General features: G+C 30.8%; 4 protein-coding genes and 1 long non-coding RNA gene across 5 annotated transcripts; all 5 read right to left on the bottom strand.

Moving 5' to 3' along the window:
• Positions 1-2674: 2674 nt before the first annotated feature.
• LOC119687725 lies at positions 2675-3049 on the bottom strand. The gene is made up of 3 exons (XR_005253256.1): positions 3016-3049; positions 2777-2904; positions 2675-2715 (listed from the first exon to the last, which is right to left on the bottom strand). It is a non-coding gene; the product is annotated as an uncharacterized LOC119687725 (long non-coding RNA).
• A 29986-nt stretch (positions 3050-33035) lies between these two features.
• On the bottom strand, positions 33036-33814 carry LOC119688418 (cuticle protein-like). The gene is made up of 2 exons (XM_038103099.1): positions 33803-33814; positions 33036-33734 (listed from the first exon to the last, which is right to left on the bottom strand). Exons 1-2 carry the CDS (start codon positions 33812-33814, stop codon positions 33036-33038), a joined length of 711 nt encoding a protein of 236 aa, XP_037959027.1.
• A 3833-nt stretch (positions 33815-37647) lies between these two features.
• On the bottom strand, positions 37648-59108 carry LOC119688417 (glycoprotein-N-acetylgalactosamine 3-beta-galactosyltransferase 1). Its single transcript, XM_038103098.1, has 5 exons — positions 59042-59108; positions 58312-58927; positions 54839-54932; positions 39101-39400; positions 37648-37928 (listed from the first exon to the last, which is right to left on the bottom strand). Exons 1-5 carry the CDS (start codon positions 59106-59108, stop codon positions 37701-37703), a joined length of 1305 nt encoding a protein of 434 aa, XP_037959026.1. The 3' UTR covers positions 37648-37700.
• A 3702-nt stretch (positions 59109-62810) lies between these two features.
• On the bottom strand, positions 62811-64104 carry LOC119662055 (zinc finger protein sfp1-like). Its single transcript, XM_038071598.1, has 2 exons — positions 63824-64104; positions 62811-63756 (listed from the first exon to the last, which is right to left on the bottom strand). The coding sequence occupies exons 1-2, from the start codon at positions 64011-64013 to the stop codon at positions 62846-62848; spliced, it is 1101 nt and encodes a 366-aa protein (XP_037927526.1). The 5' UTR covers positions 64014-64104; the 3' UTR covers positions 62811-62845.
• Positions 64105-65462: 1358 nt separating this feature from the next.
• Positions 65463-66272, bottom strand: LOC119688416 (cuticle protein 8-like). The gene is made up of 2 exons (XM_038103097.1): positions 66261-66272; positions 65463-66203 (listed from the first exon to the last, which is right to left on the bottom strand). The coding sequence occupies exons 1-2, from the start codon at positions 66270-66272 to the stop codon at positions 65463-65465; spliced, it is 753 nt and encodes a 250-aa protein (XP_037959025.1).
• Between the last annotated feature and the right edge of the window lie 5817 nt (positions 66273-72089).

The raw sequence follows: 72089 nt of genomic DNA, 5'->3' as shown, positions 1-72089 counted from the left end.
GATTCTCTGCCAAATAAGCAGAGTTAAACAAAAGACAATAAAATCAAATAAAATATCGATAAAAATGCAAAGCAGCAGCAAAGAAGGCCTTTGAGCAGCAGCATTAGAAGAAGAAGAAGAAACACAAGTGAGAGTTACAGCTTAAAATTTATCATTGGCAATAATTATTTTTTGATTAATTTATATGTACATCTGTATATTTGTTTTCTTTTCTCATTGCTATTTACAATTCCTTGCAATTATTTGACCACTAGCAGCAACAACAATGCGAGTGAAAAACAGTAAAAATAATTTTTGACTTCGTTTTTTAGTGGCTCATAAAATTTTACATTTTACAATTGCTTTTTTAAAAGTAACCACAACAACTACAACAACACAACACAAGGCAGTGACACTTAACCAAAAATATTTTTTGACATATTTTTTTAAATGTAGGTTCATGTGTTTTTTTTTTATTTTATATACACATTTCACACAAAAATTTTCTTAACACTTTTTTTTGTTTTTTGTTTCGTTTTGTTTTTTTCAAACACTGTTTGTAAAATATTTACATTTTAGAATAATTTTTATATTTTATAGAAGAATTAATTGTATTCATCGAAATATTAATAAATATGTTGAAAAGCTCACACAAGAGAAACAAATCAAATTTTTGTTTTTTAACTGTTTAACTGTTTTTGTTGTTGTCGTCGTCTTCTTTTCGATCATCTGTTTTTTAACTGATATGCACACGCGCTCGCGCAACGTTCACTTTTTCTTTTTGTTGTATATTTTTTATATCTTTATTGTTTTCTCTATTATAGCACATTTTTGTATACATATATGTATGTATATGCATATGTTAATATATATGTATGTTTATATACTATAAAAAATATATATATTAATAAACAATAATTATTTTAATACATTTTCTCGTTTACCGTCTGTATTCACCGAAAGTTTGTTGATTACTAAATGTTTATGTTAAAGTTGCTGGGGTTTTGGAGCCATGATTTGCGATTTAACGCTGTCGGCGCTGCTGCTGCTTTTCTGCTTTTCTGCTATTTGCTGTTGTGCTTGTTGTATTTGCTGTATTTGCTTTGAGTGGAACCGGTGCTGCGCTGGCGTGCTATATTGTTGACTTTGTTACAACGGTTGCGCTGTTGCGCCGTCGCGCTGCTATCTTGCTTGTAATTCGTGTCAATTTTGCATTTTATAATAATTTAAGTTTTGTTGTCTGTTTTAAAACTTTTTGCCCTCCTAATTTCATTGACAAATTTTTTTTTTGTTTTTTATGTTCACAATATATTTTATGTTAGGTTTTTTTTTTTGTAACTTCTTTTGTTTATCTCGTCAAGCTAAACAACATAACCATTAACAATTGTTGTTGCTATGTGATATTGTTTTTATATGATTTTTTGATTTTTTGATTTTCTGCTTTATTATTCATTTTAATACTTACAACAAAATATGCACAATTTTCTCCTCGTTGCTTCAATTGTTGGATCAATAACTGCATTACAGTTATTGCATATATTCTCTCTCTCTCGCTCCTTCCCTCTCTGCCTCTCTCTTTCTCTCTGTTGCATGTTGTATCTGCATTTTTGATTTTATGGTAGCAGCTGTTTTTCCGTTTACAGTCATAATGCAGCTCTTAAGTAATATGTAGCTGAGGTCGTTGATGCATTGTTCAATGTTAGGCAATATTGCAAAAGTTATTGATGGAGGGCGCTGTGTTATGGGTTTAACTTTAAAACATAATAAAATCAAAAAGAAGAAAAAAATAGTTATGACTATGTTAAGTTTAAGTTCTTGTAATCCATGTATTTACATCAGCGTTGCACAGGCAGTGGCTTAATTTGTCTCAATCCATATAATCCAGATTTATAATAGTCTTAAAATGGCGATGCTCGCCACATAACTATTTTCGAATATTTGTTTTTGTGATGATACTAACTAGCCCACTTCGCAGGTTATGAATTTATGATACACTTATGAGTATGTATTAGTGCTGCAAATATTAATCGAGTTCTTTCGAGAAATTTCGAACATTTTAATATTAAAGCAGATGAAACATAATTATCGTCATTCGTTTTCTTTTATTCGAGTATCCTGCGCTCAAGTATTATATTCGAGTATATGTTTATACTCGAGCGCACCGAGCCGCTCAAATATGATGGAATATTATACATGTTTGTGTTCGAATCCTTGTATGTACCCAGCGGGACTTTCAGCGCTGAAGGAATCGATTCCCTCAGCGCTGAATGGTAATGCCTAGCGCTGATTATTCAAAGGAAACCCCTAATTACTTTAACACGTGCATGTCATTGCGGGCAAGCGCTGAATCGTTCGATTACCTTTTCGAATTTGTAATGCAACATATCAGCGCTGACATGTTCGCTTACTTTTTCGAATTTGTAATGCAACATATCAGCGCTGACATGTTAGCTTACCTTTTCGAATTTGTAATGCAACATATCAGCGCTGACATGTTCGCTTACCTTTTAAATTTTATCTATGCTATTGATTTTTAAATAAAATACTATAAATTTTTTTGGATAAATTATATTTTATATTTATGTTTTATAAAATTAAAATATTAATATTTACATAAAAAAATATAACATACTTATATAGATGAATATTTTTCTGGAAATTGTTACTAACACCTTGAAGAGATTTCCAGACTCGACTCGATCACTTGTTCCGGCTTACCATCTGTACTTAAAGCATCTGTAAATACAAAAGTATGTTATTGTATACGCTAAAGTTAATTATGTACAATATACCATACCAAAAAGTGCTGCTGTCACATTCTCTAACGCTCTTAAGGACTTCTTGCTTTGGGTACCATTCTCTAAAATTCCACGAAATCTTTCGCGTAATTGGTTGTTTTTTAATAACGCGTCTCATTGATGCAGTCTATAAATAACGTAATAGATGAAAAGAAATGTATGAATTAGTAAAATTGTTATATGTGAATATATTAATAAGTTGAAATTGAAAGTAAGAAACATATATAATTTAACTTACAACTACTTCAACGGCAGTGATTTCTTCATTAAATTGAATTAAATCCTTTTCAGTTTGAGTTGTAAAATTTTCCAATTGAAACAGCTGACTACATTTTACCCCTTGCTTTAGAATGACTGCATTCGCAGCACATTGGACAATTAATCGTTCTTGACGCAGTAGCATCTACATAATACAAAACTAAAATTTCGATTATCATTTTAAATATATTTACTTAATTTTGCATATACTTACAGTGAGTTTATGATAAATTCACAAATTATATTTTATTTATATTTTTAGATTTTATTTTGATTTTAAAAATTAAAAATTGTTCACTGCACGCACTTCACTAAAATCAAAAGCAGACTAAATGTATACAATGTAGGCAAAACAAGAAATTCTTAATACTCCTTTGCTTTTCTTCTTCATTCTTTTATAATTTCAACCCCGAAATTGCCTATGTCGAACACAAATGTCGAAAACAAAGAAAAATAAAAACGAAGAGCTATTACCTCCTCGCTTACTTTTTCAGCGCTGGCATAATGGTGCCGCTGGGTAATGACATTTACTAGCTGACTTCGCAGCTTATGAATTTATGATTCGCTTATGAGTATGTATTAGTGCTGCAAATATTAATCGAGTTCTTTCGAGAAATTTCGAATATTTTAATATTAAAGCAGATGAAACATAATTATCGTCATTCGTTTTCTTTAATTCGAGTATCCTGCGCTCAAGTATTATGTTCGAGTATATGTTTATACTCGAGCACACCGAGCCGCTCAAATATGATGGAATATTATACATGTATTGTGTTCGAGTCCTTATATGAGAAGAAAATAAAAATAAATATAAACTTAAAGATTTGCTGTTTGAGTAGCTTGGAAATCTCTAATTAGCTAAAATATTTTCGAATACTTAAAGTCTTCAATCCGAATGTTCAAAGTCGATTGTTGTCGAATTGTTTAAGTAACATATACTCTGAATTACATATCGTAAACGTAGTGCCGAATGCAGAAAAAGTGATTAGTTATCAAAGATATTCACGAATGTTCATGAATGTAGACGAACTATTAATGTACTAAGCAGATAATTCTCAAGGTGACTCTAATTTTGGTTCTCGCAAACTTTTAATATAGCATATAAGGTAACTAAACCTGACGGCTTTTCTGTGAAACCTCACGTTTCAATATCTACTCTTGCCAGCCACAGATGAATATTGATTTACAACTATTTTTTGCAACAAGCAAATCGAAATTTGGTTTATATTTCCTCAACAGTTAGGTCAAGACCCACATGGCATCTATACTTCAGGCTCGTCCTGTCTTGTGTAGCGGCACTTGAAGAAGAGACACCATCTATACCAGGCTCGTCCTGTCTTGTGTAGCGGCAATTGAAGAAGAGACACTCGAGCCTTTTATGTGTATGTCCTGGCTTGTCAGAACCAGGCTTCAGCTATAAAGTTCTCCATTCTTTAACACACTCGCCGTGCTTGAAGGGAAGACACCCAAGCACCTTTTGTGCCTATGCCCTGGCTTGTCAGAACTAGGCTTATGCTATAGAGTGTCCCATTCTTTAACACACTCGGCGATATTTTTAACATTAATATCTTTTCACTTTACCTATCTATCTAGGAGGCATTCTCTCTCATTCAGTTTCAGAAACTCAGTTAGTTATGTGTTAAGAAATCTGTTGATCAGTTCTAACTTATAGTAAACAGTGTATTCGATTATTGTATTAATATTGAGTAAATTAAAGTAGAAATTATTATATCAGGTGTTACAGGGTTTCTTTGTGTACAAAATATACGTTTAATTTGTCAGTTTTGTTATGCAGGATTTAAATATATAAAATATATTTTAACAAGAAATGATTTGAAGAAATATTTTTAATACACATAACCCATAAACCTGATAATGCAATCGACCTTTGATTTTGGAATTCGTTTTTCTAGAATCATAATAAAAGTAAATTGAAGTCATCTATTCGGTCGCTATCATAGATTAAATAAAAAGTATTCATTCTATTAGTATTCGGTTAGTTCTGAATGCCTCGTAGGATTTTGCATTATCTCATGATTTTTTAGTGGACTTTCTAGTGGATCTATATCGGAACAAGACTTTAGTGTGATCAAATTATTTCTTCTATTAAAAGAAATTCTGTAATCATTTTACTCTTTGTTAAATGCTTTTGACGGTACTCAATTTTAAGTCTAATATATGTATATAAATAGTCGATATCATCATTTTTTAGTAGTATCGTTTTTGAGTTATGACAGTGAAATCACATTAACACTTATGTTAACATATCTAAACATGAGGTGATTAAATAAAATTTATAACCCAGAAACTTTTAAGCAAAGATTTGAACTAGCTTTAGTCAGATTTCTCTAACACTACCATTTCGTTGGAAAGATGATCTACGTTTTAATGTTGAGTAGATTATGAATTGTCTAGTTTTCTGTGTAAAGTTTACAGGCCTTGCTGTGACTTAATATCACAACAACAGCGGTCTATTCATCACAGGTGTTACCAAGCGCAACAAGTACTTCAAGCACCCTTGCCTGTTTATATATGGGTAATCTGTTTCAAAGGTGATAAGGCTAAAGAAAAGTTTCTTCAGCATCTGCTCGATTTTTATTGAATTCAAGAATACGAAAATTTTATTCTTACAACCTTATAGTACATATCTTACTCTTTACTTCATATTTTATTGTAGCTCATAATGTAATAAATGTCTAAATCTTTTCCGTAAGTTGTACCTTAAAAATTATGAGTTAAATTATCAAACTTTTCTTCAGATTCAATTAATCCAAGTGAAATCCATTAAACATAAAAAATATTGTACAGTGTTTATAACATATATATATATACAGTCAAACACCATAGCTCGAACTAAATAGATTGCTGTGTTTAGAGAGCAAATTACATATGTATGTAGAATTACAAAAACGTTCTTCAACTTGAAGTCTCCACAAGTCGAACCATTTCTTTACAAAATGGTACTTCGAGCTATGGTAGTTTGATTTTATTTATAAAAATATATGTTAGTATATTTTAATAGTTTATATTTTTTTTGTATTCTATATTCGTGCAAAAAATATGCGTGTTCGAGTGGTAAAGAAAATGTGTAGATCATGAGATACTTTGAACAGAATGTTTCACTTTTATTCGCATAACATATCTCAACATAGTAAGAAATCAGGTTTCTTATATTAATATAAACTAGCATAAAAATGAAAGTGAAATAGTGCAACTGTTGCACAGAAAGGCGTAGCGAAAAAATATTCAGTGAGGGAATATTGGTCTCCTTGAATAAGCATCTATTACATTGAAAGAACAATTTAAGTGTACCACACACAAAACTCCCTTCAATGGATTCCTGATATTAATGAGGTTAAAGAATGCACCGATATACAGCAAACTGATATCTTTTTAATTTATTATATATATTATATTATAATATTACAATTTATATTAATTATATAGTATAATCTTGTGTAAATAAACTTAACAGATGCAAGAAGATAGGTATATTGGGAGAATTCTACACATATTTCGATGGTCTCGCTTCTGTTAGGGATATGAACGCCGGAGTTTGTTCTTCATTTGAATTCGTTCTTGAAATGCTTGTTTTCAATATCTCTAATGAAGAAGTAATACGAAGCGAAACGTCAATTACATTTGTTGACGGACTCCCTACTTTACGCACAAAAGCAAAAAGTAAGCTAGAAGAACGAATTAAACAAGTGTTCGCTGAAGAATTTGGAAGCTGAAAGTTTATGCTCCAAAATTGGAACAATTTGTCAATTTATTTGCAGAGAAAAACCTGGAAGTACGTGTATTATAACTCCGCTGGGCGAACGCGGTTTCTAAGTAGTGAAAGTAGTAATTGGGTCATTTTCTCACTTGGGCTGCAAATGTCGAATAGAAACTACATTAAAACATCCCATTCAATATTTCGAATTTTAATCGATACCTGGTTGGTTGAATTAATTTTTTTTTTTGGTTTTATATGATTTTATGAGTTTATATGAAAATTTTTATATACATTTTTTAGGCAATTCTACTTTCAATCTTCACCAATCTTCACAAATTTGTATCTTCAAGTAATGCAGTAAAACTCATCAATTATTTGGACTGATTACACAGATGTTTCGGATGTTGTCAAGACTTCATTAAAATTATTTCATAATTCTTAAGTCCTTTACTTTCTCTATATCTCTATATCTCTTTTTTCTTGTTTACTAGAATGTGAATTTGTCGTTCGGCCGGATGTGTTTCAAAGACAACAAGCCATGCCTTTTACATTTACAAAGGGTTGCTTTGAACCCTTTCCACCTATTGCTGATTTGAATATAGTATTTTGTATTACCTATACTATACAAAATATGTATGTGATTGTACCGCTAGTGTACACCGGGCTTCAGTATATTTTTATTGTATATTCAGTGTATATCGTGTTGTAGTCTTAGTCTTCATTGGTTAAGTAAAAAAATTCACCTTGGAAAATTTTATTTATCTAAGCTTCTGTTGAAATACGGCTTGCAACAAAGAAAATAGCAAGTTTTTGTGCCAGTCTTTTTTACTCATAAGAATCTTTGCTCCGGTGCTCATATAAAAAAAGTGAAAGTAATGTGCATTGAAAACTGCATTACGTCAATGTCATGTTCGAACATAACCCGTGCTCACCTGAACTTGTTTTCAGTTTCTTCTATAAGTTGCAAGTCGCGGATCCTCTTATTTTCGTTGGATAATTGGCGAGGTGAATTATGTATGATTTTCTGGACTGCATACCATTTTATTACTACAGTGGCGAGCAAAACTATAAAACAATTTTATGAAATTGCCTAGAATGTACATTAGTAAATTCTTTATGAATGAGGGAATAAAAAATTTAGGTAAGTTCCAAAACTTAACGGAAATACATATTATATTTACAGACTGATATTAGTGTTTAAAATATTTTTAGCTTGCACATATATACATATCTATGTATGTGTTAAAGATGATGGTATAATTAATTTATACTTTTTCTACTAAAATATAATAAAATATTATGAAAATATTTCCAATTTTGGCAGTTAAACCCAGTACTAATATTTATTTTGAATAAAAAATTGACATAAAACTCCATTTAAAAAAATTTTCTACAATGTCCAAATTCTTTGGATCTTTTTTTTTTTTATAAAGACTTTTTATATTATTTTAATGGTCTTGGAAATTATTCTTGTATTACCAGGAATACAATTATCAGAAATCGTTATTGTAATTACTAGGAATAGAAATAGTGCCCTGCCAAATTTAAAGCTCAGAGTCAGCGCCCCTAACCCACTGATCCCAAGCCGTACTTGACTTTTATGTTCGCATATTTTTCTAGAGTATTGTTACTTTGCTATGAAAGTTTTATTAACAAATTGATTTGCAGTATTTATATTAGAATGAAATCATAAACCATATTAAGTAATTAATACTTAATATATGGTACATATGTATAGATGTGGTATTTCAATTAATTGCAATCCCGCTCATCCTGTCTACATACCTGACCCATAGGCAAATGCTAATGATATACAACAAATAAAAATTTGTCCATTGTGCTCTACTTCTCATGTTTTGTTCAGATCCTTGAAAACTCTAAAAGAAGGAACGATCCTAAGTAAACATCATATATGTCAACAACGAAACAAATATTTATTAATTATTATTATTATTATCAATCATTAATTAATAAAATAAAAACACTTTTTGTTTTGTAAATATCTGATTTGCTTGTATTTTAAACGACAAGAAATCGATAAAATTTGAGGAAATGGATCTTCAAGATTTTGTTTTGAAAACCTTAAAAAACACTTCTAATTAAAAAAACCATAACCTATGAGGTTTAATTTTGATTTTGAGCAACTAAAGCGTTAATATGGCTTAATTGGGAAACTAGCCAGCTTCTAAAAAAATTCTTGACCAATTTCTTTAACTTCACATAGACTGTTTAATATTAGTTAGCACCTTCTAAGATGTCAGTGTTGAAGGCTTCTAAATTAATTTTTAGCACCAACTGGCAAAGAGATTTGTTTACACCAGTCATTTGAGTGAGTTGTGAATTAGTATGATTTGCAAATTTTTTATATCGATATTTATAGAGCAGTCTAAGACTAAAAAGTGGCGGATGGTTTATTTTTTTTATTAACAATCAAATCCATCATATTCAACTAATAATGAAAACTAGTAGGAAAAACAAAGAAAATTGTGTTCAAAAAATTATATGAATAGAGTTGCGATACGAGGGTCACTATTTATATTTTAAGCCTTGACAACACACTGATTGTTGCCAAGTTCCCCTACGAAGTTCGACATTATTAAACATAACCTGCCTTAGAATTTTTTGTCAAAAGAGCGTTACGCGTATTTATGTTATTTCTAGTGATTCATAAATTGAGTCTTCGCGAAAAAATGGAATAAACGCGAGAAAAAGTATATCGATCATCATACCTCGATATTTTGCGATGAAGTCCTTTGCCACTGTAAAACGCTGGTACAATACGTTACAATGTGTGACGAAATTCCAAAATTCATGACGGTCGTCCAAAATCAGTTGTTCAGTTGTTGTGCTAGAAATTATTGATGCTTTACAAAAACTGATACGAGTAATGCAAGATCGTCATGCGACATACTCGTATTGTAAGATTGAGGGAACTCTAGGCATTAGTTCCACCAGTACACGAGTATATAAAAGGGTAAACACTCTCTTGACATGTCCTCCCGTAACATTTTTTTATTGTCGAAGCTGGAACTGCTAGTTTTGAGTCAATTCTACTCACAAAAATAACTTCATTAAGGATATTGGCGTATATATCTGAATTAGCTCATGAAAACTGCTTTAATGCGTGGATCAGTCGTTATCATACTTGTATTGCCTTTATACTTATGGGAGTCCATATCTCAATTAGCTTATGAAAACTGCGTTGATACATGGATCAATCGTTATCATACTTGTATAAAGGAGACAAAATAAATTTTGATGGATTTATGGTTTTCTTTTGAGTTTTTTTTTTATTTTCAGATACTGATAGAATGTATATTTAAGATTAAAAGTCCACAGTAATGATAAATATGAAACAAAAAATAACTTGTACAGATTCGATTTTTGTGAATATAATAGATATATATACTACGTATGTAAAGAATAACGATCTGATAGAATCAGTGTTTGATAAAAACACTTATATATCGTATATATGAATTGCACTGACATAATAGGTTGACGCAATAATGTGGAACTCTTTTTGGACTGAATTACATCAATTGGGTCCAATCATTTGTTTTGCACGCAAGTGTAAGTGCTATTGACATTAAAATGCAAGTTTATTCAGAGTATTATTACAGATTTATATTCATATATTACACACATACTTATTTATTTCAAAAAATAGGTTTTTAATGTTTTATTATTGAAGCGGACCAAAATGCAAAACTTTAAGAATTTCTAAAATATGATTTTATTGTGGGTTTTGTGGATCGAAATTGATGAGATATTAGCCTTTAATTTTAACAGCATTCAATTATCAGTACTCTGACCTAGTTTAGTAGAGTTTGGAAACCTTACACTTTATCAAGTATTTATTAAATATTTCGCATATTATATCTTCATCAACCTTTTTAACAAATATGCGTGTTGAAGTTAAGTTAATCTGATTAATGAATTATCTGGCTGGATTGAAAACAGCACGCAATAAATATCTATAACGTTCAGAGTTAACTTTAATATAAATTTAAGTGCAAATAATATTTGTAGAGCTGACGTCAGTAGCACAGATGGTCCATCGGTTTTTCTTTGTGAGTTCAAAATTTATGAAGGAAGATTAATTGCTTGAAGTTTTGAATTGGATTTTGGCCATTAATCAATCTGTATGAATGATTGCAAACTTAAGCCAGCAAAAAATTGAAAAATTCTAAAAATTACTACTAAAGATGTAAAATTTAACATTTGAATAACAAAGATTAGATTCTGTATAAAACCTTAATAAGTATTTCAACTTATAGTATTTCCATATTTAAAACACTTTTAAGTATTGTTTTAGAAGAACTCATAAGGATAATTGCTTTTTACATTGAAACGACACATCATAATAATACTAAATTCAAATCTTAGTTTGGCTCTTTGACAAGTGATTTCCATTAAGTAATAATATGAGATCTGATCATAATCACCATAATTAGATTACAAGCACAAGACACTTTAAAGTAATTATAATTATAAAATTCAAGAAGAGTGATATGTGAGTAGTCACCATATAGACTATAAAGGTTATTTACACAGGACTGGTTACAAGAACAAACAAGAATTGGAATTGACTGAAATAAAAATGTGAAGATCCGGCCAGAAAAGTTTACGTTGGCGGGTGCAATCAGACAAATTTTGTTATTAAAAAGAATTTTTTGTCTTATTAAATAGTCATAAAGTATTTAAAATGAATTTACACATGCTTACATATAGATCTTTGTATCTGTGAATGGCTTCAGCTCCTCAAGCCTGGGTCCGACAAACAATCTGTAAATCTGTTGCTGAGAGTTTGTCCAAATGACTAAATCGAATCTCTATTCTCACAAATTCTCACCAATGTAGTTGAAGTGAGAAATTGACAATTGTATTATCAAAATGAGTTCTAACTTTCATCCAAAAATCTATTATAATCTATTATAAAAATCTATTATAAAAATCTATATTTTGCTAGGTTGCTAGCAAAATTACATTGAAATGTATTCCTATCTCTAAAGAGAACTCCATCGTACATGTAGTATACGTCATTTAATATATCACATTCAAGCATTTCCATTTAAAGTCATAAGTCCCTTAACATGGGCTTATTTATTATAAGCCCTTCTATTATTTATCGATATAGTATTTTACTGTTATTTCTCCGACAATATTTTTTTAATACCGTTTCTATCTTAAATCAGCTCCAAGCAGGAATTTTGATAGAAAAGTTTTTCATTATGACAACCACTGCTGTAGTTTCTATACGTATAACACTTCTAAAGTGACCTGTGTTTACGTTTACATACTTTCTTTTGCTTTATTCTTATTTTAGATAATGACAATATCAGTTCAAATTTCTTACCATTCACGTTCTCTCCTTTTTGTCATCGTCTTACCTTTACTTAGGTATGAAGAACATAATTAGCGTACCAGTGCTCCTTTTAATTATATTAATTCATTTAATAATTTTGTAAATTATCTTAGCACTTATTTTTTTCAAATCGGCTCTGGTATTTTATATGTAGTTCTTCATTCTTGATTTTTATACCATTCTATATCATCTAAAACAATTACAGACTATGTATAAATCTTTTAATTGCTGTGGGCTTAATTTTACCCATTTGATTTGGGAGCAAGATCCCAGTTTCAAGGTAGATAAGTCCACATCTTCCCGCCGCTGTGAAGTTGCATAGCACATGCTCTGATGTTTCCTTCTTCTCATGATAAAGTCGATTAGAATCACTTTCTACTGCATATTTGTACATTTAATACTTTAAATTCCTGCAAGTAATATATCTTTGTTCTAAAGATTTTCGTTTCAACTCTATTAGGAGTCAATCGCTTGACTTTATTCCAAATTTTACCATAAAATCGTGATTTCTGAAGGGTCGTTAGCGTCTTCTGTTGTCAAGAGATTATAATCTATGATATTATCTGCGAGTCTGCGGGCTGGAATGAAGTAAAGCGATTAGCTTTAATTTAAGGATTAAATATATAAGTACGTATCCAGATAACGAATCAAATGATAAATAACTTTAACGGCTGTGCGTTGCGTGGAGGCCTGCGTCTTTAGTTGACTTTGATATTATAATCTATAATATCAATAATAGGGCTGACTAGAATGTGACCAAAGCATTTAAATTTCCGAGCTAGCTGATCCCATTTATATTATTCACTCGTTTGGTCATTTATAGTCGCTTATAGAGATATGTAGATCCTTACTTCACAGTTCAGCTTTTAATTTATTAAGAATCTTTCATTTCAATATTTTATTTGCATACTATAAACATTAATTATCATAAATCATAGCATCTGAAGGCAGATGTGCACATATTCTCGAATGGCAAGATCTATCAAAATAATAAAGAATTTCAATTATAAAAAATATGCTTCAAATATCTGTGTTAATTACAAGAAAAATGCAAATTGCAGTAATCTTGGCGGTAAGAAATATACACAGGAAAGATACAATAATGAAAAAGCTAATAGTAACAATACAACAACATCAAGACCAGCATTAACGAGAACATCATTAAATAAAATTTTTATATGCACATATTTTAAATTTATATTTATTTTGAAAAATATTTTAAAATTTATCATATTTAGCTGACGTCTATATGCACTTCTGTCACGCTACATTGCGCAGTTTGAACCTGACTCACATGCGATCATTGAAGAAGATTACAAAACTTGTCTTCACGTCGTTGCACTTTAGTGCATGTTTATAATCGAATGTTAACTGCATGCATATTTATTATATAAATAATAAATAAATCATGCTTAGCATATCATATTCCATTAAGGAAATACATCTGCCAAAACATGGAATTAATATATTTTTATATTTATTCTTTAAATTCGAGTTCGTCCCATACTTTAATGTCGATTTAATAACCGCAGAACTATTAATTATAAATTAATAAATCGATTTCAAATATAGGAGAATATAATAAGTTCTCATGATGATATATTGGTATATATAATACTTGCAAAACTGTTTCAATTAAAAAATTTTTCTTGAAGAATATGGATGTATTATTAAATGAAACTTATATATTAGCTATTGAGGATCACTTAGTAAAGGATAATAGAATACAAAATAATACAAATATTAATAGCAAAATAAGTAGAACTCATGACGTATATTTATTCATACCTTCTGGGGACACTTTGCACGAATTAATCATACAGAAATTTTGTCTAGAGTAAACATTTTTCCCATCTTCTTCAATCACTTGATACCATGTTCCAAGCTCTAATAGATTTCATATTCGTAGTATAATTCCAAGCAATTTACAATTTCGGCTCACTGCAAATAAAAGGTTACAGAAGTTTTTTTTGTCGCAATATAGGATCTAATCTTCATATAACAAACGCAGATTGTGGGAACTCATTAAAAAAATCTACGTTAACACTGCAAGGATTACTAAAGTTCTCTCTAGTCACTGTTGTATAGAAATGCTGCATAGAAACATAAAGAAATGACACCTCCATTTTGATACTCACCGCAAAAGTTCTGGAATTTTGTGTATTCTCTGTAACTTTGATTTCCAAAAGAGACAGAGTTTAAGAGGAATACTTTTAACACTTTGTCAGACTGTTTAATGGTAAACAGTCCGTAAATTCAACGGAAAGTATTTAGTTTTTCTTTTTAACTCTTTGGAGGTTTTTTTGCTGAAAACGTTCTGTTTCAAAAAGAAAGCGATACGTCGAAAAGATATTTCGAAATAGGTATAACACTGATACAAATGATTTCTCGTAGATGTTAAGAATGCTTGAACGTCACGAATTTCTTGGACGTTGTAAGTGTAGCGATAGTCTCTTCAGAAGATTATGTGATTATATTCTAATTTGTTAGAATTAGAATTTCATCACATTATCTAAAAGTGATCAAGTTTGAGTTTATATAGAACTTTTCAGTTCGTTGTGTAAAATAATAAATATTTACAGGAAGCCTAATTATCTTAACTACCTAAAACTGCTTCAATCGGGTATTACACAGCATTATTGTTATTAATATTAAAACTATTGTCGTGAAATCGCCCAACAGTCGGTACTGCGGCCAGAAGAGTCCTATTGCACCAAATTCCACTTTTGATTATACAAAGCCCTTTAAAGCTTTGTAAACAAAATCCAGAACTTAATCTAGAGAAGAGATTTTAATCTGTTCTGGTGACAGAAATTCAACCAAGTTGTAGCACCAACTATGATGTGTAATACTCGCTTCAGACAAGACCATGCTTTAATAGCTTTTCAACCACTGATAAAGAGGTGCGAGTTGAGTGGTTCCGCGAGAGTGGAAAGGGAGAGAGAAAGAGAGGAAGAGAAACAAATAATATTAAAAATACTAACAATATCGTGTGATTGATAAATTTCCATAGGTTTAGACATCTACAAATTATGATGTCTTTAGTCAAATAACCTACACGTCATACTTACTGAGATATTTTAAAAGTTTCACACTTTCCTTAGGAAAGAAAATAAAGATGAAATAAAATTAATTTATTTTTTTACTTTTTTTTAATTTTCGGTGTTTTGTTCTGAGCTCCTCCTCATAGCTGTTAAACGGAAGCGTACCGATCAATCAAGTTCGTTGCGATCAATTATCTTAAATTAATTACTCGCACTGATTTTTAGTAATTTTGCAATGTTTTTTTCTCTATTCTGTTTAGAATGATTAAGTTGAAGTAATTTTAAATCAATAAAAATTATGATTTGTGATTGTTGAAATAAATTACAAAGCAGCTTTTTGTCTTTGGTTTGAAGTGGCATTAGGAATTTATTTTTCATTTTGCAATACTGCAGCTTCAACTAGAATATCAAAAAAATTAAACTGAACCATCAATTAAAATAGTTTTCAACATTTTTTTTCAATTTTTCAAATGTTGACAATGCTCGCGCATCTATAACCACTCTCTGGCCGATGAAAAACTCGATGAAAAAATCGACGCATAAAAATGTAAATTGAAAAATTAAAATTGTCGTTTCGGCTATGACAATTTGTAGATTAATTTTTCTACTTCTTCAAAATTATAAATATTCACGACAGTAGCGTACATAGTGAGGGGTTACAATTGCTTATTCCATATTTTAATGAGAAAAGTTGCGCAATACAGAGCCGCACCAAGGGGAAGCATTCATCTACAGCATTCGATAAACACCCTCTTCGGCGTTTAAAAATAGTAAACGGTCAATGCAGAGAGTGAGGTTTAGAACCATAGACCAAATACCGATTAATGGATGATTTTGCTTTTTAATAACACAATTTTTTAGCCTCTATGATAAGTTCACAATTATTTCTTGAGTATTCAGATTGAAAAGATATAATTAAAGCTTTTCTTATAACTTTCAAAACAAAATATTAACTACAGAATTAAGCGAATGAAGTGTTATCTATTCAAGCGACCATATCTTTTTCGTGTGAAATTATTTTTTATTGATTTAAATTAAAAAAAATTATGGAAGCAATCAAAATTTTAGAATTCACTCACTTCAGCTTTAGGTCACCTTTTGCCTTGACTTTGGCCTTCAAACAGTTAAAAAATGAGTTGTATGCTTTACGAATGTGATGTTCTGGTATTTTGGCCCACTCCTGAACAATGGTTTTTTTCAGCGTATTCATACAGGCATACTTTTTAGTCCACATCTTGCTCTCTTATAGTACATCGATGACGCAGAGGGAATAATGCATCGAATATGCATCTGGCGAATTTGAAAGCCATTTTATGGAGAAAATGAAGTGTAAAACATGATTTTTTAATCATTATTGGTTCATGCGAGACAGTGTTTTATGAGACCGAGATCGGTGTCGAGTCTTGTTGAAAAGCCTGTGGTCTACAATTGAAATGTTTGCCTGCTCACGACTCTACAACAACTTCCAAAACATTTTCCCGATAATAAGTGGCATTGACTTTGACGCCAGGTTAGATGAAGCGATTGGAGAGGGTCCATCGGCGGTCACAGCTGCATTCAGTTAAGTAAACACGATTATTTTGAGAGATCATGAACTGCTCAATGGGGAAATTATCATTACCATCAAAGAACACAACGCTTGGAAATTCGTCACGGTTGTGCAAGCGTAACAATTACTTTGCTCTTTCGAGTCTAAGTTTTTGTTGCATTTGTGTACGATTTTATGCCTTTCGGAACTTGTAAGGTTTTACCTTGAGATCATTTTCGATTATGTGTCGCAAGCGAGGATTTCGTTTAAGTCGAGCCTTCACCTTTCGAACGACTTCAGCTGATGATGCTGTTTTTTCATGTCCACCACCAAAGCATTTGGCACCATCATTTTATTCACTTTAAGCTCACTTTGTCTGAGCTCACCAACAAAAGCTGATTATGATTTTGAACTCCACTTCGAATAACTTTTATTCTATAAAACTTAGACGCAAATGCTTATAGTAGCTTGTAAACAAAATAAAAAGAGCTGTCATTAGTATGAATTTTACTTATTTGGCAATATCAGTTCGATAGATATACTTGTATGTAGTTGGTAACACTTAAATCGCATAACTCTGTAGTATCACCTCTTGACGAAATACTTTATGGTGGTGCCAGAAGGAACTATGTGTCCGGATGAAGAGAGTTTTTGGGGCGATTGAAATCCCTCACTGACTAAAAGTTTTCGAGCTTTTCTTCCAATCAAAGAAAAAAAACAATAAAAGAAAACTTGTAGTATCGCTTCAATCCTCGTTGTATCTAAATATATGACAAATATCCTTTATTGATGCGATCATTTCTCTATCCAAATATATCACATGTCGTTCTTCTTCTACTTCTGTTAAAATATGTGACATGTACTAACTTTTCTCATTCTTTAATCCAAATGTATGAGATCTATTCGCTTTGCATTGACCGCATTGAACGTGTTGATATTTTAGAAAAATAAAGGTTCTTTTTTTTTGAATCTGTGAATTTTATATTTTGCATATCTTTTAAATTTTATTTAAATTTTTAGAAATAATTTATTATTGTTGAAAGTTTATCTACAATGGCTACACCTCTGTGCATGCAGTTGACTGCGAGGTATTTGGTTGGCATTTATTGGTGACATCACATCATTTAACATGTGTGAATGTCATAAAAAATGTGTACTCCAAGTTAATTAAATTAATTAAACAGTTTTATCAGTGCTAAATCCTTGGAAACAAAATTAAATAATTTAAAAAATCATTAAGTGTCTTAATTTTCAACCGAATTATCAGCACATATCATCGCAGAGTGTCTAAGTATCTATTCGGTTAGGCGAGTATGTGCGAGTGAGTATTTGACGGCTGAAACCGCAAGACATTCGATTTGATATCAAATCTAATTTCATGTGTTTCCATTTTGCTGGCTATATGGTATATGTACGTACATGTATATTTGTTTGAAACATATGTATGTATATACCAGCGGATAGAAATTTCGTTATATTGTCTTGGTTGTCTTTAATTGAGCCAAGTTTTTTGCTTTATTATTTTAATAATAATTTTCATGTAATGTACTTTGAAATCCGCTTCTAAATGATCGTGCGGGAATGTCTAAATACTTTATACGAGCATATGATCTATACAAGCACATACATATATGTATATTATTAATTTATATACTTTTAGTTATATAATTTAAAAAATTTTTATTTGGTTTTTAGTTTTCTTCTTCATTGTCAAAAATTTTGCTTAGTAATCTTAAACAGCACAAGATCTCTGCATGACGGATTGAACTGATGTCTAGTTTTTGGCTATTCAAAACCCAATCAAGGTTGGGATTCTACATCTCATACTCACACTGTGTTCCAGGAAATATGTTTATAGTAATTTTTCCTTAGAATTTCAATTTATTTAAACATTTCCTTTAGTAGTTCTATTCATTGATTAGCTTTTCCTGTAATTACTGTACAGTGAGTCAATTGAACTGCAACTTCCCAAAAAACCATATATTTTTACTTGGAATTAAATTTTGTTTAAACTACAAAAAAATATATTTAGAAAATAATTAAACTTTTAAAATTTTATTATAAATTTTTTAAATGACAAATAAATGTCCCATTGAACTTAAAAAATATTTATTTGCTTACGAGCATATTAACATAAATATTTCCAACGCAACTGATGACTACTTACTTACTTTACTTACTTAGTTGGTCATTACAGACATGAGTCGTCCTTGGCCGCGTCGAGTAGCCTCTGCTAGTCAGGCCAATTAGTTGCTTTCTGACGCCAGTTGGTAGTACTAAGCGCCCCCAAATTGTTGGTCACCTGATCCTTCCATCAAAGATGCGGACGTCCTCTACAATTGACGATTAGTGAACTACAAACAAGCGTCTACGGAAAATATTTTTTAGTTCATTTAACATACCTCACGGTTCAGTTCTCTAACAGTTATTTAAATTTATTTATTATATTGTAAAAGAACTTGAACAAAATATTTTTTGTAGAGCATCGCTCATCTTTGACACATTCTTGGCCTTTGATCTTGATGACTCTGATCTTGTTGCGAACAGTACATTGAAGCCGTTTCTCTCTATTTTCAGAATATAATTTTTGCTTCTCTAATAAAGTTTTTGGTTGATTCACTGACAAATATTATTCTTAATTTACAAGTTTCTTTTCCAGTTCATTTCTTTCTTTCTCCACAAAGAGTCCACAAAGTATCAGTAAATGAATTTCGAAAAACTAACACAGAAACTTAGTCCTGGGTTTTTAACTATCAGAGCAAAGGCTTAATTTCCTCGCTTTCAGTCTATTCATTTTACAATGACACCACAATGATTAACAACTCATATGAAGTGTAGTCCATTACATTTTATAACTCATTTTATATTCACTGATTGTCTTTGAAAAACTTTGTGGATTAATAAGAACTTTAAGAGCAGCTTGACTTTCACTGCGGATGCCAATATACTTTCAGTGCTATTTCATCTCGATAACTCAAGGTGACTTCAGTATGTTATATACTTCAGCAAAAAGACTTTCGTCATACTTTCACTGAAATGGAATACTTTGTTTTATTGCTGAACTGCTAGCCAGATCCAGTACTAGTGGAGATAATGGTGTTGTCACTATAAAAATGAGTTGGTTAACACATTGAACAGAATTCCGAAACGTAAACATTGATTAGGTTCTGGGAATAAAACATCATATATTCGGCGGTGGCGTATCGACAGCGCATGATTGTCAGCTCACATTAAAAACATCAAGCACTAATCTGAAACGTGGTGGTATAACTGTCTCGCTTATTATTAATTTGTCTTGCCACACATCATTTAATTTTAGTCTAAAGGCCTATTCCAAACAAGGCATTTAAACATCGACAAAAGTAGTAGTCAGCAATATATGCTGGTTATGTGTAGCCATATACTGCTTTGTAGTCTGACGAGCAAAAAATCCGTGGAGTTAATCTGAGTACCATTTCATAATACCTCCAAAGCATATGTTACTAAATGTCTGATAGGGCAGAACCCTAAGATCCTCAAGTAGCGATCTAAGGGGTTTTAAATAACTTACTGAAAAACATTTCAGTCGCAGTACTCTACTCTATCGAAAGCCTAGAACTCTGTTATTTGTGATGCTTTTACTTTAACAGAGGGATATATATAAAAAACTGTTAGCAATTTGTTTTTGTCTTATAATAGTACTGGAATCTATAGTGCATCTTATCGCTGTATATTTCTTCATTAAAAAGACAGTAGTTTTAGTTGCAAATAGACTGCACTAAGTTAGCAATAATGGTTTTTGGCATAGAGCTTTACGATGGCACAAATCACATCAAATTTCTATTTGCCAGAAAATTCGAACCCTTATTTTCTGTAGTATGGACGTGATGGACATGATTTAGAAACAGAAGTAATCTCGTGATAGACTGGTGATTCCAAGACTAAAAAACGAGTTGGTGCATGAATATTTGACCCTTATACCAGAATCTACATCATATTGGGTGTATAGTCTACTATCTTTCAAGTGGAGGTACGATTGAGGTCTGCGATTAAATCAATCTTAGTAAAGAATTAAAAGGCATTTATATCTGTTTGTATATAAGTACTTAAGGAGCAATCAACTCATTAGCATCTTGAAAGTTTTCTTTGTGAATTTTGATAGACTCTATGATATACTGCCTTAACTGGCAAGTAAAAATTGGGTAGTGCTCTACATACTGAAATCAATGAGTCTAAAGATATTCTTGTAAAGAATGAATCACTCATATTATACTTTGCGCCTTTTTATAGAATAAATTAATCTACAATTAAGTCATTGATTGAAATATAGTTTATAAGCGACATTTGTTACTATGCCGACACTACAGGTTACCGCTAGGCTAAAGATTTGGTTCATCAGTATAATTATAGCAGGACGTCCCTTCTAAGTAGAATAGAGCTAAGGTTTTAGATATGTTATTTGATGAGTTATTAACTCCTCACGTTTCTGATATAAATGTATTTTATAATTAAAGAATTTCATCGCTGGCGTGACACTACAGGTAACCAGCATGCTAATGTGGGGGTTTGTAGGTATAACAATCCCGAGTGATGTCTCGAGTGAAACGGATCTAAGGTTTTTAGATTTATTTGACTCATCATGGCCTATGCTATTATCTTAACTCAATAGCACTGTAAGAAGTAATAATATGTCAACTCTGTTTGAAGACGGATAAAGCGTTTAGGCCATTTAAACGTGATTGTTTGGCTGTTTGCTCTGGATTAGAAGGAGATTACTCTGTATGGAATTACTATCCCCGATTGAAGTTAAAATCTGCTTAGGTGGAATTTTGATTTTAATTTAAAGGCGGAGTGTTCTTTGTTCAATTAAGGTCAGTTAGCAGTGCCATGGTTGCAATTTTCCGTTTCGTAGGGAGCCAGTACCCCGTATATAATCCATATCTGTTCCAAGATACTAAATTACTAAGATATTTAATCATATTCTGTTTTGTTTTATATTTCAAAGTACTTAATGATTTTGTTTGTTTTACCTTAGAGTTTCTTTTACTGCAACGATTACTAGGGGGATTTGTGTAGGTCATTGAAATAATTAAATGAAATAATTAAAGAGGTAGGGTAAAAAAAATTAATTTAATTAAGCAATATTTATAAAGTAAAACACAATGGCAGACATTTTATTTTATAATTAATGCAAATTTTGTGCTTATTCTTACTTTGGCTTTTCCTTGAGTAAATTTTGTGTTGCAAAAACGAGGTGTACGGGTATTTCATTACCAAAGTCAATGCTGCAATTTGTTGCTTTTCTAAATGAATACTTAGCAGCGATTACATATGCTACATATGCCAAAACAAAGCAATCTATTTCAAATAGTTATAGTAGATAAAAAAGTGTTGAAATATAGTAGAACCTTTTAATTAACTCATTTAAAGTATATTTGAGGCGTTTTTTCGCTATTAAGTAGTCTCGCTCAACAATATTTTGTTTACTAATTAAGCGTGTAAATGCGAAAACCTTCAACTAAACTATTTGCCTTACTAACCAAAAGACTGACTAACTACTCGCTGGAAGGCTGAGTCAGTAGAATGCGGTCGACTAATGCGTTGGATATGCGTAGTCTTTCGACAATTTTTTGTCGAGAACTCCTAGCACCTGTTTTCGTCTGCTCAGTCATAGGCGATGTATCATTCGATTAAATTAATTCTGTTTTTATAAAAATTTTCATTATTTTAATTATTTTTTATAACAATTGCAGCTTTGAAAAGTGTTGATAGTTAAATGCTCGTAATCGATTTCTAAAATGTATCCAGTCCGAAGCTTTCAAGATATTATCTTGACATGTGTGTAGCTGTAGTGTTCAATTTTTTTCGTGTATCTCAATGAATGGAATTTTAAAATCAAAAATCAAATTCGAAACGCTTTAATGTGTAACAAGTAAATAAATTAATGCGAACAATCACTTCATGTTCGTGGTTAATAAAGCATTTAATCATTCAAAAATAATTTTTTTGATATAAAAAAAAATTAATAAATCATACATATATATATACGTTATAAAATAGTTAAAAATAATTAAAGTTGAACCGAAAACACAACACCCTACAAAGTAATTAAGTAGGTCAGTTTCTTTGCTTATGCTATTATAACAGACGAAAAATATCAACAATCTATAGGTATTTGCACAATAGCTGGGCTCTCCCCGACTCTGCATGGCTAGGGTGTTCGATATCAAATGGAAGGTGGATGAGCAAAGGTCCGTTTATGTGCTTCATTCTTACATAACATACATATATGTAAGTTAAAAAGGCACAGTACAGTTTTTTAATACTATCGATGACGATATATCTGGTCAGAATATTTGTGCAGAAACAGTATTGTAATAATATACAAGGTGGATTGGTAAATACCCGGCCTAAGTAATAAAAAAGCATTTTTTTGCAAAATTATATTTTATATTTTATATAACCCCATTTTAGCTCAACACACCGAGTCGAACAATCTCTCAACATTTGGATACCTTTTAAATAATACGCATTATCAAGTTCTCCAAAATATATCTCAGTTTCCTATCCCACTTTATCATTTAATGCAAATCTCCTTCCCTGTAGACATCTTTTCAAGCTTGGAAATAGTCACTGGGAGCCAAATCTAGAGAATACGGTATTCCGAAAACTAAAATGATGTATCTGTAAAGTAAGTACTGTTCACGTTGCTGTAAAGCTTGTGGAAAAACTGGTTAATGTAGCCCTGCAAATTGAGCTCATTCTGATACGATAGTTTACATATTATATATAGATACATGATTATTTATACTTGGATATATATAACTTAATATTTATATACTCTTTTAGGAAAATGTGAAGCGGATAATGTCTTTCATAACTTTATTACTGCTATAGACATTTCAGAAAAGGAGACTCTATAGGGGATGTGGGCTTTTTGACGAGTTGTCGGTAGTGACAAACTAGATGGTTAACACTGATCCGCAGCTACTATATATATCTGCAAGTAAACAAATTTTCAATATCTTAAGTGTTATCGCTTTGAAAAGTAACATATATTTTATTTGGAAGCACTATTCTTCCAAAATTTCGTAAATTAGTTATTTATTATTATATGTATATTAATTACTCTAATAAACTTATTTGTCAGATTTCCTTGATTTATTATTAAAAGGTATGAGTTTTTATTATGGTATGGTATTTTGGTTCATATTAAATTGATGTATCTATTGATCTCTCATTTGTTACTACTACATAGTCACTGAATCTTGACGTTGAGATTTAGGAGACTATTAGTACAGTACGTTTTCCAAAGTGAAGTTGAATGTAAATAATCTATTAATACACTATAGACTGAAAGGAAATCATATATGTTTTGGAATAATCTTACGGAGAAATAATAATTTTGATTACAATAAGTACCTTATTCAAAAGCTGAACCCAATTGCCGACATTTGTTGGAAGTAGGCACTCACTTCTGTCTTAAGCACGTCTTTAACTAATATCAGTAATTACTCTGGGGTCTATGTATGACCTTTAGAATCACTCTGTTTAATCTACCAGCATATCTTTGACTTGTAAAAAATAAACTTAGTTATGGCTTTATAGATTGTAATATGAGCAATCACTTTGAAATGCCATACTTCTCCTTTCAGTTCATTTTACTGCTGTAAGAAAATTAAAGTAATCGTTGCTTATATTTCGTAGGGGCTACATTAGTCATCAGATACTAATATAATAGGAATGAGCTTTCCATGCGCAACCATTTATAATTCATACTTGAAATCGATTCGCAATTCACTAATATGCAATCTTGTGATTATGTGGTAACGTATTAGGCTATGAAGACAATATCGTTTTATTACGTTTACTTCTATTGTCTAATTGGTCTATGTAACCAATTCAAATCTCAATGACTTCGTTTTTTTGTTCTATTGATTTCTTGGCTACTTTCCTTCATGTTTGATATCATAAGAAGATCTGATGATCTGAAAATTTTCAATGTGTTATAAAAATGACTATTATCTATATAGATTACTATTGGTTATAGTATTACTATCTTAACCAAAATTTTTTTCTTGAATTATTTGAAATGTAAACAAATTAGAAGTTTATCTAACCCTTTTTTTTACGCGGAAAAATAAAAAACAAATTTCTGAAAAAAGAAAATCCCATTAACTTAGATATATAAAAATTGGTGTAACTGTTATTTCTACGATCATTTTCTCAGCACTGTAAGCCTCACACTAAAATAGTTAGAATCTTCGCTGTTTAGTAGGTGCATTTAGTAAATTCAACTCCCACATGGTGGCTGCTGATTCCTTCCATTTAACGGCAAATAAGAAATGGGAGTTGCTTTATAAATAAGGTTTGGGTTAAGTTAAGGTTATGCTGGTAGGTCAAAAAACCAACGCGTAGACTCTTAAGGTTCATTGCAATACCAAATCAGAGTCTTATTTCTAACGATAGTCTGCATCACCCAAAATACGCATGTTATTAGCGAATTGTATAAAGAGTTCAGCAGTAATATCAGGTATGTGCTCCAGTCCAGTAAAACTGACAGCCCCCAAGTATTTTTGTTGAGTTCTCGAGAGTGCCTGGCAGTTACACAGCAGATACTGCAGAGTTTCCTTTGCAACCGACTAGTTGCATTTTCTAAAAGTATCGCTGCGAGTTAAGTTTAGTTAATGTGTGATGTGATGTGATCAGACAGTAATCTGTCCATACACTAATTAATATTCTACAGTTCCCTTGGCTAAATGATATAACATCTTCGGTGTACTTTTCCTCGTATATATGTCTACACATGAGCATTGCTATTCTGCAGCTGATTAAGTTTCGCCACCTTTCCTTTGCTCCCCTTGTCATGTGCTCGTCCTGGAGTTTATGTATCTGTTTCAGTGGTCTGAGTGCTTTGCTTGTTTGGGTCCTCTGAAAGTCTTGCGTGAGTTTTAACAATAAATATTCTGGCTATAGCTACCTTGCATTCTATAAAATTTTTGAATGTTGACCAGTATGATTTAATTGCTAAAATAGTTGCTTGGCTATCAACAAAGAAACTTATGCAGTAGTTTGTCTTTTCATCCACTCACATGAACTCTGCCTCTTTTTTAAGAGTAAAAAGTAGTCGGGAGGTTTGAGAACGGCACTTTTATGCTTAATTTCGTACAATAGACGGCAGCACCTACTAATGCTTTCATCTTTGAGTCGTCTGTGAAAAGAATTTTTGTGTTTCATTTTGGTACCATGCCTTTTTTCTATCCTTCATTTTCAATTACAGTTTTTATTGTTTATCCGAAATATATGTTTTAGAAATAAAATAATATAGATATAAATAAAGCTATATAAACACTGGACAATGAAATGGATATTGGACATGAAATGACAAAGTCCTTGATGTCTTTGAGACTGATTTGAGATGTTAAATCAACATCTCAAATCAGTCGAAGATTACTTACTGACATTATCTTTTGTTATTTGTGAAGCATGGGGTTTGAACTCATGCTTTTTGTCTAAAAAATGTAGGGTGTCAAAATCTCATAAATAATAAAATAGGTATTATAAATGACGAAGTCTTTTTGGCATATCATCTTAAATCCGTCAAAGATTACTTACTGACATTATCTTTCTTGTTCCTTGTGTTATTTAGGGCCTTAATTCTTTGTCCAAAAACTGTAGGGTGTCAAAATCTCATAAATAATAAAATATGTATTGATAAACGACAAAGTCTTTTTGACATATCATCTCAAATCAGTCGAAGATTATTGACTGACATTATCTTTCTTGTTCCTTGTGCTATTTAGGGTCTTAACCCTTTGTCCAAAAAATGTAGGGTATCAAAATCTTATAAAATAATTAATTTTTTTTTGCAATAACTCTACGTATAATGGACACACTCGGTATTAGATACGCATAATTTTTAATTGTTTTTGTTGTGTTATAAATAATTTTTTCTTTAATGAATTAAATTGACTTGCAAATCCGGAGCAATTGCCAGTCAATAGTTACTGCTTTTTACACATTCGATTTTACTGAAACACTGACAAGGTCAGTCGAGTTACCAACTCATGAGCGGACAGCAAACAATACCGACCTGACTGAGATATATGGTACGCGTGCGCTACTGCATTATGTGTGACTTTAGCTGCTGCTTTGTAGCAACAGCTGCCATAAATTATCAGATCAATGGACGTGGAGTAATAGCCAATACCAGTAAGAAGTGTTTTCGGAGCCATTAAATCGTATTTTAATATTTCAAAATAGAATTTTATTCTTTTTAAATTGTTTTTTAACGTCTTAGGCACCACTTAATTATATATAATATAATATATCACATAATCTGCACTTATGTGTATTTTACGATCTTCTATTGTATGCTATCATTTGCCAAGCAACATTAAGTGATGTGTTGTGATGGGATTAAGTGAGATGAAGTAGCTCTATACGAAGTGGTTATGTAGTTTTTATATTTTTGAGGCGTAGTGATGAGATTTGAGGCTATTAAAAGAAAAATATTTAAACTGCCATTTTACAATGGAATTACAGGAGTAGTTCATAATTTAGTGGTAATTAAAACAAAATTTCCAATTTTGTGCACTCATATGGGTGTAATGGACACGAAAACATCTAATATATTTAACTTGATTGAGTTGCATAATAGATATTCTATTACTAATAATGGTGTTAACAAGATGATTAAACAAGATGAGGAACAAGCAATGAATCATTACAGATAATATATATTAGAGTTAAATTGTCTGAGAAAAAGGGTTAACATATAATATGTACTATATGCCAGGATAAAGATTTATGGAAATCGATCAATAAAGCAAATGACTTAAAAGTTGTCACGATTTTAAAAACTACAACATTAATACATATCTCAAATCTAACATCGAATCGAACATGAAATGAAAATTAGGAAATAAGTTAAAAACCCAAGATTTATAATACATCTAAAAAATGCATTAAGAAAATATATTGGAATATTTTTGTAGTATTACATATCGAAGGAAACACAAAATGTAAGAACCAGGTATAAGGACTTCAACGCTTACATAAATTCACACAAAAGTAGTTTTTTCTGTGTGTATTGATATCTAGTGGGATATCCAAAACAGTAATCGCGATAAAAGTTATTGGATCAGGTTAAATGATAAACAAGCTAACACTAGCAATATAACTTATAGGAGTTCCCTTAGACTATTTTCAGTATAACTCATGGTACCATAATTTGCAAAATGTTGCTATTTCACTATTAGGTTAAATTTACCATATAATCACTTCTGGTAAAGATTATATAGTATATATAATATATAGCTCACTAAAGAAAAATCTATCATTTTTTTCTTCTTTCAGTTTGAATGATATTAATCTTCTTCGCTAGCTTGCTTGTGATACAGTCTTTTTTTTAATTGGGGTGATCCGATAACGGGAACAATGTGAACGTGTGCTACTTCATTAATTGAAGGATTCCTCGAACTCACATTTCTCCTCATCCATGTGCAATCACAGGCGAACAGGGTTGCTCTAAAAGTATCTACACATAAGATGACGGGTCATGGGCCAGCTACAAGAAACTTGATATTCTTTCTAAGCAAATTCCAGAAAAGGAAATGCCAAAAGACAGAATGATCGTAAAGTACAACTTCACAAAAAACTTCAAAATTGAGCTTGGTAACAAAAACCACTGGGAAGGCTTGCCTAAAACTCAAATAATAAAGGAAAGTATGATAATAACGTACAAGGAAGATTTTGTTACCAGTAACGGTGAGGAGATGTACGCAATAGATATATGCGTCAGTTTCAATCTTGAACGCAACTTCCGGAACCGTAGTATTGCAATACTGGCTGATAGCCAGGCAGCTATAATGGTACTCATGTCTTACCAGGTAACTTCCAAACTGTTCCAAACTGTAGAGTGCATTGACAAGCTGAACATACTTGGGTGGAACAATCAGGTACATTTAATATGGATCCCGGGGCATGGTGGAATCCAAGGTAAGTAGCAGACTCGCAAAAAGAAGAGACGTGAATTTAATAATGAAAGGCCAAGAACCTTTCTGCGGTCTAGGCAAAGAAACTTTACCCCTGCTTATGAACATCGCAGAGGAAAAGGAAAAATAACTTTATTAGGAAAAACTCCAAAGACCATCACAATCTAAAATGCTTTTAGGGATAATCTTAAACGCTTCAAGGATTACATGAAACTAACAAAGAATAACATAAGACTTATAACCGGTCACAGTAGATTGCATAATCGCTTAACAAAGTTAGGACTACAATTCAGGTCAAACTGTAGATCATATACTATGTGCTAGGGGAATGCCCGACACAGATAGACAAGCGATGGAGTATATTTCATTGAACATAGGGATTTAAAGCTAGGAAAGATAGGTTATATAGTAAAATTCTTCCGCTTAATATTGCCGCTGGCTTATTCATTGACAAGAATATTGGTAGAAATTTTTTATTAAAAAATGGTTTACTTTGTGTGAGTGAAGCTGATATCAGCAACTTGGCAAATTTTATAAAGTTTTTTTTTATTTCACCCAATTAAATATTTTTAGTCAACATATATCTAAATTATATCCTTGAGTCTATAGTACAAATGGATAAGTGAGCAACTTATTTTTTTGTTTTTAACATTGAAATTTTACTTTTATTTAACTATGTACAGTTAATATCACTTACCGTGGAGAAAATAATTGATCACATCATAGCCTAGCTAAAATAATTTCCCACTCGAAGTATTTACTCGTAGCACAATCAATCAGGTCTGGAACAGGTGTTAACCTGCTTTTGGTGAATTCAATTTTTTAGTATTATAATTATTAGTTATTATTGATTAAAAAAATGCATACAGTACTTACAAAAATCATAGAATTTTACTTAAAATCTAAATTGACAATAACATAAGAACATAACAATAACATAATTGACAATAATTATTCACATATTAATTCTTCAATAATTAATCTTCTGTAATTTTAAACACTTTTTATAAATTTGTACAGGTCATTAGTATTGCCATCATTTAACAAGACTTTAAACAGAAGTACTTTTGCAAAAAAAAAGCGACTATGTTCTCTGAAACATTGACGTCCCGCAAACACCAATAATATGACCAATATTTTCGATTTCATGACGATTACACAAAGAATACTAACGTTCAGATCTATTAAATTTTCTGGCGTTTAAATTAAAAAGACCGCCCCTACATTTGAAAAGTACGTTCGATATGTGCTGAGTGTTTTTGTAATAAAAACTATATATAATGTTTATATTGCAGCTGTGGGTACATGTCCGTGTGTATAAAGTTATAATATTATTGTGTTATAATTTCAAAGATATAGTTCTAAACAAATATTTTCCTAGTCTTGGACCCAATATATGCCTTAGTTAATTGTAACTTCTGTCATTATTCGAGGAAGCCTTGTGGAGGGGAGATTAAGAATTTTCTTATATTGGCGAAATGTGTTTGCACTGCGTTGGTAATTCCGTTTCTATGTGGACCATATAGTTTGGGGTCTTAGTGGGTAAAAATGATTTTTTTTATTGCAAAATTTAAAGAGTTTTTTTACTTGATTATAATGTTTTAATTTAAATTTTTTATTAATATATTTATATACTTTATTAGAAATTGTTGTTAAGTCTTAATATATGGCATACATTCAGATTTGATCAGTTTTTATATAATTTACGTAGCTTCCTTATAATATTTAAAATCAAATTTTTTACTAATAATTTCCCTTCTCAGGATTTGGAGAGACGAAGTATAAGTTGGTAGGAATATTTTTCTGATAACTTTACAAATGGAATTTATACATGTTGACATGTACGCAGTTTGGTAGACATATGTACTGATGGATCCGATAAAGTTATATATATTAAAATCAGTTACATTCATATGATATCGTAGGAGTGTACTGTCTAAAATGACAGTCGTCGATCACTATAACCAAGTAAACATTTTTTAATGAATCTCAAACTGTTAATTAATAATATTTAAGCGAAAATATATGTTACATTATATAAATAAATATAATAATTTTTTCGACGGTATTAGAATTTTTTATACCAACAAAAAAATTTGTTTACTATTTTATTAGCGAAAATAAAAATTTTGTAATTAACTCAAAATTTTATAGCATACTTTTAAGCTGAAAATATATTTTAATACATAACTTCGTTAATCATCTCATCCCATAATTCCATAGTTTTATAAAACAAAATTTAATTAATTAATACAATAAAATTAAAAAGTAAAATTGTAAAGTTCACCCAAGAAGTCAGATTTCTGGGTATCATCCTAGGCAAAAAGCGCAATTGGAATAAACACATTAAGCTGAAAACTGAACACGATCATAGATATGGAATATGGATGAAGCATATACTGACGCACTTTGTCTTTATAACATTGGCTAGATAGATAAAGTTCAACATCTACAAATTAGCAAGCTAGACAAAAAAAAAAAATTATATTTTGAAAAGTATTTCAAATTAAATATTTTATATTCAACAATTTGTGAAAAAAATCTAAATAAAATAAGTGAGACTGCGCAAACTTGATACGCGGATGGCTCTTCCTTTGAGAATGATTACTCTGAAATAACTAATACATTTACTCCATAAAGCTTTGTCAATTTTCAACTGCATTTTAAGCAAAGTTATTTACGAGTGTATAGTATAAAAGATAAATGGAGGAACAATTAATAGAATGTCAAAGCCCTGTGATTTTACTGATCTTAACTTCTGTAAAAATTCATTAAGGATCAGTGAATATCTGCATATCGTTCATTAGTAAACTAAAACAAAGCAATTGCGTTATTTTGTGGTGGGCTCCGAGTCATAAAGGCACGGAAAGAGTTACCAGATTTCCATTTAAAGAAGAAGTTAACCTCAATTTATTGAAACTGAACCAATCGGTACACTGGTGAAAGTATACTTAGCGATCAACTCAGATCAACTGGTAGAAATTCCAACATACAAACAATTGGAAGAATAGTTAAGGTTACGATATTTATGAACCTATCTGCTGTAGTCTCAAATAGACTTTGTGCACGCAGCAGAGAGATTGTCAAAATTCTTAGCGGGTGCTGATTGGGTATTATATGGTATTTACCGGCATTTGCCATTTTTCTAAAAAGGATATTAAATAGTCTGAAAGTATTTTCTGTGATTGCCCAAAATCATAGCAATAACAGACTTATATATTATACGAATATAATTAATCAAAGGGTTCAAGTGTGCTTACATTCATTAAATGCATTCATTCATTATCCATACTTAGTAATATTATATCCATACTTTTAATACGAGTACGATGATACCTATAAAGATGTACTAAAATAATTGATGAAAATAATGAACACATTTAATTTTCTTCATTTTATATTTCTATTAAAATTAAGTCCTGATTTGAACGGATTATGGAACGTAGATTAAAGCGACTTTCATAAATTTGTTTTCTCTGATTAAATTGATAGTTTCCCTTTTAGAACTACATCCACTAAAATGGATGTGGATTAGGGCCGAAAAATAAACATTTTCTTATGTCAAAAATATATTTTCTTTAATGATAAGATAGGTTGATTGAACACCGCATCTGAAGAAAACGAACAATAAGGCTTAGTCCTTTCTATGATGACTGTTGTTAATGTTGTGGTTCTGCAAAACAGGAAGAAACTGTTTTTCAACTTACCTATGTGTTAACGTTTATCTAAGGCCAATATAAGATTAAGATTATTTGATGTCCCTTTTTATTAAGATCCGCAGAAACTGTCATTCTTTCTTTGATATAGTAATGACACTACTATATTAATAAAGTCATTACTTCGATGGAAAGGTTCCGTCTTTTTAAAGTCCATCTTTGACCAGCAGAAAATTAAAATTGTCTGAATTCTTACCACTTTTACCGATCTTTTAAAATAAAGGAACCAGCTAAAACTAATCAAGTTAGATCACTGTTACTTCTCGAGATGACAAATTTTGTAATCGAGGCAGTTTTAGTTTATTTTGTATAACTTGATCAAGTTTTTTTTTAATAATTTACTATATCTGATAGTTCCTTAAATCAATGTATACGTTTTATTTTGAAGTATTTATACATTTGTTATTCTAATTACTAAAATTATTAAAATAAATAATTGTTATAAAAGTCAAAAAAGCTTATAAGTTATATGTGTGGATCGCGTTATGAAATATTAATAATAAATTATATAAATAATATATAACTATTAGTTACAATAATTATAACATTGTTATAATTAATATAAATAAAAAAAAATTTCTTTTATGTAACTTACATATTTTAAATTAATTTATAAACTTTTAGAGTGAAAGGAAAAGCTTAAGTAGTTATTTAGGCGTATGAACCGCCCTCCGAATCTTGCTGCGACGGCACTGAATAGCTATCACTTGGTTCTATGGTTAGTTCTATACGTGTTGGTTCACGTACCGGCGTATTACTTTGTGGTGAAATAGACTGTTTTTGCTTTTCTGTTTGTATTTGTTGTTGTTGTTGTGCTACACGCGGCTGTGGTGAGAATGGTGCTGGTGAAAATGGTGCAGGTGCTTGAAATTTTAATAGAGGTGGTGTTGGTATTCTCACATTTGAAGGCTCGCGATTAACGACTGCATTAAAGCCATGTACATCATCAGCTGTATAGGTGACCGTACGTTTGAAGCCATCAGGATCAATAAGACTGTACACACCACGTACAAGATATCCGTCACGTGTTTCTTTGTGAGATTTAATATCACCGGTACTCTCATCATTCACACTGTAACTATATTCATACTTAGCGGGTGCAGGTGGATAATAAACTGGAGTAGATGATGGTCTTGGACGTGCACTGAATGTGTATGGTACTGATTGGGTATTATTTCCAGTAGTACTAACATTGTAATTGTTTTCAAGGTTGCTGGTATAGGGCTTTAGACTAGATCCAGTTTTATTATTGGTATTTGTTGTCCTTGATGGGGTTGTGTTTAGGTTTGGTCGCTTATATTCATAATCGCCAGCTGTGACTATGGTGCAAAGACATGCAATCAGCATAAACTGTACGGATTGTTTTTTTTAGCATATGTTAATAGATTTTATATATGATAGGTTAATGGATTAATTACCTTGTAAGCCATGATGTAAAAATTTATAGTGTGAGATCAATTCTGAAATGAAAGTAATGGTGTTACTTGCTTGAATTTCGATATGCAAGTGTCAACATTAATGGCAAATTTATATATTTTTATAGAAAATTTTTAAATTCATTCATTATTAAATACACTTTTATTTTTAAAAATAATATTAACAAGTTATAGTAATGTAGTAATAGGATTACTAGACTACATGACGCAGGGAATGTGTAACTATGCAATGGCTGTTGTTTAGAGTTAGTAATTTTACTTCACAACTCATTTCTCAGTTCCGGTGACCTTATTGTATCTTCCTTATCTCATTATAATATTTTGCAAACATTTAAAAACCGTTTATATTATGAATATAGTTTAATTTTGAATAGTCAATGAAATTGTAATAACTAAATTATTAACCCGAACATTTTGCATTAAGTGTAACAATTGGATTAAGTATTGAAGCAACAAAAATATCTTTTTTTATTTTTCCACTCTTACTTTTACACGATTTTTTCATATATGTATATAGATACTTAGTAATGTTGTTTCTGGCATTTAATTTCTTATTAATAAATTCACAACTGAAAATGTAATATAATAAGTAGATCATATTCATTGTTCGCTTAATAACTATTCTAGGCGATTGAGTCTTAACTTTATTATTATTCTTATGAATTACTAACTATATCCAAATGATTGGTATTAATTTTTGATTATTTAACCTCACTCCATTCAACAATACAAACATTAATATATATACTTTAACCTTTTTTATTATCTTCATGTTACCATCTAAAGTTAATGTTCTGCTTAAAATGGTTTAGAAAACAACAACAATGTGTCTATGATTAAGAGAGCTTTCTGAAACTTCTTAAAAAAATAAAATAAAATTAATTTTTAGCCTTAATATATCACAATTGCTGATATATAGAACCATCGTTGTACCATCATTACCGAGTTAAAACCTTAGTCAATTGATTGGATAGCAACCCATGACAGCCGTTCAAAGCGACCAATGACGCAACAGTCGTCTGATAAGGGTATGGTGTCATTATTCTGGACCAGATCATGAAAAAATGAGTCCACAAGGAAAAAAATTCTGCGAGATGGCAATAATGTCGAAATTGCATAAACTACACCCAGATTTGGATCCAGCGATTACTACCTTTGGGCAAACATAAAAAAAATTGCAACATGGAGTAATAGACTTGTTTAATCCTCAACCTAAACTAAGGTCTATTGTGTGTCCAAACAAATATCTTTCTACAAGAGAGGTATCGAGTTGTTAAAAAAGGAAAAATAATAATGTCGAATTTTGTCAAAGATATGTGTAAGATATGTTTATTCAAAGTATAAATCGTTTAGCATTGATTGACTGTTTCATTAATTGATTGACATAATTGACTCTTAGTAAAAATTTATAAGAGGTGAAGGGAACTTCTAATATTGCGAAAGTAGTCTTTTTAATTTACCAATAACTATTCAACATATACTCTAGCATTAAGTAGAGCACAATTCCTAATTGATTTCTGATCAATGATCTAGACATTTCACATCTATAAAACACATTTTTCGGCAATACCTAAAATAAAATAAATCATTCAAAGTGACGACGTTTGTTAAAATCCTTAGGATCTAGTAAAACAACAGGGTTGAACGCATCATAGTCACGGTTTATATTATTCTTTAGCTGATTATTGTAATTTATCGGATATGGCATATTATTTCGAATAATTTTTTTGATGTGAAAGATAAATAATATACATGAGACATATACCTTTGCTCAAAAAGTATCCGGATTTTGTTGTTTGTTAACTATTCCTTAAGTAATAGACCTTTTTTAAAATTTTTTTTTTTGTTACCTATGTTAGTACATCCTTTCTGGACATATGGTACAAATTTGAACACGGCACCACTGTCATCGCTCAGCCATCATATTTGCTAGACCTGGCGCCGTGCGACTTTTTCCTGTTCCGGAAACTCAAATTGCCCCTTCGTGGTAAGCGTTTTGAGTCGATTGAATCGGTAAAAGAGAATTCGTCGAAGGAACTAAAAGCCATACCTTCACGGGCCTACGAAAAGTGTATGGAAGATTGGGTTAAGCGTTGGCGTATGTGTAACGCTTCAGAAGGAGCATATTTTGAAGGAGATAATATAAATTTGGAATAAAATTTAAATTTGTGTGTTTTATTTACAAAATCCGGGTACTTTTCGAGCTGGAGGTAGACCACTCTTTTCCAAATGGAACACCTCCTGACCTCATCTATTTTATTTTGACAAACAATTTTTCTATGAGCTCCTTTAAAGAAACATAACTATATCTTGAGAAAACAATTCAAAATGGCTCCTCTAGAAGATATGAGCCCATGGTGTGTTGAGAGTTGTGTTCAAAGTTAAAGAGCTATTACATGTCTCAGATATGATACGTTACAATATTGTTTAAAAATAGTTGAGTTTGCACAATTAAGTGATAAGCCTTATTTTCAATATGTCAATCACGTATGGGTTAAAGAAAGAGAGTTTTATTTCTTTGGGGTATCTATAAGTAATGATAGTCGAGTGTAGGACCACTCATATACGGTGAATAAGACCTACTTTGCTGATAAGAATCTTTTATGTTAAAGTTTCTGCTAAGAATATACAAGGTACAGTTGTTCAAAATGGTTAGAATATCCGTTGCCACGTATGAATAATAACAAATTAAGTTAAAAAAATGTTAAAAATTTTTGTAAGTAACATGACGAGACTAGTTTTGAAGCGAATAGATGTGAACGCAGAGATTTCTGAATCAGAAATATTTTTAGGTTGTTGAACTTAATTAAAAGTAAAAGTAGTTATAGTTATCAAAGATTGGTTAGTACAGGTTAGAACAGGTTGACAATATTTAAAGAATAGACGATAATCATACGTGAAAAATGATTCTAGAGAACACGTTATTAGCAGCAAGAAATAGAGATGTCTTACGTAGACGGTTAATCTACTTTAGTGATCTTTGCATAACAGCAACTAAATTAGTAAATTAGAGCAATATATCGAAGAGTAGAGAATAATGCAGGACAAATATCTGACTAAACCGAAATTTAGCGCATGTTGTAGAGCTAGAAATATTCAAATTTTTAGGGAAAATAATATTAATGCGTGTGGTGTATTATTACTAGTATGAAAAAAGGGAAAGTATAATGCGACCTAAAAAATCTGTTGTGCCCATTAGTCGGATTAGAGTGTTTTTCCAATTCCGATTTCTTTAAAGAAAGGCAGTATAGAGCCTATATTTTGTGTACTTGAATCCCGTGTTTCATGAAATACTCTCCTAGGTGTTTTTTGCGCTTGTGCATCAGTGCCGGGCACTTCCCTAGCACTTCTTATGCTTATGTTTCTCTTTCTTCTCTACAGAAACTGCAGTTTAAGCTGAATTGGATTCCTAACTTTGTTAAATGATTATTTAATCTACAGTGACCGGTTAGTGATCTCGTAATAATTCCTAGGTTATTCTTTGTTAGGTTGTAAGTCCCTAAAAGTATAGATTGTTTTAGTCTAAGTAACCTTTCCTAATAGAGTTCTCTTTCTTTTTTCTATGCGCCGAATGAATAGAGTTTATTTGTCATTTCAATACCTTGGATACCAGCATGCCCGGATCTATCGCGTGCATTTCTTCCTGAAAGATGATTACATTCCTTTACAGTGCTTCCGAGTATCTGTTAACTCACATAAAATGAAAGACAATCACAAAAAATTTATTTAAATACATAATTATCACGAAATTTATTTAATGTACGTTCACAAAGGAATTAAGATCTTTTCTTACAAAAATAATAAATATAAAAAATCTTATAGTCTATATACAATTTAATACAATTCATTAACAATTAATTAATATATAACAAAATTATTTCTAAAAATTGTCAGGCAATGTTGTGTCATCCATACTAACAGTTGTCGTCTCCAAATCGCTTTGGAATAAATCTTGTACTTCAGCTTCTGAAAATTTCCTTGGCAAAGATTCTGGCAGTCTTTTGAGACCAAACCCTTGGAAACGATAAATTAAGAATTCAAAAGCATACATATCATTTGGATCCGTATAATGGAACGCAATGGAATAATTCGAACAACAATCCAAACCCTAAAATAATAAATGATATTTTAATATAGTCAACATTTTGATATATTTGATATTTGTGGGATTAAAATTTTAAAATATTAAATTGTTTTAATAAAAAAATCAGTAAATATTTCTCGATTGTATTTAGTTATTATGAAACTTTTATAAATCGATAAATTATTAATAGGTCTGTTCGAGATGGCCTCGATGTATTAAGATGGTAAAGAAGGTTCAAATGTCCTGTCAGAAAACCGTACTGGAATCTCAGTGTAATCCTGTTGGAAGGAACTAATTAGAGAGTGGTTTTAGACTGAAAAAAATATAATAACTATATGCTAACCAAATATTATAATGCCAATAATAAGAACAAAAACTAATTAACTTAAATGAAAAAAATGTCAAGATCTGCAATGAAAGAGATTTCGACAGCAATGGAGAACATTGAACATATATTCCAACTCTTTTAGTATATTTTCAAAATGACGAACCATAAAGTACGTAGTTTTTAATTCTTTTTTTTTTACCCAGTTCTTGAAGACATCAGTGTAACAGATGTCAAATAACTCACCTATGTGTACAGAAGCAGATCAATTGTGGTGTCACAAAGAAATGTAATAGCAAGCCCAAATAACCTCTATAAATTTAAGTTAACGAGCTAATGCATTGTAGAGTAGAAAACCAATAACTGCTTTGTAAAGCAGGCTATATCTTTAATGTCTCAGTTAAAGATATTTTAGGTGAATATTTTAAATTAAAAGTTCTGAAGAACACAATCGACTTATGGTGAATGCTGCGCAGTAACAGATTATATAAGATTATTTTTTCATCTCTTTGACACTGAGCTAGTGTAGTAGTCACTAAATGGATTTCTAATTTAATCGATATCTCTATCAATAAGGCAGTGTCCTGTGAGTGTAACAATTATTTTCAAAAATCAAATAACAATCCAGGAATAAAATTTGAATATAGTATTGTTATTTTTTGAAGCTGTTGGGATTACTCAAACGTTTTTGACATGTCAGGGGCAATCGCTGATCATCGGAACTAAATATTACATATTACTAAAATCTTTGTAAAGTACCAATCTGTATACTCATTTAATTAAAAATTTGATACTACTAATTTATAATTTATTAGATATATAATTATTGAGTTATTAATAAACGAAAAATGTACGTTGTGCTGAATCTTACCACTTCCACTGGATATGGTGTCATATCAATCAACCAATCTGCTATTGTTGTATTCCATTGCGGTTCCATATACGATAATAAGTCCAGAGGGAAGAATTTTGGTTTACTGTCATTTGCTAATGCATTGCGCGAGTCGCCCATATAAACACCGACATTCCTCAAACAAACGCCCATATAGAAATCTTCTGCACCAAATCTTTGTGCTTTTGGACATATTGCTTCATTGTGAAATGATGACTCCATAAAACGCTGCAAAGCCTCCTTACTTAAGACATAAGCTGCACCACCAGACATATAAGGCTAGAAATATGTGTAAATATTTATTTACTAAATTAAAAATTAATTAAAATAAATGGGGTAAAAAATATTATAACATATAAAAAGATATATATTAAAACTAATCAGTAATGTTTAGACTATTCTCCAAGATTTGTTGGTGACTCATCTATGTTTATTAAAATTAGTAGTTCAATAGAATTTTAAACAAATTCATTATTATATCTGAAATATTCTATTTTTATTTATGAAATATTTTTTTGTAATTATTTAAAACTTTAAATTGCTACTTTAAATCACTTTTAAACAGAAGTTAGTTTCAGATATCGGTAGATGTGAATCTATTTTCTTGGCTAAGAATTCGAATGCTACAGAAAGGTTATTGATCAATTTTCATGTATTGAATCAATGCTGAAGTGATCTTATTAATTTATTAATCTGATAACTTTTAATGATTTTTTAATGACGAGTAATCACTACTTAAAAAAAAGGTGTTGAATAGCTTTAATCGTACGTTTTTGTGAAGAGTATTTAATAGAAAAGGGTGTACATGGTTAGAGGATAATTAAAGGACTATACAACAATTTTTAATGTAATAGCAAATACTTGCAACAGCTAAACTGGCAATTAAACAAAAATATCTAAGCATTGCTAAGCAACAATGGTCAAGTGAGCCTAGTTGTCACATTTCTAGGTCGATTTGGTCTAACTTGGATAAAAAGCGTACGGGTCAGCTGCTCCAACTAAAGAGAGATCTGCTCAGTACTACGGTATCGGTGCTGATTGGTTATTGCTTAATACGGAGGCATGCAATGAGACTGGGTCTTCCTTATAATGACCTTTGTCGCGGTTGTGGCTTTGAGGACGAGGAGGAAACTGTGTTCCATCTCATGTGTCAGTGCCCATCTTTAGCCAGAAGAAGATCAAAAATCTTGAGGGCCCCTTTTCTGACTGATCTGACTGAGCTGTCATTCTACAATGTGAAGGACCTAGCTAGATTCATAGAACTGTCGGGTTGGTTCTCCTTCACCTAATGGGGGAGTCGTTGCCTCTCTGTTGGACTTTGGTCGTATACTGATCACCTTATCTATATACGAACATCGCTTTTTCCTTGTGGTACCACAACGGGCCATTATTTGTGCTCAAGTGGGCTTTCTTGGTAAACAAGGCCGCCACTCCAACCTACCTAATAGCAAATACACTGTATAAGTTTTCGTACTGATCTTTGTCAAGTTGAGTATACAAATATTCTGCAATTTATTATATCCACTGTTTCTTGCTGTATTAGAAGTATTAATGTGAATATCATTGGTATGGTGCAAAAATTGTCTTTATTTAAAGACAGAGTAGTAGATTTGGAACTGATAATGGGTGTCTACTGTACTATAGTATATATAGATATATTTTAAACTATGTCAACTAACCAAATAAGATTAATATAGCGCTTAAAGAATGGCTACCGTCGACAGAAAAAGAAAGGAACTCTACCATAGTTGATCAAAAGTAATTATCATAATTGTCATCATAAATCTTTATATAATATAAATGCTAGTTTAGAACAACAGATTATTTATCGTTACTTCTAATTATAAGAAATAAGGGAGGCTTTATACTCCACCTTGAGCATAGAAATGATGTCTTAAAATTCGTTTTTGTTATAATTGTCATAAGTTATCATATTATATTATCATCATATCAGATACATGATCTTATAGCAATAAATTTTTTATTTCAAAAGAAATTCTTCATCAGTTCTTGCTTTTATTCTTTAACAATTTTATCAGTAAATTACTTATAATCCACATTATAATATTATGATGAATGAAATATTCATGACTTCTTGAAATGAAGTTCACAGGAAAAACAATATTTAACTTGCGGCGATTATATATTCCCAAGGTACAACAATGAAGTGAGGGTGACTTAAGACTTCGTGGCTAAGGTATATTGGTAATTAAATTACATATATAATAATAATACCTATATAATAATAATAACAACTTCTCGGAACGTTATTCTACAGTATTTGGGCCTTTGGTCCCTATAACTCTGGCTAGAACAACAGACATAAATAGTTGTTTAAATGTGACTCTGATCAAGACGTGCTTCTGTGATATGATTTAATGTAGCATTTACTCAATGAACTTTTTGAACGTGGAAAATATCTTAATTTTATGATATATATTTATATATTTTTTGACAAATTTGTGTTTACAAGCTGTCGGGTGTTTTAGTGCTAATAACTTTAAGACCTTTTTTAGATAATTAGAGTTATATTAACATTAATTCTGTTGCTTAAGTGTTTTTCAAAATATATTTTTAAGCGCGCAAATTATTACAACAAATATGATAATATGTAAAAATAATTAGCATAAATAAAAAAAAAATTATGTTAAACCCACAAACAAAAAAATTGTTGATTAAGTTACTGAAATATAACGTTGAAGCTAAAAATATTTCGGTCTCTTTTTTGTATTTCAAACTTGTTCGCTTATCTTTTTTACTACTATCACGTGCTATTCAAATTTCTTTGTTAGCATTTAACTATTTAACTGCTTATCATGACATACCTCATTGATTTATAATAACTTTACTATAAATTACTGAATATTTTTGGTAAAATGGGGTTTCATTGAACTTCTTCAGTTTTTAACTAGACCTTTCCAGTTAAACTATAGAACTATAGAACTATAGAACTATAGAACTACAGAACTATAGAACTATAGAACTATAGAACTATAGAACTATAGAACTATAGAACTATAGAACTATAGAACTATAGAACTATAGAACTATAGAACTATAGAACTATAGAACTATAGAACTATAGAACTATAGAACTATAGAACTATAGACTAATAGAACTATAGAACTATATAGAACTATAGAACTATAGAACTATAGAACTATAGAACTATAGAACTATAGAACTATAGAACTATAGAACTATAGAACTATAGAACTATAGAACTATAGAACTATAGAACTATAGAACTATAGAACTATAGAACTATGAACTATTATAGAACTATAGAAACTATAGAACTATAGAACTATAGAACTATAGAACTATAGAACTATAGAACTATAGAACTATAGAACTATAGAACTATAGAACTATAGAACTATAGAACTATAGAACTATAGAACTATAGAACTATAGAACTATAGAACTATAGAACTATAACTAGAACTATAGAACTATAGAACTATAGAACTATAACTATAACTATAACTATAACTATAACTATAACTATAATTATAACAGTTTACAGTTTGAAAATTTTAGTATTTTTTTGTAGGTATACGGTTTTATTATATGATTCTCTCTTTACTTGATAATTTATTTTGTATTGGCCCATTATTTTGTATTTAACCCACAAAAGGGTTGAGTGTCTGTAAAAATAATTTTTAATGCAGCTTTGCCTAGCTCATCAGCTTGTTCATTTCCCAAAACTCCCCTGTGATCCGGAACCCAATGAAGACTTATCTTATTTCAAGCTGCAAGTAATTGCAAACTGTTTTAATAAGGTCTTATATGTATGGATTATGCGATTAAAGAGTTACGAAAGCTGGTTTTAATAGAGCACTGCATCTATGATGCCATGACTATGTTTTGGAATAAAAATCTTATCTTTAAATAGATGTTATTTCCATGGAGTATTTGATGAACAGACTTACGAAAACTGTTTTTAATATAAGTACTTTGTCTAGTTAGTTCAAAAATAAAATCTTACCTGTTAGAATTGTTGTTTTCTACTGGAATTAATAATTAATATATTACTGATAAATATATAAAATATAAATAATATCTAAAAATATCTGTTAAATTATTTTTTGTATTATTCTTATAATTGCGTTCTAATGTTATTCTTGAGTACAAGAGAACCTCTGAGTCGAGTATTCATAATATCTCCATGCAAAAACCGTTGCAACTGTCAATTAAGACAAACAAAAATTAAAATATTCAAATTTTTAAATTATAATTAATTTTTTAGCAACAATCTTTTAACATCCACAACAAAAAACCCATATTAATTAACATATTGAAAACGAAATTGAATTTAAAATATTTTTATTTTGGATTTTAAATCAGGCGGACGGTAGTCGTTAAGAAGATATAAATGAAGAAAAAATTACCACAAACATTTTTGGTATCCAGCATCTCCGAAACGTACATGGTTTCAACTAGTATAGGCCATAAAAGGTATAAATAGAGAATATTAAATAAATATATTTGTAAAAAAAGTTAGTAATGAACACATAAAGAGGAGCTTAGAACATGTATCTCAAGACAGGTTTCGTCTGACTTTTAAGGTAAAAATATTATGAGTATCGAAGAAATGGACAGATACATATGTTGCCAACGTTGCTGGTTCTAAAAAGCTTCAAATTCGAAACGAAATGCGCAACCTTTGTAGTTCAGACTGGTTAAGAGGTAATAATTAATTAAGCAATAATTAAAAATAAGAGAAGTTAATTAAATTTTCATTTTTATTATAAAAAGTTTAAAAAAAAAATTAAAAAAAAAATTTAGGCCTTTTTTTTTGACTAAATAATGTATTTTTTATTGCACCGAATACGTTTTTGTGAAGCAATAAAATTCTCAAGGCAAGTGTACTTTTTATCTACTCGTACATTTATAAAAATTTTATTACTCGCACAGATTAATTTAAGGAAGTTAGGCATAATACTGAGAAGTTTCGGAAATTATCTTTTTGTTGATAAAAAATAATAAAAAAAAAATGCAGTAAAAGCTGATCATTTTTTGGAAGCACTTTTTTAAAACTTCACATATTTAAATTATCACATGCGTAAATATTTAAGTGAAACTGAAGGGCACCCATTAAACGAAATTCTCATATCATTTTGGCTATTCAGTAAGACATTATTCACATGTAAGAAAATAAAAATCAAAAACACTGAAATAATTAGTTTTTATCAAATTTTCCACCGATAAACCACAAAAGTAATAGACCGATAAAATTAAGAAGCTACCCGAAAAGTGGAAGAAGATCATAAATAACAATGGCCAATATGTGATTAATTAAAGTTGATATTCAAAGTGATTATAAAAATTTTTGTTCAAAAATGCACCAAAATGCAAGTCTGATATTGAGGACGTAGTGCAAAGGCATCAGTTCCCCCTTGGAAACTGATTTTCCAATGAGAAACTCTATCGGAAACTGAGCGCGAAACGATGAAGAAAAATTTAATACATTTGCTGATTACCTAAAAGAGGTGTTTCAACAAACTTCTGCAACTTCTGACATAAAAATTACAGCCAATGAACTTGTTCAAATAATCATCAACAAGTTAGATTACAAAAAGGCTCCGGGACATGTTAACATCTCACCCGTCATGATAAAAAACTTACCCCTTTTGGCCAACATTTTTTTCACAATTTTATCACTTTTTAATGCCTTTACTAAATTGGGCTTTTACTCAACAAAGTGGAAAACATCCATGATTATACTGGGTAATAAATTTGGCAAAGATCCTATGCTTGCCTCTTCATACAGACCAATAAGCCAACTCTATCTAAACTCTTTGAAAGAACTCTGCTTTTAAACTGAAACCAGTCTTTGACGGGCAAAACCTTATACCCTTCCACCGGTTTGGTTTTAGGGAAGGACATGAAACTATTGAGCAAATGAATAGTATAAAGAATGAAATCAGATATGCATTTGAGCTCAGATAATATTGTTCTGTGGTAAGGGGCTCATACATAGGAACGCCGTTTATTACCTGCAAATGTCCACTCAGTTCTATAATCGTATCTGCAGAAAAGAAGCTTTAAAGTTAAATATAAATCATATACTTCTACTAATTTCCTAATAGAAGCTGGCTTTCCACAAGGAAGTGGTATCTCGTATTATAAAGAAATACGCTCATCGCATATATATTCACCCAAACCGGTTGGTTGCACAGTACTTCTACAAGATTGAGAAGAAAAACTTCGAGAGATATCTTAGATATGTATTAGGTCACACATTTCTATTTTAAGTATAAATAGATATGTCAATGGGCATAGTCCATAAGCGCCTTGCTGTTTTAGATCGTAATAAATATTACTTATTGTCAATTATTGTTAACAGATTGTAATAAAATAAATGGTTTATAAAAAGAATTGTTAATAGAATTTTATTGCTCTTAACGTAGTCCATTGGTGCACAATAGACGCAACGATCACAGTGTCACGTCTCATTTATATTTCTAGAATATATCAAATGACCTATTATTAAAAGTTTCAAAACATTTAATATTCATTCTTATGGAATGCTAGCGAAGATATAAATATCCCCATAGAATCCGATTTTTATGGCTTAAAGTAAACTATGGCTTAAACACAGCAGACATTTAAGTAGATTTTAATGGTCGAAACTCGGAAAATACTTTAGAAGTATGTGGTGAATAACAGAGGAAACAGATAATATCCCTGACTGTATATCACTGAACACAAGAAGTGTTTTTTTTATAATTTTATTATTGAATCTTTTTATACATTAGAATAGAATATTCTATTTTATAAAGCAAGGACTACGAATTTTGTAAATTATATTATGTACAATGGGCTTTATGTCAGCAATGTGGACTAATATACTTAAGGGAGTATGGTTTCACTTTATCTCGTATAATAGATTTCTTCGATTATTTTATTTTGTTGTTTAGATGAATGCTTTGTGTCAACATATTTCTTAAACCGCAAATTCTGATATATGTCCAATAATATTTGTACTTTGTTCACATATACATCTGTTACTTATCAAAAAATGCTGTGATGTCATCAAATTTTGACATATATCTTATAAAGATTGGTGCTTTATCAATTTCTGACTATCTTTATTATCTCTTGTGTAAAATAATTTCGTAAAAGTTACTGTAACTTGCTAACTAATAGTGGTAAAGTGATTTCATTGTGACAAATGTCTCATAAATATTGATACAGATATAGATCTTTATGTGTCTATTTTTATTATCTACTATGTAGAGAATAGCAAAACATTATTTTACGGACACCAGAATGAGTTGTCAACTAATGGTAGTAATGTCATAAAATTTTGAAATATATTTTAATAGAATTTTAACTTAAGAATATCGGAGTACATTGTTTGTGCAAGAGGCGCCATCTATATACCAGATGAAAAATCCATTTTTTTTATGTTTAGCACAGTGACTTATCAACTAATGATAATAATGTTATAAAATTTTGTTATGTATATAATATAATATAATTTAGGAATATCTAGAATATAATTTAGGAATATCCATGCACTTCGATGTTTTTACAGTCTAAGCGCCATCTATATCCGAGACGAAAATTAATTTTTTTATGTTTAGCATTTATAATTTTAGTAATTAAAAATTATTAAATCTATATAATATATATTTTCATGTCATTTTTTGTCACAAATTACTACTAAATATTAATATTTACAGAAACTATGCTATAAAAACATTGAAGGGAGTATAAATAAATTTAGCCCTAAGGTTAAGGGCCATGTCGGAACTTATAAATAAAAACTTTAATATTCATTTCCTCATCTATCTATGTGTTTTTGCGTTAAATCAAAATTATTGCAAACGAAATTAATTAAAAATTTACATCTCATGAACTTGTAAAAAAGTTCATGGTCAAATCTGAACTTCCCCGAACCATTAAAATGCGCTTATCTATTCATTTATGTTCATAACATTTAATTTTGAATTTTTAAATGAATTAATTAAGATTTTTCAGCATTTTTCTGTAATAATTTCTTTATTATAATATGCATTAGCGGTTAGTAGTGTCTCTATCAGCGATTAGATACACGTTCCGTTAAATGCCGTTTGATTGACAGGCGAGTACATTTTATGCTAGCCGGTATGAATATTTAAGAGCTGGAATTAATCATATGTTAATAATCACAGCTTATTAGCATCATTGCATGATTAACTGCTATTATTAGCATATTAACGAAACTTACGAATATACTAAAATTCAAGACTAAGACCTGTCGTGTGCTTTCCATGAATTTAATGTTCATTTGGTCTGACTTTATTTCTAACTAACATTCAACGATACTTAATCACGATATTTGTTTTGATAAAAATTAAATTTATTTTTTTTTATATAATTATATGTATATTGTATCTTATGAAAATAATTTTTTCTAGAATCAGTCATATTCTATTGACAGAATTATGTACAATAACTGCGACTGCAATAATGCAAATAATTTTTTTTAAAATAATATTTTTAATGATGATCAAATCTATACGTAAATAGGACCGCTATTGTGAAACGGATATTGAAAAGCTTAGACACATTCACTTTGGATAATTACAACGGAGCAGCAACAGGTTTATGAATCTGGGAGAAAGATTTGTTGCTACTTATAACATGTAGGATAATGCAAAACCGTCAATGGTGCTAACGTTCATTAAAATCATAATGATTGCTTAAACCAATTAGGGAGAGTACAATAGATCACTTGAGTCGCAGTGTGCAGTATTCCTCACTTAGGTTAGGTAAGGTTACACTGGCGATCATAAGGACCAACATAGGCCTATTGACCTATTATCTTGAAGTTTGAGAAATTCAGAAGCTTGAAAACCATCTTGAACCTGTAGAAAAGACTTAAATGTTTTTTAGATGGAGGTCATAGAGTTGGCTAAGATTCTCAAAAAGAAAGTTTCTAAAATAGTTGATCGACACCTTCCATGCGCTAGATAGTAAGAAAACACATGTGAGGCACGACAAAAATGTTTAGATGATAAGATTAGAAATAAGGATTATAGTATTCCCCACTCAATATTAATAATAATAAATATTATTAGTTTATCATTGAAAATCTGAGCTAAAACATACATGGTCAAGTCGATTGTCATCAGAATGTGCACTGAAGTTCAATGAACTTCAACTGATAATTAATTAGTATTAACTACCATAAAAAATACAGTACAACTTATAGAATGATATCTCCCTATCAATAACTTTATGTTATTAATTTACTCACAATAGTTCTCTTCTCTTTGTAGAGCATAGGATATCATACCTTTATATACTTTGTCTCTCTATTTCTTTATTATTATGTAAACATTGATTCAGTCACACTTTAATTTGATACCACAAGCGAAGGACGATTAACACTGACATAAGGTACCGAGAGAAGTTTCAGCAACAAAGCTTTTGGGTTTTTGAAAAATATAGTTTTCAAAAAGTAAAATATTTATGACGGGTCCAAAGAAAGTGGTCACGTATCACTAGCTTAGTCAAGTCAAGGGAAAATTGCATATGGTACTACTTAAGTCGAACTTCAGTTTTATTGTCTAGATATAAAATAGATGCTTTTGCGTAGCATGGCATGCATCTAGTATAGGCTACATTTATAGATCATTTCATTTCATATGCTCTATTCCATTACTCATTAAAAATATTATAAATTTTATTATTTTCACATTCCAGTACAATTATGGAAAAAATTTATGCTGTTTTAATATTATTAATACCATGGAACATAAATTTTTAAAGAAAAAATTGAATAATGGAGACAGATATTGTTACAACCATCTTTTCGTTAAGGTCAACGAAAAGTAAATAAAAAAAAACAATTTATACAAGTAAACTTAAACTGAACTTAATGTTTTAATCGCAAAAAACATCTTTTGCCATAAAAATTTATCTTTCATGTAATGGCCTTGTCGAATGACTCAGATCAGATTAGGTCCGCTTGACTGATCAAACAATATTCCGTGACTCTGACCAAGTTTAGTGAGAAATGAAATTTTTGCATTGCATGTATTTGAAGACTATATATGTTGGCTGATTTAATATATTGCAAAACATTAAAAAAATATTTCTTAATTATTACCTCAAACTGAAATATTCGAAAAGTTATATGTTGGGTTGGTCGAAGTGATCATTTTAATATGTGCCTTGGAATTTGGATGGTAACATCGAATTTAATGCATTTTGAAGGTATTTTCTTTTGTTTGCAATTTTGCCAAATTAATTAGTTAATATATTTTGTTAAAAATAAATACAATTATAATTAAATATAATTAAATTTCCCATACCCTAAATAACAAACAAAAGTTTACAGATGATGGATGCCAGAGACACTTTATCAAACGAAGAACAATGCTATGAAAATCCATATAACATATAAACAGTACCATGTAAGATCGGTAAACCAATTGATTACTTTAATTACAGGGATATTATATTGTATGTCTAAATGTGTGTAATACTTCAGAGATGTGCAATAACAGAGTATGATTGCTTTCTGTCATGCGATCGGTGTTGTAGAGTATATGGTAAGTATTTTTACATGCTTCATCTTTTCAAATTTTAATCTAAGGATTCTATTATTGTTATTCGAAGGAAAACATTTTGATATTGGAATCTTTATCTTTTAATAATAGAATAGAATAATAGAATAATTAATTTTATTCAATTTGTATTGTACTGCACTGTATTGTGCTGAAAGTAGAGCATTAGTAAGTTTCATGAGTTGTTATTCAGCACATATGTATGCCTATGTCAATGAGATTAGAGGGATGGACAAGTCGACGTTAATAATAATAATATATACTGTCTCACTGCCGTTAATAGGGAGATTCAATTCTTAGGTCAGGTCAGGGGATTTACTAAGGCTTATAGGCCCATTGTCTTATCGTATAATTAAAAACTCAGAGATTAGAATCACTTAGAACCTTAGGCAAAGCTTATAATATATAAAAAAAGAACTTGTAGTTCACCAAGATCCTCAAAAAAGAAAACTTCTAAAGTGGTAAGACAGTTCCGCGCATGTGCTGGACAGAAACAAAGCAGATGGGAGGCACTGTCACGGTCCTTTCCACAACTGCGGCAGGTATGATTGAAAGGGAGATTTAATCTTTTAGTATGATAACTTAAAATGCAATAATCTATAAGTAATCTTACTACCAATATCTCTACAGGACATCTGAATGAGAGAGTAGAATTCCCTTTTATCGGAGCGTATCCAAATGGCATACAGATACATGCATATCGATGAGTCTTCCCAACTTTTGTTAAAAAGTATGGTACAGATTAACTACTTTTTTTAATTAACTACGTTTTTATTTGTTTGGTATTGAACCTGGAGGAAAAATCTTCTAAAGAAACAAATGTCCCATACCATTTGCATGCATAACTCACACATTCAATCATACATGCCTACAGACTAAAAAGTCCCAACATTTCCAGTTCGTAATCTTGGAGATCTTTGCAATAAGACCAGTTAAGTTATTCCTTCACAGGTAATAAAGGAGTTCCTTCCTTCGCAGATTAACTACTGAATTGCGATAAATGTTTTAAAACTGAACTTCACGCAAAATTAATAGCTTCTAAAGTATATAAAAAAACGTGACATAAATATATTATTTGAATCCTATAACTGAGGCCCTATGCTCCACTGGGAAATGAGGATCACAGAAGAATAACTTGATATGATATGATAATGCATATTTAAGATGGGATGTTTAAAAATGTAGCTACTGCTATAACTATTTTTTGTTCTTGTTCTTTGAACATTTGTATTTTGAATGAAAAAACATAGAAAACCAACTGCTGAGTACTTTACAGATTTCGACGACCGATATCACTCCTGTGACTTAAGTCTCAAAGCTTACTTGAATCTCAAAACTAACTTAAGTCTCAAAACTCACTTGAATCTCAAAGCTAACTTAAGTCTCAAGCTAATTTAAGGATCTAAGTTAACTTTAGTGAGAATTAATTGATGGTTTAAGAATGAATAAAGTCAGTATTAAGACTTAAGTTATAGTTTTAAGTCTTTCAGATTCTTAAAATCTGAAGCGAAATATTTTGAAAAGTTTTTATCTTCCCAATAAAGAACATACTTTAATGACTCTATCAATGATTTCAAATATTAATAAAGATTGCTCTAATTTTAGAAAATGACGCTATAGATATCTGCCCTTGGTTTGAAAGTTAGCAGTAATTATAATACAGAAAGAGAAATGCTTTTTTATTTTATTAACTAAATTAGCATAGAGAAATTACGTGATTTTTATTAATATTCTTAAATTTTTAGCGGCTTTGAAAATAAATCTTGATGAATTAATTTACGTTGCAATAATTTGTACATAAATTCAAAATCAATATAATCAAGTTTTGACGTAATTATAAACAAATTTAAAATAAAAAAAAAAAATTAGATATAAAAATTTTAAAAATTAAAATTCAATTAACAAACGTAAAGATTTTGTGGCTTTCAAAACTAGAAATAATTAATGTTTTTAAATGTTGAATTAAATAAAAAAAATTACTAAGCACCATGATACAGTCTGTAATAATTTACTGTATTTATTTAATTACTAATACAGTCGTAAAATATATAAATTTATATATTTAAATCATATTAAAAGTATTATACATAGAATTGACAGACTGTACAAAGAAAATAATGTACTTCTCTTAAAGGACTTGAGAGATGTTGATGTTCGTAAGAGTCACTAAAACTTTTGGAGTCATAATAATGTTAATGTCACATTTAAAATAACTTCATCAATTTTTACTGATATTAAGTAAATATTAGTAGAAATTATGACCCGAAATATTTAGTTGAAATTAAGAAGTCTACGGTTGGTTTGTTAGCTGGTTTTAGCGCCTGTACAGCTCGTCTTCAACCGATTCTTCTACCGATCCCGATTTGCGGTGTTTAAAATAAATTCTGAGTAGAAAAGGGAATTAGTTTGAAGAAATTTAACTTAAGAAATTGCAGAGAATTTTCTCTAAATATATGCAATTGAAATATCCACCATTCTCTGTAATTCATCGATTTTTTCATTGCAAAGCAATAACTTGGTCAAAATCTGAGCATTTACATAGAGTGTGCTCAATGGTCCCTTTTCGTTTTCCTATTTGCAGCTTTTAATGGGTGTAAGGTTATTTTTGGTATTTATCATGTTCTTTAGCTTATTAGTTTTTTTTTTTTGCTTTCGTCTTTTAGGTTTCGTATTTGCAGCTTTTGCAAATCCAAGTTTTTAAAGATATTCACCACAGCATGGCGGTATTTAACATGTTTTTTAATTTATTAATTTTTTTTTTGGAATAAAAAGTTATAATAACATATGACCAAACCTAATCAATGGCATAGAAGGTGCGCTAAGGTCCCTTTTCGTTTTCCTATTTGCAGCTTTTGCAAATCCAAGTGATCAAAGCTATTCACCACAGCATGGTGGTATTCACGATATTCTTTAATTTATTAGTATTTCGTTGAAATAAAAAGTTATAATATTATTAAACCTAATCCATGGTATAGACGGTGCTCTATGGTTTCTTTTCCTTTTCGAATTTGCAGCTTTTGCAAATCCAAGTTTTTAAAGATATTCACCATAGCATGGCGGTATTCAACATGTTTTTTAATTTATTAATTTTTTTTTTTTGAAATAAAAAGTTATAATATGACCAAACCTAATCAATGGCATAGAAGGTGAGCTAAGGTCTCTTTTCGTTTTCCTGTTTGCAGATTTTGCATATCCAAGTGTTTAAAATTATTCACCATTGCATTGTGGTATTCACCATGATTTTTAATTTATAAATTTTTTTTTTTGGAATAAAAAGTTATAATATAACCAAACCTAATCAATGGCATTGAAGGTGCTCTATGGTCTCTTTTCGTTTTTGAATTTGAAGCTTTTGCAAATCCAAATGGTTAAAGGTATTGTCAAAATTACCACGTTTTTTTGTCATTTTAATCTTAGCTCTATCCGGGAACATTCTTTTTTTTAGAAAATATCAATATTATAAATCAAAGTGAGGGTGAAAATCATAAGACAACGCTATGAAGAAAGTGGACATTTTGGCTTAGCATAAAATAAACTTCATAAGTATGTACGTTTGTAACATAACTCAGTGAACTAAGCTTTGAAATATTGTGTAGATTTTGTATAGATCAACTAACTTGAAATAGATTATGGATCTTAAAAATATCGATTTAAGCAATGAAAGTCATTTCTAGTCAAAGAACATTGTAAATAATCAATTTTGTCACATTTGGAATAAAGAAAAATCATAAACTGTTCAGGAGACATGCTCGCATTCACAAAAATTGGATTTGTTACGGTTTTAATATGGAGGTATAATTGGAGGTGTATGTTTTTTAAAATAAATTTGTATTACATTTAGGACCAATAGAGAACTCTACAATAACATGGTTACTAATTTTTGTGGCATGAATTAAAGATGGTTCTCGTATATATGAGGTCAACTATTTGATGCAACCTGACGTATATCTAGGAAAACAATGACTGTGTAATCTCCAGTAATGCTGACAAAGAATTAATTATTCGACATAACTTCTTTGGGGTTATGTTAAATTACTAGCATACTTCAATAAACTATAAACACTCACTAAGCTGAAAACTAAGATTATTCGTGTTATAATTTATTATAAAATGACAAATTTATATAAAAAAGTGGACAGAAATGAATAGATTATTAAATTACATTTTAATAAGAATCAAAAAATTAAGAATCATGAATCAATATCAAAAGGAGAAAAAAAATTTGAAATAGTTCTATATATTGTTTTCTTTTTTATATATTTTATTATTTTACATATTTTTTTTTTTTTTTGACATCTACATTTACTAAAGCCGCTATTTAATAATTATCACTTCAACTTTAAAAACAGAAAGTTACTTTATACGCAAGTAATTAGACCTGCACTTCTGTACGGATGTGTTACATATAGCAAAGCCTCAAAAACCACCTTAAAGCAATTACAGATAGCTCAAAACCTGGCTTTAAGAAAACTGTTTAAGATTCCATGGTACATTAGATCAACGGACATACATAGAGATCTTAGGATTGACTCAGTGAAAAAATATATCAAAGACAGAGCTTTAAAATTATTCACTAAAGTTGATATGCTACTTAACCCCGCCCTAACAATCCTCAAGTCCACTTCTGGACTCTCAGGGAGATATGCTGATTTAAGGTCCGTCATCAACTAAAAGACAAATAAATGATATGATTTTTTAGCCTAGTTAAAGCCTAGTGTGGGGTAGAGATAAGCCCCCCAGCCATTATAGAGTAAAAGTGCGTAATAGCACTAACTCAAGAAGAAGAAGAAGAAGAATAGGTTTCTGTACTCTTGTGTTCTCTGTACTGATAATAGACCACTCTTTAGAATCTTTCATTTTTATTTATTATTATAATAGAAGAAGTTGTATGTAATCTACTTTATGGATGTGACTATAACATTTACTGCGAACTAGGTTGGTGTTTTGGTATTTTGTAGACGATTAGAAATTAATAAAACATTCTGATTCGCACAATCTTTTTTTACTACTATGAGGATAACTACACGTCCCATAATCAAAACAACAAAAAAAAAAAAACATCCTATTTCTTAAAATAGTATAATGCTGTTCTTTTGCTACTAGCTAAAAAATAACATACCAAATCTTAGATAATAGTTGAATACTTACAAGTTTGTATCGGATGAGCTTGTAGCCAAAGTAAATGGGCATGTCAGGGCTATAAGCATAGAGCATGTATCGCAAATTTTCCATGATAACATAACTGAAAGAAAATAATATTTTAAAATGTGGCAGCATTCTTTTAAAAAATCTTCTAGAAATTTAAATGGATTGGTAAATGTAGTAAAAGTCAGTAAATGATAAAAAATACTGTAAAAACAAAATTTAAGTTAAAATAATTTATGTTTGTGTTTTTCAGTTTTCAGTTTTTTTTTTACTCAGTTTTTTTTTTTTGCAATAATTTTAAAACGTTTAGTTACGCCTGGCAATTCTTTTTTATTTGACATATGACATTTGACAGATTGACTGGTTATTGATGTATGTTTTGTCCATATTTCTGTTTCCTATTTGAAACTATTGCAAATCAATGATGAAAAGAGAATGCTGAATCTTTAATGACTTGATGGTAGAGATTATTTATGCTGTAGTAAACTCTTAAGAAGAGTCTTCATACGCTAAAATTTTTAAAGAATATCAAAAGCTGAAAAAGGAAGGGTGTTCTATAAACAACAATAGAAGAGTTGTTCAAATTCGTAGGAAAAAGATATATTGAATTTGTTATATATTTAGTAATACAAAGATAGCAGGTATGAACTTTACTGGAAGAACGTCCCGCTTGTCGTCTTATAATACTCATACCCAAAAAAGTGGTATGCAAAAAGCCAGTAATTATCAATAAACGTATATTCACTACTTATGTAGGTGGATAAATCTCACTGAAAGAGACTAAGTATAGACCGATAAATTAGTAACAATACCAGATCAGAGTCTTAAAAAGTAATTAGTAATGATACACATTACTTGTTTGTGTGCAACATAAATATTAGTCGAGTTTTTAAGAAAACGAAGAAAGATTTACTTAATTTACTTAATTGAAAACATATAATATTAAGTAATACAAAATAATATCCGAAGGAAATTCACAGAAACTGTCAATGAGATATTGAGCAAAATAGAACAGTTCTGAATCGAGGAGAATTTATGACAACACACCACTTCGGAAAGTGTCACAAATTGAATTGTATTCCTATCAAATAGAAAGGGATTACATCACCTATTCGATTAAATTGAGAATTCATCGTAAATAGTTAGGATTTATATCATCCACACTATTTAAACCATTCTATGTCCTATCAGGCATAAGATGATGGGTCCTCTGCCTTAACATTTAATTTGGTGCTTTATGATATAGTTAGTGATATCGATGGAAGAGCAATTATAAAAAATAAATAATAAAAAACAATTAATGGATCTTATTTAAATAATAACGGAGATCTTATACACTATTAGTAGATGTAAATTGATGTTCTATATAATCTATTTCTGTGTCTAATATATATTTTGTCATATTCATTCTTGAACAAGGAGTATAAAAAGATCTATGTAGAGCAGCGAAAACTTTTTCAATTGAAATATACTAGGAAAAAACAATGTTAATATGGTCAATGGTCAAATAATATTGGTATTAACAAAAATGTTTTTAATTGAGAGCTTTTAGTATGATATGGTATTAAGTCACAAATATCTTATGATGACATAAAACGAACATAAAACAACCTAATATAATTCTAACCTGATATGGTTAGTTAGAGGCGCACATATAAACGAACTACGATCGTTTAAAGGAAGAATATTGTAGAAAATAATTGATCCCACACCAATAGAAAATCGAATTTGTAGGAAACGCGATTATGGCAACATAGAATGTAGATATATTCTATTTTATACAACTCCAATAAAAACAAGCATGCAATGTATATACAACTGGGAACTCAAAATGAAGGTTTTAAGCCTTCCAAAAAGTATTAGATTTCATTGATGGTCAAACAAAACGTTATGTTCGAATGATGCCAACTACTTTTAATTGAGTAATTTATTACCAAATGAAGTCAGTAAGTTTAGTTAACAGATAGCAGAGAGGTCCTAAGCAAATGTTGATATTCATTCATATTCATGATGTTCGTTTGGAATGGATAAGGCTGGAAATGATCAATGATTGCTCTCCCTTGTGTGAATACTATTCGTGTAAAAGTTTATAAAGTGCTCTGAAGTCACTGCCGACAAGGGATTTTACTGAATTTTGTCACGAATATGCAGTTTAACATAGATCTATACTGTCACATAAGACATGCGCTAATATATGATGGTTAAGAGACAACATTCTATATTCCATACAGACTGTGCAGTGACTTCTAGGATTAGTAGTTACGAGACTTCTGCACGTGGATAGGTTAGGATAGATTATCAATAAAAAAAAGCAGAATGTTAATGTGTTAAAAAATGCTTTCTTTCTGAATGAATATGGATCTGTAGATTCTTATTTCTGCAACTTACTATTACAATCGAATATAAAAAAAAAATTCTTTTGTTTAGTTAGGTTAGTTTAAAAAGTGAATCTATATGTCGGACTCCATGTAGACCTAGTATTCCTTTTTTTCTTAGTTTAATAAAATTCTATATCAAATAAAAAGGTACAGCATTATGAATGTTTTAAGTTTAATTCAGACGCTTTATATTCATATTAATATTAAAATGATAAATATTAGTCATATTAATGAATATGGTCAACATTTATGTGATAAGATTTATTAATATTGACAGATTGAATTGTGATGTTTTTCGAATTCTTATAAGTTAATTATATTTTTACAGCGGCAAACAGCGACAATGCACTACAAGTTTTTATAACTTAATCATTACGCATAATCGGTAAAGAATTCTGGCCAAATACAATTTCAAATGAACGTCTGTGGTCTTTAACTCAACAAACTCCTATAAGAAACGAAATCATAAAACGCAAATGGGAATGGGTCGGCCACACTTTGGGTAGACCGATTGGTGACAACATAAAAATGGCGATTGAGTGGAACCCGATGGATAGCGGAAGAAGGGGCAGACCTGCTCACACCTAGAGAAGGCAAATCGACATAGTAATGTTACACATGCGGAAAAGCTGGGGAGAGTTGAAGCCATTGGCTACTAATCGTACCGAGTGGAAGATATTTGTTGCGATCCTATGAATTAAAGGATTAAATATAATATATTTATACACTCTAAACAATATATTATTTTTTTGTATTATTCATAATTTCAATACAACAAGTATCGTATGCAAACTAATCACTCATTTTGTAATATTCACTTTTTTTGCACTACCAATATATTCTGTTCACTCTGCACATTTATTCTAAGACAACCTATTCTTACTCACTTGAAATAAAAAACTATATTTAATAATAAACTTATTATTATAGAATTTTGATTATTAAACATATCAAAAGACATTATATTTTAATCGTTCTACACATCTGTTGCTATTATATATCGTATTCTAACTCACTTGATATATAAGAACCTAATTTTCTATTAGAAAACCATAATCTATATAACATAACAAAGCATTTAATTTTCAACTCACTCACGTATCGTCATCCGCTTTTAGGAACCAGTCATAATCATCTAAAAAATGCTCGTGTACATAACGAAATCCTTCACGCGTTTTATTCCATAAATCATGATAAGTATCCGCTTCTTCATCGATGACATTCACTACACCCAATTCCTCATCAGGAACACTACTTACGAATATTAGTTTCGTGCAACGTTGACCCCAAGTAGCCTTCACATGTGCCGCCCGGCTGCTGTGGTACTTAGGGCAGGTCAGCACCATACACAGCACGCGCACCTCGCTCTCTAAATGTTGATGCAGGTCTATTTCAGCAAAATCCACAACATTTTCACTACCGGATGCGGCTGTACTTGCTGAACCTTGTGTTGACTGTGTTGAAGTGATTAAAAATTCATTGTCACGGATGAGATTTTCACTGCCACTGCTACCGCCACTACTACTACTGCTCACGGCAAAGCCGCTGCTCACAAAATAATCATAAAAATGTTCTGTGGAAATGCTGTGGTGCTCGATTTGTTCGCATGATAACAACTGGCGGTCATAGAACAGTAAAGTGGCAAATGCCATCAAAAAACCGAGCACAAAACCGATTAAAGTGTGTAAATGTGCATAGTTACGACGATTTGTTGCTGAAATTTATTCAAACGTAAAGAAAAAAAAAATTGGTCAAAAAGGATATAAACACTTAGATACACAAGTCAACAAATTCACTTCGCCAGGACTACGGCGTTAATAATGCTAACCTTTGGTGAGGCCAAATTCATTTAAACGCGTCACACGATTTCGGCCTAAACGTTTAAGCGCTTCCATTGCTAGTCTACAGAAGACTGTGTTTGAGTTTCTACCGAAGACTGAAATATGCTCGCTTAGACTTTGCTAAAGAAGACTTTAACAACAACAAAAACAACAACAGCAGCAACAACAGCAACAACAGCTTCAGCAACCATCACAGCATCAACAACCAAAACATTTATAATAACAACAAGTCAACAGCTGTTGTTGGCGTTGACGGTACACACTGAAGCCGTTGGGCTAATGAGTAAGCGGCGCTGCGCTCCTAAGTTCTACCGGTTTTTTTCTGTATTTTTTTTTAATTTTTATACTTTTTTTATTTTGAATTTTTATTAATATTTTCATTTTAATGTTGGGTGCGTTTTTTTAAACAATTGTTGTAAACAAAGTCATGAAAAAAAGCTTAAAACAATACAAAGTCAACATTTGCTGCAAAGCTTCACAGGTGCTTCATAAATATTTTTTGCAACAGTTGGGCAACACTGTTTTTTGACAGTCACGCAAACATTGTTTCTCTCAATTAGCGCCTATCCCACTTGTTACTTGAAACGTTGTTATTATTTAGTTTTCGCGTTATGGTGCTGCAAATTCAATTCATTTCTATCGGTGCCATTGGCAGTAAATACCGCAACAAGAAAATACTCAAAGAAGATTGACTTCTACTCAAAAATACATTGTAACTCTCAACTAGAGAAGTCCGAGAGTCATACATCAACTCCTGGTTAATAACTTAAAACTGAGGAAACTGTGTAGTTATACATCACGTTTTAAATAACAACTAATTACTTCGAAGTAGGGAAGCCACAGCGTCTTGCATAATACCTTATTACTTGGAACGAGAGAAGGTACATCTTCTTCTTATTAATAACTTATTATATGAAGCTTTGAAAGCGAAGAAGTCATACATAAATTTCTAACTAATGACTTATTACTTCTAAGAATTGTTACGGGATTATTGACCGGTCACTGTAGATTGAATAATCACCTATCGAAGTCAGGAATTTAATCTAACTCAGACTGCAGATACTGTAGAGAACAGAGAGCATACCATGTGCTCTAGGGGAGTGTCCGTCACTAATGAACAAGCGGAATAAACACCAAGGATAGTATTTCATGGATCATAAGGATCAAGACTAGGAAAGATAGGCCTTATACTGTCTTTCATTAAAGAAGTCGGACTTTGAAAAACACTCTAAAATAAAAATAAAATAAAAATAAAAAAAATAATAATAATAATTTATTACTTGAAACTACGATAACTATATCGTCATATGAAATTGCAGAAATTATGTTCTCATACATCACCTTTAGAATAATAACTTAATATTCTGAAGTAAGAAAGTCACAGCGTTATACATCAACTCCTGGATAATAACTTTAAACTTGGAACTTTAAATTAGTGGTATTTCTTTATTTTTGCAGAGAAGGTGAGATAATTAGTTTTAACGAATTTTAAATTAAGAAAGTTCAGATCTCTTAACCATTTTTTTTATCTCCAGTATCTCGACTTTTAAATCAAGGCTTATCAAAATAGTAATAGAATGGACATGAAAATTTTTCCGCATTACTTAAACATAATTGATATGTACATTTTGTAAAAATCTTAAGCAGAAATAATTTTTTTGTAATAGTCTAGACAGTTTTATATGTGTTTTTGTTTTTTTTATCGCCGGAGTTTTTCCAATAGTCTATCACCTATTCTTGAGGTGTGTCGACATGTTAGATAATATCCGGTGATATTATCTCGCATATAAGGATTGATATTTTATTCTTAAGCATTAAAAGAAGAGTATGATATTTTATATCCCGTTTTGGCTAGACAGTTCCCAAGTGTGAACATGTTGTTTTTTGATTGCTTTCTTTACGAATTTTCTTTGGGAACAGTACAGGTCCCTGTAAAAGCGCTAACCCATTCTTTCCTGGAATAATATGAGTAGTAGTACAGCTATCTAATCTGTGATAGAGATTGGAAAATAATTTCCAATTCTCTATGGCATTTATAAACTAAATAACCTGAAGTACAACAACAAAAATTCATTTTTATATTGTTTTAATTAATTAAATTTTTGGCTGACCATACAGCTGTTTCGAATATTCCAAATACCCATCATCAGTGGTCTTGGAATTATTTCTTATATTTAATTATTCGTAAATAATTTTTTTAAAACTGCAAGTACCAGGAATCGAACTCGTGTTCTGCCAAATTTGAAGCTCAGAGTCAGCGCTCCTTAAACAACTGACCGAAAGCCGTACTTGACTTTTATGTTCGCACATTTTTCTAAAGTTTTGTTTGTTAATTTGCTGTGATTGCGTTTTATTAACAAATTCACTTGCTGTATTTATATTAGAACGAAATCATAAACCAGCTGTAGAGTGATTCAATTAATTAATTATATTTTATATTTTTTGTTAAATTTCAATACTATTCTGTTTGTAGAGGCATTATTTTTTAATAAAATTACCGCATTTCGGTCTATACCAAAATATATCACAATCTTAGTGAAGTTAAACTATCTTCATTTATTTCATACAATTCTTTACTTTCTATTTGTATTTTGAAAGCAAAAGCGTGCAACGACACGTACAAAACATAATATAATATGTATCTTTCTGCAAGCTAACAGCACCAAAAAAAAAAAAAAATAGACAAGACGAATGCACAAGTCAAAATGGATAAAAAAAATTTTAAAACCATTACTAAAATTAAGCAAAAGTCCTGGAAAATATAACTATTGTTATAATAATAACAATTATAATAATAAGTAAAAAACAAAATTCTTCCAAATTTCATAGACTAAGAAGAAAGAGTGGTAAATCTTATCCTTATAGGAGTATATCACTCAAACTGAAGAGATCAGCAGATGTTAAGCAAATAACTGCCCATGTTTATTGTTTGAGCTAATGGATCGAAATTTGCTAATGGAATTTTACTAAGCAATTATGCTTTTAGCTTTTTTGAAATGATTGCATAAGTAAAAACGGTAAATGTTCCGTATTAAGAACTAATTTCACAACAGACTAATAAAGGGTTAAGTGATTAAGGCAACTATGCTGAGTGCTACAATAACCAAACCCGTTCTACAACTTGAACAACTGAACTGGCGACACTTTTTCGTTGTTTTTATTTTTTTATTAAAACCTTTCATGATAACATTAGTTTTATTAACTCCCTAGTTCCTACAATCCATTGATCACTTCTAACAATTACGAAGGGGTTTTTTAAAAATGTTTTCACGTGGGTTCAATTTTGGTATTTTTGAAAAATGTGCGATTCTTTTTGAGGAAAACCCTATGTAACTCAAAACTGACATTTTTCTGAATTTGGTTCTGGTACATCAATTACATCAATTACCTCATTAACTGATAAACATTTTCTTCTTAGAATTTTCCACTATCAGGCATCGTAATACTGTTATCATCCATTGTCTGTTATCATCCATCAACCGCCTACAAAGTTTTTCAACAAAATCACACAAACTTATTGACTGATACTAATATTTCTTATAAGTTTCAAGCCTTTATCAGACAAACACTATTAAAAAGAATCCATACATAATATCTGATCGCATCAGTTTTTATTCAGTTTGTAAATACAAATGCTCACTGAATTTTATTTAAAAAATCTATTTATTTATATACATTACTTTCAAAAAATGAAGGAAAAATTACTTAACCGAACATAGCTTCAGTTGAACAATATTACAATATCTTATTATATATATAATATGTTATATAATAACGCAAACATAAGTCAACTAAAAAAACATTTTTACATGTTCCATTTTTTCTTCGAGATCTCTCCAAGGTGTTGTTGTTTGTTGCAAGCCGTAGTTATTAATCCGATTTATACTCAACCGAATTTTTTTCAACTCCCTTTCATAAGATTTTGAGTGATACTTAATCCCGTTCAAAGTTTTATACCTTTTTATGCAACCACGAATGGGACAAGGAAATGGCTTTAATTGCGAGTGATCTGCCCTTAGAACCGAGTTTTGGACAATGTCTTCCGGGGTCAAACCACTTAAGGCAATATGGGTACTTTCGTTAAGTTTTGGAGGAGATGATATAGAGGTTGGTTGTGTTGGAACATCATTTGACTTTGACATAGATGGCTCAACATTACTGTTAATAGATGAGATTCTCTTCTTTGAGAATGAGATTTTAGAACTGTTATTTTTTCGCTTTACCGCCGATGATGATGATGGAATGTTATCCTTCTCAAATGAATCAGCATCACGATTACCACCTAGTTCCATTGAATGTATCCGCGCTTTGGGAATTGCACCGTGCTTTGCTTGTGCAACGACAGACTGAATTGGTGGTACACAATTGTTGCTGTTTGTGAAAGCCATTGGTACCTGAAACGGTGCATTTGCGCTACTGATAACAATAGTAGGTGCTAACATGAACTGCAATGACGAAGCAGAACCATCACTTCCAATTGCACTCAACAACTGAATTGGAGGCTCACAATTATTTTGATTAACAGAAGTTGTTGGAGCACTTGCTCTAGTACCAGAATCAGCATTAGCCAACATGGACTGCAATGAGGAAGCAGCACCAGTTGCTTTCATCATCTGAATTGGACGTTCACAATTAATGTTGTTTAGTGGAGATACTGATGGGTGACGGCGTGATCCATGATTGATTCGATGAACCGGAGAACCTATAGATTAAATCAGAGAAAAATGTAAATTTCGAAGTAGATTAAAATCGAAACGCAGTACACTTACGCATAATCACATCATGGACATTGCTAGGCAATATTTTGCTTTTGTGTACCATGCTTTCACTTCCAGAGACTTCATCACTGTCATCCATTACAATATGGACACGCTCTACATGCTGAATCAATTCAGTCAGACTACCAAACTTTTCACCACAACCGCTGTATTGACATTTGTTGTTAAAAAATAAATCCATTGTTTCTATATATAAAATCTGAACTGTTTTATTAATTAATATTAAAATTAACTGACATATATTCGCGTTTGGTTGAAGCAATGGATTTTTTTATCTTCGTTAAGCTTGAGTCACTAAAAACGAATGGTATAATTGTCAAAATGAAGATGAAGGAACGATTTATATTGGAACATTGAGAGTTGTTATGGCAACAACGTTAACTGTACCTTAAGAAATGTAAAAACCCCAAAAACAAATGTTTTAATCGTCAAAATTACGACGAAGGAACGTCATAAATTGTGACGTGGGGAGTTGCCACATCAGAATTATTCATAAATATAATTGATGAAGTGTTGTCTAATTAAAATTTTTATTAATGAATTGAGACTTACCACAGCCGTGGTATTACAGCAATTATCACTGAAATGAATTATTTTTCTCACCCATTTATTAAACATCTGAATTATAAAAAGCTTTAATTACCACAAGGCAAAATATTACACAAATTTTTGATTCTTAAACTAGGAAAAAGCACAAAAGGTATTTGATTTTGCCTAATAAATCTACTTCTGCTACTATTAAAAATCATGGATGTCTCAAACACATTACGCAAAAAATCGCAACAAATAGACTTAACCCAGAGTCTGGCCAATGCTAATACTGAAGATATTGCCGAGTGTGTTAAAGAATGCGGCCCCCAAAAATCTAAATCTAGTTCTAATCAACCCTGGACATGGACACAACAGGTGTTCTGGTGTCCTTTCTTCGAGAGTTGGTAGGCATGCGTTGCAGTAGATACCACAGGGTAGGCCGAGTGTAGCTCCATGCACTCCTATTCTTGCTGCCTGACTGTTGGCAAGAATATAGATTTGTTTTCAGTGAAAATTCATGTTTAAAGTAAGAGAAAATACCCTAAGGATGGCGAAGATTTTTGCCTGAAGTATTGAGGTAAATTTGAAGAGATGGTAGGATTTACTCCGGCTCCAGCGCCTTTATCCATCTTAGACCCGTCGGTATAGATCGCTATCCTTCCTACTGCCAAAGTGTAAGCGAGGACATAGGTAGTTTGATTCACTTTTCGCATCCATCGGATAGATTGATGAAATGTTGCCATATCCAAACGCAATTGAGCGCTAACGGTTTAAGTCTTTAAACTTTTGTACGTTAAAAGTAGCTACTTGTATGGTATAGACGTCAATAGGTAACGAGTGAAGCATGACATTGAGCACACTGGTGGAGCACACTGGTGGAGCACGATCTCAATGCCCCCATTGCATAATACTTACGCATGAAAGTTGTAAAGGTGAACTGTATTCTAAACTCTCGGATTTTATGGCAACTTTTATATACATATAGTGGCTTTATTTATTCAATTAAATACAATAAAATTATATTTTTTAATTATATAATTAACATATTTTAAATTAATTTATAAACTATTAGAGTGAAAGGAAAAGCTTAAGTAGTTATTTAGGCATATGAACCGCCCTCCGAGTCTTGCTGCGACGGCACTGAATAGCTATCACTTGGTTCTATGGTTAGTTCTATACGTGTTGGTTCACGTACCGGCGTATTACTTTGTGGTGAAATAGACTGTTTTTGCTTTTCTGTTTGTATTTGTTGTTGTTGTTGTGCTACACGCGGCTGTGGTGAGAATGGTGCTGGTGAAAATGGTGCAGGTGCTTGAAATTTTAATAGAGGTGGTGTTGGTATTCTCACATTTGAAGGCTCGCGATTAACGACTGCATTAAAGCCATGTACATCATCAGCTGTATAGGTGACGGTACGTTTGAAGCCATCAGGATCAATAAGACTGTACACCCCACGTACAAGATATCCGTCACGTGTTTCTTTGTGAGATTTAATATCGCCGGTACTCTCATCATTCACACTGTAACTATATTCGTATTTAGCGGGTGCAGGTGGGTAATAAACTGAACTAGGCGTAGGTGCTGCGGATGTTTGTGTATTAGCTGGCACTTGAAATTGTCTTGGATGTGAATCGAATGCATACGGTACGGACTGGGCATTATTTATAGTCCTATCGTTGAAGTTGTTGTCAATGGAGTTGACGTAGGGGATGTTACTTGCTCTGGCATTATTATTATTATTATTACTTGTTGTCCTTGCTGGTGTTGCAGTTGGGTTTGGTCGATTGTATTCATAATCACCAGCTGTAGCTATGGTAAAGAGACATGCAATCGCCATAAACTGCAAAGAATTTTTTTAAACTATAGATTGGACACAATTTTTAACTAGAATAATTACCTTGAAGAGCATAATGCAAAAGTTTCGTTTGAGAATATCTCTTCTAAAGTCGATTTATGGTAAATGCGTATTTTTCTAGTACTTGTTTGAAGTGCAAATTTCAAACTGCAAATGTTTAATTTATGTTAAATTTAATTTGTTTTTATACAAAATATATTCACTAGGATGTCTGCTTCAGTTTAACCTTTCCGATAATTGCCATAGATTTTGATAAATATTGATAATAGGCTTAATTGTTTTTGTTATAAAAATGCTTACCATATATCGAATAATTGAAACATTTTTAATTTAATTTAAATTTTTTTCTCAAAAATAAATTCCCTTGTGTTTGGAGTGCGCTGTCTTCCGCTTTTACAATAATAGACGATAATATCATTAATTTCTTTTTGACATAACTTGAGAAATGCTTTGTAAAGTTGTGCACATATAATACCATATCACATAATGACGATGCTATTTCTGTATATACGTAGTAACCAGACACTATTTGTTTCCATTTAGGTAAACTCTAAATTGAGAGATAATTGACAAAAAAGTTACTTAAGTTTGGATTTATGCTCGTCACAAAAATTTTTGGATAACACAATTCTTCTTGATGGTATGGGGTCAAAAGCATCAACAGTTTATTAGTTCCGTTTTTGTTTGACTTGAATGAAACTTATGTTAGATTTCAGACCTAACTCGTAAGGTATGGCAATTAATATTGTTTGAACTATTCAACTTGTAATGATCTTTGATGCTAATAATAAAAATTAATAAAAATTAAATTTAAAGTTAATATAAATTAAAATAAAATTGTGTTTCAAATGAAACCTTAGCCAGCGTATTAAAATCAAATTGCTAGTCATTATAACATTAATTCTTAATTAAGATGAAATACTTTTACGTATCGAAGTTTATTTAATTATATATAAATAATCACTGCTAGATGCGCAAATAATAACGTTCTAATAGGTTGATCACTTTGTATCCATTGGACGTAGCACAATTACTTACTTATTTAGTTAGTCGTTACAGATTTAAATCGTCATTGACCGTACTCTGTAGTCTCCGACCCAGCCAGCCCTATCAGTGGCTTGCTATCGCAGATTAATAGTACCGAGTATCTTCATATCGTTGGTCATCTGGTCCATCCACCGAAAATGCAAATGTCCTCTACTTTAGCACAATGATAAAAAGCAATTGGTGCGATTGCTGATTAGACTACTTGCGTCAAACGTCGCTTTCATTTTGCCCTCGCTGATAAGAGCTTATGTCGGTTTGCTTGAAGGACGATAACATCATGGAATATTTTCTACGCTTTTGTTTAGCCTTGTTTAGCAGATATAGATTTCTCGAGTTAGATGTTGTATGTAGCTAAAGTTTCAGCTCCTTACTTCTTCCATAAAATCTACACTGCCGCAAAACTAACCGAACATTTGTTTTAATAATTTGAAATGAGGTTCAGAGTACAATATACCTTCACGACCTGTTTACTGTGTTTCCTTCTACACAAAACATTAAGCATTAAATTACTATCTGCCAACTGAAAAGAAATTATAAATAAAAGGAATCTATTATTTATACAACTATAAACTCGAAAAAATATTATTTAAACTATATGATGGAAAGGGTTTTGGTCTTCGCATGCGCCACATGCTAGCTTCATAAGCTATTGGGTCAAGTCTCTGCATGGTTCCATAGACCGAATGTCTTTATATTAAAATCAAACTTGTAATATACTCGCTCCATGTTTTATGTCGAGAACTCATTTATTTGTTAGTGTATTAGTTAGTGGTTATAACCACATGACCATCATTGACAATTTAGCCTATAGACCTTTAGATTAGCTTAAAGAGCTGCCCTATTCGCAAGTGATGTTGTGATAGCTTATGTCACATGTCTCGTTCTTAATACAATAAATGTTTGAAAATGTTGATATTTGAATAAACGGTAACAAGTAAGCTTCAATTTGTGCTACAGCACTTTATAAATAAGCTTGGTTCACTAAAGTTCCTTCTAAACCGATTTTTTCTTACTAAGGGCTTAATCAACATATTACATAACAAGTTTGTGAAATGCTGTACGAAATAAATTCTATTATCCGAAATTTTGCCATATTTGGCAACACGGTCTATATTAAAAGCAAAATTTGTACTTTTATTCTAACGCTTCTCTAACTTTTTCTTGTGGAACCAACTATGCTTCCAAGGTATACTTGGAAGTAATTCAGACTTTAATTGATGCTATTAAGCCTTCCAGCCTATGATTACAACATTGTTCTTGTTAAAAACTACTTCCCTCTTTTTAATTTAGGAAAGTTTTTCCAGTAGTACCGTATACAGAATGCATTGCTCATCAACATAGTCCAAAAATATTATATCGTATGTATTTTAAAAAATGAAATCTAATACTTTACTACGTCACATTTGTATTTTTGCTCTCTATGCGTGACTTTCGTCCACCCATCCGATTGCCTATTTAACTTTGAAGTATATTTATAAATCAATGTTTCATCCATTATTACGCACTGAATATATCTTATTTATTACGCTTAAATAGTTCCAAATAGGGTTCAAAATCATCAATGCATTATAGTCTGCTGGGGGACCTCATTGAGACAAAGTTTTTAAACAGCTTTTCGCAATATGAAATGTTCACAAAAAACATCACAAACACTGCTTTTCTATACCTCTGTGGAGTTAGCTTTTAGTTTAAATATCACTTTATCGTCATTTAGAATGATTTTGTGTATTTTTGTAATATTTTATGGAATAGCCATAGAAAAGTGAGAGTATCTTACAATTTTACTTTTACTCAAACCTCATTACTCCTTTTTTTATTCTAAACACACAATTTTACAGATTTTGAGGTACTCACATTTACAAAAATGTCCACTTTATGGTCTACATTTATTTAAAATTTTATAATCAATACGTATAACTACAGAGCAATGACTTTCTAAAGGCTTTCTCTTTCGACTTGCGCGAGCAGATATTGGAAACATATTGCTTCAGCGAGATAATAGAATGATCCATATCGCATATGACATTATAAACTTGTACCAGATACAATTTCTGAACCGCAAGAAACAGAGAACTAAGATCACCTGTTGTGATGGTTCCAAACTTTTTACTTTCTACCCACTTAAGGGAATAAGTCCAAAACAACGAACAGCAAACACATTTGGATTGTTGATTTTACATTCACATGCATCACATTTTACATAAAAGATACATATTTTAGCGATCAGAGTGGTACGGTAACTATTGAAAAACTGAAATAATAATGTGATAAGATAATGTGAATCATTTGAATATATAAAAACGATTCTTTTCACTAGCGTCAAGGTCACTTCTTCATTTTAAGATGTCTTAACCATGTTTTAAAAATACTGCATACTTTTAGGGTTCTTTAAAAATAACGTTTCTAAAGACACAAAAAACAGTGATCTTAAATATTACAATATAATAGATTAGAAAATAATAATCTAATAAAGACATTTATTTTTATATTAAAGTTGTTAAGTTTTTATTAAATAAGTCGTCTTAAATATTTGTTTTGTTTTAAAATTACTCAGTATTACAAATTGATATTGATTATTGGAGAGTCCGTCTGTCCATCATACGATCTTTCCTATATGTCGATAAACAATATTTAAATATTTAATAATTAATAACATTAACAACATAATGTAAATATTATCACATATTCCAAATATAATAAGTTAATTTGGCTTTTCCAAAGACAATTCCAGTGCTAACTACATATAGAGCTCCAATATTTTGTGATTCTACATAAACTTCTAAGAACTTATATCAAAAATATAATCCGGTCTTGTGGAATTATATATCTATCTATTATAACAGTAATTTTTTTCTTTCAGAGTAACAAAAGAACACTCTCAAACGTACGAAAGAAAACAGGTGAAGCAACAACAATGCTCTTAAAGTCCTCAATGTTAGGCTTTTCTCGCAAAAAAATTTAAGACTTAAGTTTTAGTGCGGCCAAATTCAAAAATCAGTCTATTGTTAATGTTCTCTGAAAATATGTTTCAAAATTCAAGTCGTTTGCATCATATCATATTCTACATCACACAACAAAAAACATATGCCAAACAAAAGCATTCAACATATTTTAAAAGTGCTGCCAACTTCTTTTAACCAGACTTAAAGGTATTTTTTTTCCTAGTCTTAATTTGTACAATTCTTTATCCATTACTCTGTTGGCATTTAAGTGAGAAGTGAGATATAGAGCGTTCCCTACTGTGAATATAGTAATTTTATATACAATTTTGGTTCCATTACAGTTTTCTAGGTGACGCAATTTGACAATGGGTGGTGATAATATGAGCTGTTCTAAGTAGCTTATTTAACCTAATTTAATACTGATATAACTTGGTTATCCAGATATTTTGCTTCTGAGTTGAAAATTATTACATTAATTTCAAAAGTAAAAACTGGACTCGTCCTCTATTGGCAGTGAGTATTTGAACTTTTTCATTGATTATACAAGCTCAATAAAGATTACTAATGCTTCGGTCGGCTGTGGCAAATATGCTGAACTTAAAAATCGATTTACTTTATTTAATATAAATTAAATTAATCTATACATTCTAGTAAATGACTGGAGAAGTTTCTATTTCTACTACTATTTCACTTAATAGAGACTATTGTATTTAATAGAGAGATTTCAAATCGTTGTAAACTACAACAAAAAAATTTTTTTAAATTAGTACTTGCAGTGACAAAAAATTATTTATGAATTATTATATATAAAAAATAATTCCAAAACACCACTTATGATGGCTATTTGGCAGTACTCGAAACAGCTGTATGGTCAGCAGGCACCCATGTATGGTCACTTAATTCAAGCCTTTGCTTTCTGGCTTAGATGAATCTAGTTCACTAGGTATAAAGTCTATCTACTCTCATCTCTCTCCCTTGATTACTGGAATGAAGTTTCCATATTGCTGTGGAAATCTTCTCCATTCGTTCCTAAGAGATGATTTTAGTGAGTTCAAGCCTCACACTGTGGCTTTCGATGCTTTCCACCTACTGCAAAAAAAAATGTATGGTCAGTCAAAAATTTAATTAATAAAAATATTCAAACAATTTTTGTTGTTGTAGTTCACTACTGTTTGAAAACTCTCCAGTTATTATTGTAACAATATATGTCTCACTAATATATATGAAAATATATTGCTTACACTTCCCCGCTTTATATAGTAGAAACGATGATAAACAAGAAAGATGGAAATAATCGATCAACAATATTTGTCAATTAACCAACAAAATAGATAGGAAACTTTATTGTCTTAAGAGTAAGAAATCATATTTAAAAGTATAAGTACTGCTACAGACAGTCAACAGTCATTGAAACCAGGCAGCTGAGAAAAAATCACATGATTATTATCTCATAAAAATTAACATGAATGTAAAACAATACGAATATAAACGATTTAAATGACTGGTTGTTACAATTAACGCTACTCTTGGTTGTATAGGTCTCATAACTCTCGTATGGAAAATATATTATAAAGAGACACAACCAAAGAAATTAAAACATAAAACAGAAATACACTAAACAATACTTCTATCAAAATCGGTATACAGAACCTAAGAAAATTCAATGTTTTAAGCATCGAAGTTCACTTTAGCTCAAGTAATGGCCCATGGTGTCACCGCGAACAAATGTTATTCGCACATTAGAATTTAGAACTACCAAAAAAGGTGAAAGACCAAAGTTGTCAGCTTACGACAACCATTCCTTTGAAAAGACACAAACCTATCATTTAAGTAAAAGGGAATGAATCTAATAAATCGATGAACTCACCAATAGCTTTAATTT

The sequence above is a fragment of the Teleopsis dalmanni genome, chromosome X (genome assembly GCF_002237135.1).
Source record: "Teleopsis dalmanni isolate 2A chromosome X, ASM223713v2, whole genome shotgun sequence".
NCBI lineage: Eukaryota > Metazoa > Arthropoda > Insecta > Diptera > Diopsidae > Teleopsis > Teleopsis dalmanni.
Note: the sequence above shows the minus strand (reverse complement) of the source record. Positions and strands in the feature narration are given on the sequence as shown.

Bases quoted from the DNA above. Each gene is read 5' to 3' on its own strand.
- LOC119688417 (XM_038103098.1), bottom strand. From the start codon at position 59,108: ATGGAAGCGCTTAAACGTTTAGGCCGAAATCGTGTGACGCGTTTAAAT. The intron at 39,401-54,838 runs GTAAGTATTCAA...ACATATTTCTAG, and splicing joins AGCTCATCCGATACAAACTT to CCTTATATGTCTGGTGGTGC. The intron at 37,929-39,100 runs GTAAGATTCAGC...TTATTATTTTAG, and splicing joins CACCATATCCAGTGGAAGTG to GGTTTGGATTGTTGTTCGAA.
- LOC119662055 (XM_038071598.1), bottom strand. From the start codon at position 64,013: ATGGATTTATTTTTTAACAACAAATGTCAATACAGCGGTTGTGGTGAA. The intron at 63,757-63,823 runs GTAAGTGTACTG...TTTAATCTATAG, and splicing joins TGTCCATGATGTGATTATGC to GTTCTCCGGTTCATCGAATC.